Below are 72089 nucleotides of genomic sequence, written 5' to 3'. Positions count from 1 at the left end.
CAACCGCTAACTCGGGTTCTAGCTCCGGTGCTTGGTCAGGATCGAGTGCCGGTTCTGGTGCAGGATCAAATACTTATACTGGCTCTTTGTCGGGATCAAGTTCTTGGTCGGGTTCTAGTTCGAGTTCTGGGTCAAGTTACAATGCAGGTGGCAGCACAGGTTTCGGTAGTGGATCCGGGTTTGGTTTTGGTTCGGGAGAAGGCCATGCAGGAGTCGGACCAGGTCAAGGCTACTGGATTGGGTCCAAGGGAGGCCATAATTAGTACTTGCAATTATGCTTTATTTTCTCAATAATGGACCTACCATCCAACAAATGTGTGTAGCAATTATTTGATGCCTTTTACCAATTCAAGGGAATTGGAATGAAGTTGATCAAATGTTCTATTATCAGTCTTGTATTTCAGAGGCCACAAAATTATATTATCTACATCATTGCTATTATTAGAGTTATAATTTGATGTGACAGTTTTTAATTCAGTTTTAAAAATATGAAAAAAAAATTATTTAAAAACTATGCAGTAAATTTTTTTATTAAGAAAACTTTTTATAAACTCTATGCTGATCAAATAATTAGCTCAAATTGTTTTTACTTTTTAGTTTGTTACTGACATCACTTGCTAGAAACTCTAAAATGGTTAATAGTTATTTAGAAACTCATTTGAGTTGCTATGATGTAGATGCTCTAATGCACTTCTATTTTATCAAAATAAATTTGCTACAAATTCTAATTAATTAACCACTTATAATTAATTATACTTCTGTCCAATAAAAATCAAGATAACATATTATTCGATTAAAGATAACATTAACTCCTTTTGTGAATTATACTTTTTGAATTTATTGATTTGATTTACTTCGCATAATTCAAATTGTTCATTTTGATCTACTCACAATCCAAATATCGAGATTTCAAACTTTGAATTTTGAAGTTTCTTTTAAATCAGATTTACAGGTTAAAAACATATTATTTTCACGTATTCAATTTTGAATAACTTCTGGCCTTTGATCTCATTTAAAACAGATTTGAAAAATAAAAAATTGAAATTAAATAGTTATTGAGGAGGGTTCAAATGCCTTCATCATGTCTCTATTTTTAAAAAAAATTATAGTTCAAAACCTAAAACTTAAAAGTCAAAATAAAACCGTTGGATATGATATATGTTATTTTCTCTATGTGCTCATAAAAAATATCATATTTTAATGAGGAGGGTTCAAATGCCTCCATTTTTTGTGCCTCCATTTTTTAAAACTTAAATAACTCAGAGTTTAAAATTTAAACATCAAAATTAAGCCGTTAGATGTGATCTATGTTATTTTCTCTATATGCCCATAAAAAATTGTCACATTTTGATTTTGCTTTTATATGAATCAATAAGTTGGAAAATTAACGTCTATAAATTATCCACATTAGTATACATTTTTACAAGCTCAAGATGACAACCAAAACAAAGTTGAAATGCCATAATTTTTTACACGTGCATAGATAAAATGATGTACTTCATATCCAACGGTTTTGTTTTGAATTTTAAGATTTAAATTTTAAGTTATTAAAGTTTTCAAAAATGGAGGCATGATGGAGGCATTTGAACCCTCCTCTATTTTAATTTTATTTTTATGTGAATCAATAAGTTGAAAAATCAACGTCACTAAATTATCCACATTAGTACATTTTTTACAAGCTCTTGATGACAATCAAAATAAAGTTGGAATGTCATAAATTTTTACACGTGCATAGATAAAATGATGTAGTATCTAACAGTTTTAATTTGACTCTTAAGTTTTAGATTTTGAGTTATTAAAGCTTTTAAAAATGGAGGCATGATGGAGGCACAAAAAATAAAGGCATTTTAACCCTCCTCAGTTAATTCGGGAAGTTGATTTAGATTGATTGTTTGACATGATCGTTTGTAAAAATAATTTTTTCTATTTGAATTGAAAGCTAATGCTGTAACTTTTTTATTGCAATTATAGTTTTACCAATGTAATTTTGTATTTACGAAAATATATTCAACAAAATTTAATTAAATTTGTCTACAAAAATTTAATAAAAGTAAAACTTCCGTACACAATTAATAAAATAATAATTTAAAATTGTTTGAAAAATAAAAGTAATAAAATATTTTGAATTACTTTTGTTGAGATAAAACTTGAGAAAGCAAAACTAATTTAAAAGATGAAAGTAAAGAAAATAATAGTATCTACTAATATGTAAACAAAAATGAATGACATAACTAATTAATTTCATTATTTATTTCCTTTATTTCCACCAATCAGCATCTTTACAATCACAATTATTCAGCACTATTTGTTTCCTTTCCCGGACAGCACAGTCCAAAAAAATCAAAGTTTTTATTGATATCCAAATCTGTCTAATCTAGGCCATGTTCGACCTCCAATTGAGAATGGACATGGGCACATGAATTGAACTAAAAAGTACTGTTCTCGTAGGAAAAAAAAATTCATTTCATTTTTTTTTCTCACGAGAACAGTAGCGCAGCCGAACAGGGCCTAAATTCGGACATCTAAATTCGGATTAATTCCAAATCTATCTAATCTGAAGAATAATTCTCTAGATTCAAGTCTTCTTTTCGAATAATTATTTTCCGGATCCAAAAACATCTCAGTTAATGCGGATCCGAAGAATCATTCTCCGTAAAGAAGTTTTCGGCTATAAATGCCCATTCCGCAGCCCCTCCTCTCACAACTCACAATTATAAAATTCTAATTTTTTTCTCTCTTCTTTGTCTAATTGTCTGATAGAGCGGCTCTTCACTCAGGTATTTCTTTTGTAATTTAATATTTTATTAAATAAATTAGTTTAGAATTATAAAATAGTTTAAAAATTGGTTTAGAATAATTAAATAGTGTAGAAATTATTTAGAATATTGTCCAAATTATTTAAAATAGTGTCTAAAATGGTTTATAAAATTTCAAAATAGTGACCAAATAATTTAGAATATTGTCCAAAATAGTTTATAAAATTACAAATTTGTTTAGAATAGTAACCAAATAATTTAGAATATTGTCCAAAATGGTTTATAAAATTATAAATTTGTTTAGAATAATGGACAAATAATTTAAAAAATTCCAAAATAGTTTAGAATAGTGATCGAATAATTTAGAAAATTCCAAATTGATTTAGAATAGTGATTGATTAATTAGAATATTGTCCAAAATAATTTAGAAAGTTACAAATTCGTTTAAAATAGTGACTAAATAATTTTGGGTTTAGGAAATTGTTTAGAAAATTCCAAATAGACCGAATAAACTAATACTTACATTAGTACAATTTTTGTTGTATTATTCATATAAATTATGATTAATGGTTGCATGTGTACATTTTTGTTCTGTTGTACATTTTTATAATCTATCAAAGTGAGGGACTTTTTTGCTCGTATCATTTAGGTCTCAACCCAGTAAGAATTCTTTATTTATATAAAAATAATAAACTGATAGAGAGAATGTGAATTTTTTTTATTTAAAATTTATGTCACGTGAACTGTTGTATCCTGACTAGCAAAGATTTAAAACAGTGTTTATGATGTTTATCGTATCATAGCAGAACGGTTAAAAAATCATATTGTGTCGTTATAGTACGCTATAGCGTTAATAGCGCCATAATTCTTATGATCTGAAAACACTATAACATGCTATTTAGAATCCTATTCACTAGTAATGTCATGATTTGAATTATACGTCATGTCGTGTTGTATGATGATTAAGTTAAGTTTTTGGGTGTAATGTAGTATCGAGATTAGTCACATCATAATTTAAGTAACGTATTGTGTCGCGATCAAAATTGCAAAAAAAATAATTATGATACATTTTTCACATTGTGATCACGAGTGATCATGAGGTAATCCAATATGATTGGTTACATTTAGTCGCGATTGATCATTTTCAATGAATGGACACAATATGTGACACGTAAATTAAGGCACATTATTGATATACGCTCGGTGCTATATCTTTGATGGAGCTATGCTGTGTCGTGATATGTTAAAATCATGTCGTGATATGTTAAAATCATGACGTGATTTTTTTACATTCTTAAATTCATACATTTTATTATTCTACATATCAAAATCTTATAGTATACCAAATTTTATTATCTTTAAATTTTGTTTATAATTAATTTTCTCGTATTTTTAAAATGAATGTAAAATTATAAAATATCAAATTAAAATGTTTTCACGTCAAATCGGAATTGTTTTTCAGAAATCCAAAAAGACAGTAAAAGAATAAAAAAGAAAGAAAGTAAAACTTGGATACATCATACATACAATTTTTGTGTGTGTATTACACATTAAATAGTTTGAATTGATCATTCATACAAAAAAAAAAATTGAGAACATTATATATATATATAGAGAGAGAGAGAGTAAAGCTAGGGTGTGATGTGCTCACCAAGAGAGTTTGGTGAGCACAACTCCAAAAGTTCATCGGATTGACTTCAAACGCAAAATCCAAACCGTTGAAATCCATGTGCTTCATGAGTGATACATGTGCATGCAAAATTTTGAAAGTTTTGAGTTTATGTGCTACACGGTCAAGCGGTCAAAGAAATAATAAAAATTGACTATATAAAATAACTTATAAATTAACTTAATAAAATGTTCATTTCTTTGACCGCTTGACCGTGTAGCAAATAAACTCGAAACATTCAAAATTTTGTATGCACATGCATCACTCATGAAGCACATGGATTTCAACAGTTTGGATTCGGCATTTGAAGTCGATCCGATGAACTTTTGGAGTTGTGCTCACCAAACTCTCTTGGTGAGCACATCACACCCTAGCTTTACTCATATATATATATGTTTTAACAATTGCTTTGACTTCTATTCCTTTGTTTCATGCCTGAACCCACATGAAAGTGTATCTAATTTTTCATGATAATTGCCCTCTTTGATTTATTTTAGGCTAAAATAAATAAGCATTTAAGCCCATGTTTGGTTGTGGCCTAAAGTTAAGGAGGCTTAAATTGGTTATTCCAACTTAAGTCGGTCTAAATTATTCATGTTTGGTTGAGGTCTAAAGTTAAATTAGAGCTCAAACTATTCCTTGTTTAGTTAGAGTTGGTGGAGGAATAAAGTTTTGAAAGTTTAAATTGGTTAATTATTTATAATAAGATATTAATTATATAATATTAATATATTAATAATAACTGTAATATATTATATAGTATTATAAAATTTATTAATATATTAATAATATAAAAAATTAATTATATATTAATAATAATTATTAATAATAAAATACTAATTATATAATTATAAATTAATAATAATTATTAATAAAAAGATACTAATTATATTATCTTATTAAAATAATTATTTAATATATTAACAATATAAAATATTAATTATATATTAATAATAAGATACTAATTATATAATATTAATATATTAATAACAACTGATATTGCTATATCCGACCTATTGTTTTGACCAATTTCAGTACCAAAACACGAACTTTGAGCCATTAAATAACATCTATTATAATGATTATGCGTAGAATTGGTACTGCTGTGCTTTCATTCTTAACTTGTAGGAAAATTGGTGAAATCAAGCGAATTGCTGAAGTTAAGAGACCTTGATGCGACCCTCATCAGACTTGACGCGAGGCGCATCAACCACTCAGAGCCGCACCAGCAGGTCGCAGCACCACTGCATGCGAGGCGCATCCATCACACTCCGATGCGGGTCGCAACAGTGGTGATGCGGGTCGCATCGCGAGCTTCCAGAGCAGACAGCAAAGGCCCAATAAGGGCCCAGAATTGAAGCAACTGTTTTGAAAGGTCTATAAATAGACCACCTCTGTCACCAGAGAGGGAGTTCCGAATTTGAAGATTCAAATCCTCAAGAATTGGAGTGTTGATCAAGAAAGAAGGGAAGATCCTTGCTAGATTGCTACATTGGGTTCTATCATGATCTCTTCTCTTCTCTCTTCTTTTATGATGTTGTTTGAGTAGATCTTTCTTGTTTCTAGGGTTGATGTAGTCTAAAGCTTTGATTGTATGAATTGCATTTGAATTTGAGTTGTTCATGTGATCAATTGATTGAGTATTATTCTTTCATTGCTTGACTTTGATTGTTTGAATCTTGATTGTCTATTGTTGAATGTCTCTTGCATCTCTTCTAATTTCTTGACTTGATCCTTCTTGCAATTTAATCAAGCACATAAGGTAGGTTAGAAATCTGAAAAGATAGATCAATTGAACCGAAAGGTGAGATTTCCATTTATTGAGAGATAGTGGATACCTTTAGCAAACCGATCAATTGACTTAGATTGAACACGAATAAACGAGAGTTGAAAGTTGTAGATCTAAGAAGGTGAAATTGCAATTCCTTACTAGGTTTCTAGTGCTAATAAACGAGAGTTGAGGCTCAGGAATCGTGGGTAGGGTCAGTAGAACCTTGCACAATCGAATAACTCAGAAACAGGTGCAATGCTGCATTCACTCGAGGGCCATGCGAGTCGCATGGGAGACCATGCGGGTCGCATCACTAGGGTCGCATCAGAGATGATGCGAGTCGAGTGAGGGTCCAGAGAGGCAAAGCTGAGGATGAAATCTGAAACCCTGGAAACATCCTTTTAAACTTGACTGAAACAAACATTTATTTTCTTTTGCAATCTTTTGTTATTGAATTGAGAAATTGAAACGAATTCAAACCAAACTTTTCACTTCTAGTACCTAACTCAGATTTGTAGGAATTTAGAATCGAATTAAACCGTCCCTCAGGATTGATACCTTATTATACTATACGGATAGGGTTGTACACTTGCAACCTTAGATGAGAGTAGATTCAAGGTTTAAACTAGTACAGCTAGCTGTACCTGAGACTTTGTAGCATACCTTTGTAAGAGAACAACAACTATAATATATTATAATATAAAGAGTAGAACTAGGGTGTTCTTAAGCTCACCAAAGTGTTTGGTGAGCTTAACTCCAAAACCCATCAAATCGGTTTCAAATGACAAATTCAAACCGTTGAAATCTGCCTACCTTACGAGTGATGCATCTACATGTGAAAATTTTAAACATTCGAATTAATTTAGTATAAAGTCAAGCGGTCAAAAAACGTTCAAAAAATGAATGCACTAAAATTAATTTATTAACCTTCTAATTTTGACCGATTGACTTTATACTAAATTAATTCAAATGTTTAAAATTTTCACATGTAGACGCATCACTCATAAGGTAGGCGGGTTCCAACGGTTCATATTCGTCATTTGAAACCGATTTGATGGATTTTGAAGTTAAGCTCACCAAACACTTTGGTGAGCTTAAGAACACCCTAGTTCTACTCTTATTATAATAATGATTTACTATATTAACAATATTAATTATTAATTACATAATTATAAATTAATAATAATTATTAATAATAAGATACTAAGTATATAATATTAATATATTAATAACAACTATTGTAATATTATTATAATTATTATTTAATATATTAACAATATAACATATTAATTATATAATTACATATTAATAATAATTATGAATAAGAAAATATTATTTTATAATATTAATATATTATAATATTATTATAATAATTATTTAATATATTAACAATGTAGGATATTAATTACATAATTATATATTAATAATAAGATACTAATTATATAATATTAATATATTTATAATAACTATAAAATATAATAATATTATTATAATAATTATTTAATATATTAACAATATGACATATTTATTATATAGTTATATATCGTTAATAAGATACTAATTACACAATATTAATATATTAATAATAACTATAATATATTACAATATTATATAATAATTATTTAATATATTAACAATAAAACATAATAATTATATAATTATTTATTAATAATAATTATTAATAAAAGAATATTAATTATATAATATTTTATAATAATTATTTAATATATTAACAATATAAGATATTAATTATATAATTATATACTAACAATAATTATTAATAATAATATACTAATTATATTAAATCACAGTGTGAGATGGTATAATTTAGACTGATCTAAAAATTAACTTATGTCATTTTAGTTCAGCTCAATTAAAATACATTTGATGAAATAAAGACTCATAAACTCATCATTCCACCACGTAGTCCATGTTAATTCTTGCGTAAATCGAGCCGTTAGCTAGAACACGTGGCAACAAAAATTTTAATTTAATAAATATCTCCTATTGCCCTTAATGAGGGACAATTTACTTATTTCTACCTGCTCTAGGCTATCTGATGTGCCCCCATACTATTGATCAGCTTCCTTTGGTACGTCCTTTAGTAATTTGAAAGCGTGCAAAAATAAAATCACTGTCCGTGCCTCGATGAAGTATTCTGCACTTTTCAAATTCGAACTCAATCAAACCAACCATTTAAATTCTTATACAAGTAGACTCTGAAAAGTCTCACGGTCTTACCCAGAATGACAAAAATGTCTCCAAGAAAGCTGATGTTTTAAAATTATAGTAGTACTGTAGCGGGTCGGAGAGTTAAGCTAAATAAGACCCGCTTCATATAGAAATGAACGGAAGAAGCAATTGCCAAGATAAAAAAGAACGGAAAGTTGATTGACTTTTCCTTTTCTGAAATATCCATATCAAATACGCATCCTCTGCAATAGCTGAATCGCATTACCTGCAATTAGTAAATAATAAACATGGCTTCTGTTATGATTTTACAGCATATTGAAAAAAAAAATGTAATGTAAAATCCCATGCAGTGTCTATCCATCGAATGCTTTTCCTGCTGATAATTTTTCCGACTTATAATTGCTATATACAAAATAATTCAATTTGTAAAACCAACATAATATCAACAAAATAATTCTACTTGTAAAATAATTTTCCTACTTGTAATTACAAAACTGTTATATATTATCTGAACATATCAACATAATATTTTTTGAAAAATTTAGATATATGTCCATCAAAAAATTTGAATTAGTTATTTCTTCCGAAGACGGGTAAAATTTTCCTTATAATTTTTTATTGATATTAATTTTTATTTTTATGCGATTAAATTAAGAAATGGATATATTGCTAAATTAAAATATAAATAGATAGGAAAATAACCCATTTTGAATTATTTAGAAATATCTAAATCAAGTTGTGATATCTAAATTTATCTTCTTCTTTTTCTAAACATTGTGTGATTTTTTATTTCTGGACTTTTTCTCAAATTTTGGGCGTCAACAAAAAATTTCACCTTCCTGCAATGAATGAGACAAGACAAATTTTTGAGTGTATATATGAAATTCTCCCTACTTACAATATCTTCATCTTCTCCGATATACCCCTCTCTCTCTCTCTCTCTGTCTCTCTCCAGCTCCACCAGTTCGACAATGGTGAAATTCAGCAACAGCCTGGTGGGTTTTCTAAACCTCCTAATCCTGCTCCTCTCGATTCCCGTTCTAGGCGGAGGGATCTGGCTGAGTCACCGCGCCTCTACCGACTGCGAGAAGTTCCTCCAAAAGCCAGTAATCGCTCTGGGGGTATTCCTGCTGGTGGTGTCTCTTGCGGGACTCGTTGGCGCGTGGTGCCGCCAGTCGTGCCTCCTCTGGGTCTACCTACTCGTCATGTTCGTTCTCATCCTTCTCCTCTTTTGTTTCACCATCTTCGCCTTCGTCGTCACCAACAAGGGCGTCGGCCAGGTCGTCTCTGGTCGCGGGTCAGTCTTTCCTGCTTCTAATCTCTTTCAATTTTGCATTTGCATTGGGTTTTTGGAGATTACAATTTGATTCATAACTATGTTTGGTAAAATGTGAAATTATTTTCTTGCTTTCTAGTTTCTTTTGCACTGAAAATTGGCTTTGTGGATATAATCCTCCTTGTTTGTAACTGCATTGTGTCTATTGATATTTGCAGAGTTCTGTATTGTATTAGACACTTAACCATTTTTTATTTGTCTTTTGTGTGACAGATATAAGGAGTATAAACTTGGAGATTATTCAAATTGGTTGCAAAATAGGGTAAATAACAACAAAAACTGGAGAAAGATAAAGAGTTGCTTGCAAGATGGGAAGGTCTGTAAGAGCTTGCAAGAAAAAAATCAGACATTTGGTCAATTCATCACAACCAATCTTTCACCAATTCAGGTACTTTTAACTTTTGCTTCCTCAATTGGTAAAGTGCTGCTATTCTTTTTTTACTTTAAGCGGCTTTTAGGTTTTGATGTCATGGCCTTGATTAAACAGAAACATACGTCTCATTGCTTCAATTTGGAAATTAAACAACGTTAGAGCAAAAAGGAAAAATTCTTGGTTGAATTTTGTTCCATATGTGTGTTGCTGTTTAATTATAGAATTATCAGAACACATTCCTTTTTACCAAATACATTGCTTCTTTTTACGCAATGTTTCTGCCGTCCGGTGATTTTACTTTTTTTATGGAATAAGACTTTCTCATTGTGAATCTCAATCTCAAATTCTTGAATTATTTATTATTAAACATTGATTAATTAGTTTGCTTCTATTGGTTACTTGTTTAATTAAGTATAGTCTGATTTATGAGTGATTTTGTTAACCTAACAGCAAGGCTTTTCAAAACTTAGTTGACCTGCCTCCACTATAATTTTAAGTTGGTTTCTCTTTTAGGATTTCTATGGTCATCTTACTCAACCACATTATTGTTATTCTATTCAAGAGTTGTGGCATGCCTGTTCATATTTGATCTTTTCTTAAACTGGCCCTTGGTCTTTAAGTTTTTTTTTTTATTAGATGACATGTTCACCTTAACTTTCAGCTATCAGTGTTCTTCAAGGAAAAGTTTTATGTCTGACCCCAAAAATAAAAAGCAAAAAATCATGGTTGGTACCCCTTTCAAGAGCAAGAATCTATGAAGGATGCTCAATTAATATTGTACACGTTATCCTGCCATGTCAATTTTTTTCCATCAAATCTCCCTACTCTTGTTCATGAATTTTTTTTAGAAACCATAAATAAAAAAACAGATTTTACCAAACCAACTTGATTGCTTTGGTTTTTACAAAGACCATAAAAACCAAGATGCGAAGTTTTTTTTTTTTTGGGAACAAAATTGCCATTTCAGTCTGAGCCATTTTCACAGATTTCGAAAAAAATGATGTTGTAAAACTTGTGAAAATACCTCGGACTGAATTGTCATTTCAGTCTCGAAATGACATTTCAGTTCTTATGGTTTTTTGTAAAAAAAAAAGTAATCATGTCGGTTTCATATTTTTTTTTTTAATTATGGTTTATAAAAAAAATTCCTTGTTCATCCCTCAGTTAGGTGAAAGAAATTGGTATGGTAGCAGTAGTAGATTGAGCATGGTAATCTTTTCCACAAAAATGGTGAAGTGGGGAGGAAGTGAACTTTTTTTTTTTTCCTTTTTGGTAAATATAGTCATATTGACATAAACCAAGCTATGTTTTGAGCAGTTACTAGCAATACTATTTTCATTTTGAAAAAGTTGCCTTATGTGGTAACTGGTGATATTATATGATCTATCAATTACTGTACCTACTCGCTACATACCCACCTTGTCTTTACAAAACGAGAAAATATAAAACCAAAACATAAAGAGCAATTACTGCTGGACTGCTAGTCCCGTGGTACCAGTATCATGGACATAATCCTTGGTTTATCAAGTCAGAAAATAGTTTTCAGATTATACATTATTCCTCATTGGATTAATTATTTTTCCAAAAAGAAATAAATCACAGTGAATTAATTCATATAATAATATTTTTTTTTTCTCAAATAACAGTCAGGCTGTTGCAAGCCACCAAGCGATTGTAACTTCTCGTACCAGAGTGAAACAGTGTGGGTCAAGCCAGCTGTCGACAACTCAACCAATCCTGACTGCAACACCTGGTCGAACGACCAAAATGCCCTCTGCTATGATTGCATGTCATGCAAAGCCGGTGTGCTTGCCAACATAAAATCTGATTGGAAGAAGGTTGCCGTGGTAAATATTGTTTTCCTGATTTTCTTAATTGTGGTTTATACAATCGGTTGTTGTGCATTTAGGAATAACAGGCGTGATAATTCATATCCTGGCTGGAAATGAGAGAGAAAAGTAACATCTCACACCCATGGTACTTGTGGAAATGCTTCATGTTTCTTGGTTTTTTATGTGAATTGACTAGCAGAAGTGTTTAAGGTTGGTTAGATTTTTTTTTTCTTGCAACTTATGGTTTTTTTGGTTCAATTTAACCATGTATATCCTGGTTTGACATCTCTAGCTTGGCGTGGTGTTACCTTCGGATAAATGTTAAAGGTTTGGAAGTACAAGTAAAATGCTGTGCTATTTAAATTCATGCGTTGTGTGGTTATGCTAATTTAATTTCACACAGGAAAAACACAAATTAGTGAATCCTTCTGGTTTTTAAGCCAACAGGAGAGAAAAGTTGCATTTTGCACCTTTGTTTTGAAAAACTGTATTAGATAAAAGATATTGGATGGTCATGTGATAAATTAGTTTTATATGATTTCTTCGTTTAGGGTTTCAAATTTTACTCTTTCATTATTCTTATTCAGTTGACCTCGAAATGTATCATCTCTTGACATTGTCAAAATCATTATCTCAATATAATTTTTATTATTTGCAGTCTTAATTGAGTTCTATTGGAGTCTATTAATTATTTCCACTTGACAACTCACTTAAAATTTTGCTATTCATTTAATTTGAAGGATCCAAGATCCAACTGTCTCTGCTTTCGGAAGATTTAATAATAAAATCCTCAATATACAAACAGAATGAAATCTTTAAATTTCATACACATCAATTGTCTGATTGTGCATCTCGAGAAGCATCAAGTGTCTCCTTCAAAAAAAAGAGAAGCATCAAGTGGTTTGATAAATTCAAATGATGACTTCTTTTTGTTGTCCTTTGTATTATTGATGTCTCTTTCTTTATTTAAAAAGTGAAAACTTTTAAACCTTCTTGGGTCCTTGGGCCTCATCTTTTCTTTAATTTAGTCTTTCAAGACTTCAAGTGTCCGCTCAAATGACAAGAATTAATTAGGACTAAATAATTTAACTTGAATCAATTTCACTCAGTCCAATTTTTTGTATTATAACAGAAGATCTTTTATTATTTTCTTTCTTTCATTTTTCTGGGGTTATTGATTCTTTTTTAACTTTCCCACTGAAAACCGATTTCTGGGTTTGTATAAATTATTAGAATAGAATAGCAAGGTTAGCAGCTAACTCGAAGTTCGGAATATGCGCTAACTCAACAAATTAATGAAATAGTGGAATAGCGAGCTAACCTCTGCTAACTTAAGAGTTCGAAACAACTACTTTTTCATCCAAATGCGGAATAGCAATCTAATTTTTTCACTAACCCATACTTCTTACTATTCCTTCGCCATTGTAAATTACAACTATAAGGTTTCTCTTACAAAGACAGTGCACAAAAGCATAAAACAGGATTCAATCTCAGGGTCAGCATTAATGCTGGTATCTGCTGCTTAAAATTGACACTAGTTCTTAGTGCCTAGTTGATTAAGCTGGAGGCAGAAAATAGTAAATATAAATAACATCATGCATGTTACTGGTATGATGCTAAAGTTCACCTCATAGCACCCACACACTAGTAATTATTTTATACATTATTAACATAATCTTCAATAAACCCTCTTACTTTTAAGTTTAACACACCAGCCCTTGCTCACTTTGAATGTAGCCAGTCTAATCCTTCTACTACACCCAAAAAATGATTGCAATGAACTTGATTTGCAGTTATCTCTTCCTTAATTAAAAGCTGATTAAGCTGGTGTTAGCCCATGCTTTAGTGCAGCATTCCAAGCAACATCAATTTGATCTACATCAATTGCACCGACCTCATGATGTGTCCATCCTTCTAAGAGATGTACAATACCTCCGGCATGACATGCATGAACTACACCTCGGTCCGATGTGTACTGAAATGTATGACAGACAGAATTATTTAATCGACCAAGCAGTATTAAACAAAATTTAAGGAAAATACAGGCTTTTCTTGAAGTCCTGCCTTTTGATTATTTAAATAATGTTATATTTCTAGTAAGTTGTTGTGTAAAATAATGGCAGCATATATGCAACGCACTTGCGAATTGGAGAGGCTGAACCAACAATCCTAAGTCAATTTTAGCTCTTGCTCAGATCAATATGAGCATTTTTTAAGTGCATTTATGCATACTAGAAACGATGAAAAAAAAGGTGTTCATACAAGATGAAGATATTTTTTTTTTCCTTTGCAACAGTATTAGCTGTTATACAAGAAGATAGCAGAGTCAATCTTTTTCATTTTTCTAAGACATTTCTATAATATCTCACTTAATTTGAACAACAACATTGTTTGTTTTATGCTTTTTCATAAAATTATCAACAATTTTGAGGTCTTCCGCTTGAAATCCTACGGGTGTACCTATAATATTCTGATTTCATAGATGCATGAAGATTGATAAAAGTTAGAAGATGTATTTACCTCACAGGAACCTAGCCCTTGTACATCTTTGGGTAGTCTCATTGCGGCTAAGTTACCATACGTGCAGTCTCGTCTAAATCTGATAACTTGAGGTACAACAAACTGATGAAAATGTGTTCCAGGTGGGGCCCATCGCTGCTCTCTCTGTGTCAGCCATTTCCCTACTATCCATGTCTTTAACAAACAATCATATTAACATATATTAGTCACTTTACAATACTTAATATTTCTTTCTCAAGAGTTGTTGATTGATATGTACTGACAGAATTTCTAAACATGTTATATCTGATTTTTTAATATCACATTAACAGAGAACCAGTCTTTGGTTTAGTGATAAAGGCAATGCTCTCCGTGTGGAAAGGAGCAATCCTTTGTGAATATTAAATAGTTGCTCAAAAAATATCATATTAACAATGCAGCTTACTTTCATATGAAAAAAAAAAAAAAAAAATGCAGCGTACAGTATTAGTTGTGGTATTTCCTCAATGAAATATCTTACCGGACAATTTTGCGCAGCTTGGTACTTGGTCACCTGTATAAGATAGTTTTGGAATTCCTGAGGTGCCTCCTTTTTTATGTCTCTAAACCTTTGTGTGGATTGTGTTAGCATCTGCACGCAAAACAAAACACAAAAGTATGGTTAGAACAATACCATGAGACTAACCATTACTGTGTTTTTGTTAAATTTTCTTTTCCTGGCTTACCATGACTCTGATCTTCTTCCTACAAAGGTAAAGTGAAATAGCACGTCCAAGCTTAGATGTGGCGCCGGTAAGAAACACTTCCTTCACATTGGTTTGAATTTCTCTCAGAATAACTGCAGCAGTAAGTGTGTTTCCATGCACTACTCTCACTCTCAAATCAGGGTGCTTGTCTACAAAGAGTGTCCCACCACCATTTAACGCCTCGTTCTACATCACAAGGTAGAAATATTCACACAAGTTTGTTGGCATTTCTTGCTAATGTGTTGTCTTTTTTCAATCTAAATATACAAGCTTAAATTTACATTCTGGTGTACATATACATTACTGTTAAACATTGTGGATTTATGCACACACACAACTACATATACAGGAGGCGTGTTAATCAGTGTTAAGAAAATCATAAATAGACTTAACTTATCGGTACACTAAATAAGAATGAGTTTTTATGCTGTAATTTTTGTATGAAGATACAGAAACAAAACTAATGCATACATAAGAGACTTGTTGAACTGAAGAACACCCTAGTTCTACTCCATATACAATGAACACAAAGCATAAAATGGCCCCCGCAAAACAGAGAGAATTAAAAGGTAGGCCACCTCAACAATAATTTTGGTACCTAGGATGGTAATTTGTACACTTGTAGGGTCAAAAGAAGACAGAACTGAGGTATGGTACTCTGTTTCCCTACTGACTCTAAAAAAAAATTCAAATGATTTCCATTAATTTTCCAGCCTATGCATTTTCCAGTAGCATTATGGGTGCAAAACCAGTGAATTTGACATTGACCATATCAACCCCTTCCTCTGCCATGCTGCAACCAATTAATTAATACCTCCACATGGGTAAATGATTTGTTTCTCCCAATATAATACACAAATAAAAATAACCTTCCTTGGATAATTGGTAACGGCTATTTTGAAATAATGCTTTCAGCATTTGTTGTGCTTCTGCATGACAGCACCTCTTTATGGTAAAAACCTATAGTTAATTCTCATTTAATCCTGGCACATGAGTGCCATATTGTATTTATTCATAAAAGTTCTAACCTTGTTTAGTGCAGCTAGGCTAATAACCTTTACTCCGATCTTATCGGCCCGAAGTATTGCAAGCTCAATCTGATGGTTGATTCCATCTTTTGCAAATGGCAAGAAGTACTGCAAACAAGGCTATTATGATTACAATATATACTGGTAACAATTTATTCACATAGCTTCATTTTTTTTTTTTTTTTGAAAGCATTGTTCTGAGAAACAAGATATAAAAAATTTGAACTATAATATGAAAATAGATACGAACATGAAAACCATATCTCGGGACAGTCCAAGTTTGGTGAAGTCGGCCGCGCAGGCAGTAAAAGCTAACTGTGTAAGTCTTTGATAAACACCACTGGAGAACCATGAAGTAAAAAGCAAGGGGCAAAAGAGGAAGCAGGATAAAATGAATGGTGTATGGTTTTGCGGTGACTGAACGAAATGCGAATGCCACATGCATCGATTGCATCAGGTCTACTACATGTGCCAGAAATACAAAATCTGGTACTTGATCATTCTTCCCTGTATAGTGTATACACAAAAGCAAACAGATTAGTGTTTGAATTCAGGAAGCAACATGACAATAGCGTTTTACATGCTTGGATTTTGTACTTCTATTGAAAGATGAAGATCAACATGTACAATACATGTGCAAGAATATTCTTCCAAAATTTGAAATTATATTTTGTACAGATAATACTCTATCAAATTTTCCATAACAAAATATTTATTTTTTGAAGTCTAATAAATAGTTGACCCTTAAAAAAAAAAAAAGTCTTCAAGTAGTTCAGCTTTTATCCAATCGTAGGTACTTATAAATGAAAAAGAAAAACATAAATGCCATGTATCCATGAATTCAATACTTGCAGCATGCATGCCAGCATTGAACTTGAAACTAGACTGATCAGGAGAGAGGAGATGCATTTAAAATTTCCAGCTAATGACACATGCTTTGAATAGGAGATTTGATGTGTGGTTGTCATTTTTGTACGAAAACTTTTTGTACAAACTTGATAGCTAGCGAGATCTGCGTATACCTAAGTACTGATAGAGATAGAAGAACAATGGCATGTACGTACGTCTATTGAATTCTGTTTGGATCTGGACCAATCAGAATCAGCACGACTATTAAAGTAGCCCCTAATCAGGCAGCCGTGCGAAACAGAAATATTGGATTCCATGTCTTGACGTCGTGCCAAAGTTACAATTTCATTGGACAAATTTTATAAGTGATAATGGAATGGTAAATCTAACTAATTAATAGATCCGTTTTGTTTTTGTAATGGCTCATTTTTTGTTGCATTCGCATTGAATGTCAATGATTTTTTTTTTTTTTTTTTACAATTTTCCTCTCTAAAAGAACCTAATAGTTTATGGAATTGGAGCCGTTCGATATGCATCAAAATTCATACAAATAACTTTAAAATTTGTATGAATTAAGTTTGCATGAATCATAAATTCATAATGCAAATCGAACAAACTCCAATCAAACATTATACCAAACCCTACTTCATAGTTCATACAATTATTGTACTATATAAATCTAATAAATTGCCATAAATATATCCTTAGGTACACTTCAATAGATTATATTTGCTAGATCAATATAATATATGATAAAATTTAAGTCTGTGCCTAGGCTTGCCTATACCTAGGTGACAGTTGACCGCATGTGATTGATGTTAAAAAAATATATTTTTTGTTTTCTTCATTGTACTTACTATTTTATCTAGTGTAAATTATTATTTTGTTAAATGAAAAATAATAATTATGAAACGAATAGAATGCAAATATTATTTACAGACTTTCATGCAAATTAAGCTTAATTAAATAATAATATCTAAATTATTTTGTTCATGAATAATTAATGATAAGTGGAAGATTAATTGCAAAGTGTACCTGAGCTAATTTCCCTTTGCAGTTCCCATGAATTGGGATTGATTGTTCCTCCAATTGCATCAAAAAGTGGCATGAAAAGGCAGAAATTTGAATCTTTCTTTATATGGTGTAAGCTATAATATCTGCATGTACAAGTTAGGTGATGGGTCATTTATTGCATGCAACATCTGTACTTCTGCCATTATATTACATTAGAGAAATCAGAACTCAGAAGAGTTATGATCCTACAATTTTTTTAAAATAAACTATGAAGATATAAGAAGGAAGCATGTGCTGCCTGATGTGCACTTACGATGGTGTATAAATAAGGTATCTAAGCAGGGGGTACGTGTCAAAGAGTTGATGATCAAACACTTCTACATTGCTGTACCCCATGCACCGCAAATAGTCGAAAAGGAGGATGTGGCTGTACACCAGGCCTATGGACCCATATCCCATTATAAATGCACCAAACAGAGGTGTTACCATGGCCACAGCTTGGACCAGGTGCTCCAATGGTGTGGCAAATCCAGCTGAAAATTACCAACAGAAAAACATATACTGTTTTCAAAAAAAGAAACATATATTATTATTATTATAAATAGTTGGATTTTTTTTTTTTGTGAGTAAATATATATATAGTTGGAGATCTACACACACAAAAGGTATGTAACAAGTTAGGTATATAAATGGGAGTAAAACTAGGGTGTTCTAAGTTTATCAAGTCTTTTGGTGAATTTAAGTCTAAAATCTATCGAATCGGCATCAAACGACAAATTTAAACCGTTGAAACCCGCATACCTTACGAGTGATGTGTCTACATGTAAAAGAAATTAATTTTGCATAGAGTCAAATAGTCAAAAAAGTTTCAAAAAATGAATGTATTAAAATTAATTTATTAACCTTCTAATTTTGACTGCTTGACTTGATACTAAATTAATTCGAATGTTTAAAATTTTCATATGTAGACGCATCACTCGTAAGGTGGGCGGATTTTAACCGTTCGAATTCTTTCATTTGAAACTGATTCACTAAGAGACTTGATTTTAGAATAGTATACGACAACATAGTATGAATCGGTACTTAATTAATGCTTATCATTGTATACGGCATATATGCATTATTGAGGACATCCACAGGGTACAAGATGGGATGTTGTAACAATTAATGTCTAGACAAAAACAAGGCATTAAATGGATACATCATTAATGTAAGGTTGTATGAATTGAAAAAAAATCTCCTTAATTTACTCTTCTCATTAATCTACATATCTGTGAAAAGTTGTACCAAATCTGTGGTAATTTTTACCGGTTTTGATTAATGGCAATAAAACAATCAGCTCAGCCAAAATTTAACCGGTATTAATTTTAAAGAGTGATAAAAACACCCATATTTAATTAATTCTAATTAAAATTGAGAGATTGTGACAAGAAGGTCAGCCAAGTTTTAGTCGTGACAAATTGATTTGGAAAAGAAAACTTTGACCGTTTCGTTTTGACTTTGATGAATTATGGATGGTTAAATTTTTTTATCAAATGGAGAATAAGGAATATGAAATTAATAAAATAAGAATAATTCCAAGCTGATACCGGTGCAGTGCAGTGCTTTTATTGCCCAACATCCAAACCGGTGCTTTTATATATATCACCGGTCCGGCAAAATTAATACCGATTACATTTTCACTGAAACCGTTTGTTTTGTTGTCGAAAAAGTTAATCAAAATCGGTGAAAATATCACAGATTTTATTTGTTTTTGAAATTAATTTATTTTTTTGGATATTAATAAAAAATTTGGAAAATTGTAGGTAGCGAATTAAGTAAGGTTATGTCTAGGCCGGTCCTAAAGATTTTGGAATCTGAGCGGGAGAAAATTTTGAGTCATTTATATATACAATTTTTTTATGAGACTGGCTAATACACTTCTATAAGTACTTCAACACCATATGCATATTAGGTTATTTTTGCATTTTCAAAGTCCAAACAGTCAATCGAAACCGTTCAATATGATATCAATCAAGGTTCTAAATAGCGATTATAGCGGCATAGCGGGGAGACCAAAAAAAAAAGCTATTGCGAATAGCGTAGCTATAGCGGAAGCTATCACACATAGCGATTTTCCCTTTTCAAACTTTATATTCTATATTTCTACTAATTATCAACATAATCAATATTAGAGAATTGATGTAACAACTAAATGACAACTAATCTAAGTCTATACTTTTTATCAATTACGCAAATAAGAAGAAAAAAAATTCAAAAAGTAACATTATTTAATAGTTTATACTTCATGGTATTACATATTATAATAGACAAAGAGCAATTAATTTTATAAGGTAAATGAAGTCAATATACATATTTAAACATTTTATAATTATAATAATGATCAAAATCAGCTTTCAATTAAAATGAACGATAATAATTTTACAAATGAATACTATAAAAAGAGTAATCAAAATGAAGAATTAGTATTTGAATATTTCTCGATATAGAATGATAGAATAAATCACAAATAAAAATAGAAGCATATAGTTTGGTTTAGTATACTTATCGTAGAAGACCATGTAGCATTAGAAATAAGAATAAAAGTACAGAAGTCCATATAAATTGCAAAAAAAAAAACATGTAGCATAGCGGTAGCTATAGCGGGTCTCATATAGCGGTAATAGCGGCCAGCTATTATAGCTATAGCGGTCGTAGCTGAGTTAGCGCAATTTTATCTCATAGCTTAGCGTTTATGGTCTGGAAAAGCTATAGCGTAGCTATAGCGCTGCTATAGCGTAGCTATAGCGCTGCTATAGCTAGCTATTTAGAACCCTGATATCAATATTAAAACGTGCTTGGAGACCAAATTTTACGTTTTTTGGAATTTTTTTACTATTTTTTAAGATAGGTAGAAAATCCATTGATTCAGAAGATTCTGAACCATAAAAAACAATGATATTCTACCTACCTTAAAAAATAGTAAAAAAATATAAAATTTGGTCTTCAAGCACGTTTTAATATGGATATCATGTTGAACGGTTTGGATTGACTATTTGGACTTTTAAAAAGCAAAAAGGACTTATAAGCATATGTTGTTGAAATACATATGAAAGCGATTAGCCGGTCTGATTTTTTATTGATATGCCAATATATCATATCTATTTATAGAAAAATTTGAACCCTTTATATATACAAAATTTGACCTCTAATATTTTATTTATTTTTAATATATACAAAAAAAATTATATATATATATAGACAAATTTTTTTTTGGGCCTCTTGGATCTCGGGGGTCTGGGGCGGTTGCCCTGGCTACCCAGCACCTAGGGCCGGGCATGGTTATGTCCAAATTGTTCTAACATAAATGTAATAATATTATAAATTAAAAGAAACTGCTTATTTAATTAATTAAAAAGAGAATAAAAGAATTAAAAAGAAAATACAATTACATGCTTTCATATCTAGAACTAATTGTTGGCATATATGTACATGTGGAGCATTTTTTTTATTGGGCTAGCATTTGATAGGGTTGTGAAGAAAAAAAAAACCCATTCAGGTATTCAGTAAAAAATAATGAATGCATACCGGTGTAAGGTTGCGGTACCGGAGAGGAATGATGCAGGGAATGGTACCGAGAGAATAGACTGGGTTTATGAAGCCATCTGTGGGCACAATAAAAGAATGACTCTGAAAAGCCCACGTGGATCGTCAGTGCAATTATGAATCCTCTCCAGTCCATATACACCACTGGTGCCTCCATTAGTGATTGTAAAGTGCTTATGGCTGCTGTTGCTAACATAGCTTGCATTATCAAAAAATTGTCCCTGGACAAATATATATGGTGAAAAAAATTAACAGACCTAATTAATTACTTATTCGTGATATCTATAATTCATCATTCATTCGTTATTGCAGTATATTATCACAAGATAAAATAATTTTTTTTATAAACCATAATTAGAAAAAAGATTTTTATGAAACCAACACGATTATTTTATTTATTTTTTTATAAAAACCATAAGAACCGAAATGCCTTTTATTTCAGTCCCATCCGTTTTCACAGATTTCGAGAAAAAAATACGTTAAAAATTTGTAAAAATACTTGGAACTGAATTGCCATTTCGGTCCCAAAAAAAAAAATTTGAGACCGAAATGGCATTTCGGTTCTTATGTTTTTTTAAAAAAAAATAAAATAAAAGTAATCATGTTAGTTTCATAATATTTTTTTTAATTATGGTTTATAAAAAAATCTCCAAGATAAAAGAGTAATTGAAACTGGGGACTTTCTTTTTCAGCACATGCATGTTACTTTCCAACTTAATAGGAAGGGCTGCTATTACTGACATCTGATCAAGATACATGTTAACTGGTACTTTATAACATTTTATTGGTACTTCTAAAAGTACTATATATACTTCTATTTTATATTTCTGAATTTACTATATTTTTATTATATATTATTACGTCAAAATTACATTATTATATGAATCTGTCCTGACTCCAATTAAAAAAATTAACCTTGTTCACAATAATTTTCTTTAATTTCTCACTCTTACTTTACCATTAAATGTTGGGTCATATTCTTCACCTTGCCACCTTCCCCTTATTCATCTTTGCATTTATTTTTTTTAATCAAGACATGTACATGTTGGGTCCTTAAATCACTCAAGTTCCTGTGCAATATTGTACTGGATTTCAAACATGGTCTATTTTTTTTTTGGAGGAGACATGGTCTATTAATAGTAAAGCAACTAAGTACAGAAAAAGTTTATGAAGATATGGGAAAATTCTTCCACCATATTGTGCAAAAAAGAAGGATATTACAGGAAAGAGACAACATAAGATTTTTTTTTTTTCTTTCCGAAAAAGTGGGGGGAAAAAACCACTGGATCATTGAAACCAAAGAATAATATTCTGGTACGTACACCACCACTGGTACAAATACAAAGGACTATAGATAAAAGTTCAAAACCAAAAAAATATGTATATATATATGTGTGTACTTTACTTAATGAGGTGCTAGATGCAATTAAATGTTTGGTTATGTTCTGTACTTGTGTTATTTTTTTGCAACAAAAAAATATTTCAGTAAAATTTTGACTTACCAGTCCCACTCGTTGTCAATTTGTTTAAAAGTAACGCCATCTTTTACGACACGGCGCCGGCGATTAAAGAACAACATGTTACTATAAGAGAACCATAGTTGGTGAACCAAACCTCTAAGAACAAACAGAACAAAAAGATGGATCCACCATGAATCTATTATTCTCCCTGCTCTCATTGCTTCCATTGCCTTCGCCACCATTGGCCCATACAGTGCATACTGCATTTTTGTAAAAGACCCAGAAAATTATAATAATTGCATTTCTGCTATTTTATTTTATCATAAATAAATACAAGTAATGAGAGAAAGAGAGAGACTTTGAGTGAACCCAAGTTCGCCCATGGCCAAGAGGACAGGAAGTTTCCAGCCATTTTTCCCATCATTGCCAGAGAGAGAGAGAGAGAGAGAGAGAGAGAATATTGGTTTAGGTCCAGGTTCTCTTGTACAAACTAAATGAAACACTCTTGTCTCTTAAATATAAGCAAGAAATCATACTTTTTGGGTGGGGAAGGGGGAGGGCGTACGGTTGCAAACGGATTGGATAATATCTATCCGGATCCCGATTCAAAAATTAGATATAGTACGTCTTATAGATATCCGAATATCATACATATATTTTAATTATATGTATCTGGTCCACTATACGATCTGTATCCGATCCGTTTGCACTTCGTGGAACAACCCCGTATTTACTATGGGACAGCGTCATAACTGACTCATGCTTGTTTTTGTTTTTTTTTTGTTTTTATCTACAACAGACTCGGTAACGGTAACGGTAACGGTCACAGATGATGCATTGTTTTCACTTTTCGGTGGTGAATCGACCTGTCTTAAAGTCTAAAAAAGAGAAGAAGGCCTCAATTGGTAAATAAAATCTTAGCATTCCAATTTATTTTATGATCTTGAACAAGGCCAAGGAATTGCAGTAAATTAAGTTCACTAGCCCCAGCATTGGGTTTGGATTACAAAGTGAGAATAGATCTGGGCAATTCAGGCTACTAATGGATAGTTTAGCTTTAAGTAGATTTTAGATTTACTTTTTTAATACCATTAGTTTGATACTTTATAAATTATAATGAATAATTTCTGGTTTCTTTAATGTAGTCGGTGGAATATATATCTCATTTTTATCTAATATGTATATATATTATATATGGTCCACAAACCATAGACATGTTATTCATAAATTAATGGCTTACTTGTAATGTGGTTAAACTTTATGTTTTAAGATTTAGTGCATTAAAAGCTATTTAAGATTTAGCGCTCCCATTAATTATTGATGATGTATCTATATTTATTCGTTGGATCATTTGCCAAAAATCTAAATGGTGATGTTAGATCACGCTCCGTATCTTTTTAGAATTTTCAAAATTAAAATTCTTGTATCTATTGCAACATGGTACGTAGCTCCCAATCATGCATTCATGACATATGTATATATATATAGAGTTAGGCTGGGGTGCTATGGATAGCATAGTGGCCTCTATGCTACGGCTCAATATTCGAGTTTTCAAAATCCAAACGGTCGATCCGAACCGTTCATCTTATTCTCCATATTAATATCTGCTTGGAAACCAAATTTTACATTTTTCTGAATTTTTTTACTATTTATTAAGTATTTTACAAAATTGTTGATCCAACGGTGGCTGCACAAAACAGTAAAACCGTTGGATTAGCGATTTTCAAAGTGGCTTAATAAATAGTAAAAAAATTCAGAAAATTATAAAATTTGGTCTCCAAGCAGATATTAATATGGAGAATAAGATGAACGGTTCGGATCGACCGTTTGGATTTTGAAAACTCGAATATTGAGCCGTAGCTTAGAGGCCACTATGCATTCTTGTATCTATTGCAACACAGTACGTAGCTCCCAATCATGCATTCATGAGTCATGACATGTGTGTGTGTGTCAGTGTGTGTATTTTCAATCATGCATTCTTGTATCTAGTTTACTAAAGATGTCTTGTCCCGGTCATGAGTGTGAAATTCACCAAATCATTCCGTTATGAGTGATGTTGATGTAGATATTAGATTTGCAAAAAGTTTTCCTTCTACAAAATTAAACAGGGCAAGATTCATATATATATAGGAAGCTAGAGTAAAAATATTTTAAGATCATACATAATTTTATATTTATAAATATATTTTTCTAATGCATTTTTTTCCTTTTTTGTTTTGAGGTAAAAAAAGTTGATTGGGTGTAATAATTTGATTTTTAATACACCACTTAATAATATAGGTTTGATAAATTTTAAAGTTAATTTTTTTTTGCATTAAGTAAACTTAAATTCACACTAATTTTAGAAAATGTGAACCTAATTAATGATCATGGGAATGGTAATGAATTTTTGTCCTTGCGATCCGACATTGAGCGGCATTGATATTTAAGAACCTCGTACATTATATTATATAGCTCAATTCGGAAATTAACTCAAATGGTGCGTCAATGCAGAGGATATGGATTATTTACAGATTCGGTAAATTTAATTTGTTGCTTTTTTTTGTAGCACGGTGTTTTTGACCGTATGATTTTAATTAATCTCCTAATCTTGATCAAAATTGATGAGGAGCCCATACTGAAAATCTCATATTGATCAAAATTTAATCTACCTTTAAGTACGACGGATTGAATTAGAAAAACATGTCATGTTTAACTCATAAAAGCAGCAGCAGCAGATACGGATTCTATTATATTAGTTATACTTCGGTGCATGCATACATGATACGCGCGTGGAACCATTATCACTGATAAATTACCTTTTTCTGTTTGGCATATGCGCCAAGTGCAGGCATCGTTGGTGACTCGGTGGTCTGGAATCTGGATTAGAATTAGCTTTTACTGCTCTGTCCCCATTTTTTGAAAATAATTCATCACATTAAATTACTTGAGACTTGTTCTTCACATTAATTTCGTCCAAGCTGCTAACCTCTAACTAATCTTTGTACGATTGTAATTAATTCACTCAATCAACTCGAATAGTCTTTTTTTTGAAAACCTGATAGTGGTTATCAGTATGAATCAACTCGAATAGATCCAACGCGGTACCCAATGAGATCTGCGTCGTATGTTTTATTCTGGCACAAATCTCAAAGCAGACTCTTTATATTTAAAAAAGGTTCCAAAGTAATTTTGGCTCAGAAATCCCTCTAGCGAAGTAAAAATAGAGAAATTTAGATATATTGATATGCCCATCATAACTTCGTCAATTAGATATTTGCTCATCAAAAATATAAAATTAGTTATTTATCCATCCAATTTCACTTATATTATTAATATACCCATTTGTTGATTTAATCAATTTAAAATACTAATTAATATTAACAAAATAATAAAATGACTCTTTTGCCCTTCCCTTCTCTTGATGAATTACTGGTCCCTTCATTTTTCTCTTTCCCTGAAACTTCCTTCTGTGCTTCGTACTCTCTCTCAACTTATTGAACAGTAGTCTACATCAGATGCTCCTCCAAGGTCTTGCTACAAGGAACCGAATCTCCTGCCCCCAGAGTCACTGCGGGGTGGAACCAGTTACTGTTAAAGGGTTTAATTACTGTTACTATTTTTAAATTTGAGCCCACCCGCAGTGACTCTGGGGGCAGACGATTCGGTCCCCTTGCTACAAACCAAATGATGTCTTGTAGACCGTGAAAAATTCATCCAATAAGTGTTTAGAAAGTCAAATTTCATCTCATGTCCATGGTAAAAAGGAACAAAAGCACCAACTCATAAGAAGTTGAAGTCTATGAGAAAAAAAAAATGGACATTAGTCGATGGTTTAGGATATTTTCATCTTGACAATTCAAATTCTCATATTTTCATACTAATTGGGATGACATATATGAATATATGATGAATACAACATTAAAATTTATTTGTGCCATAAAATTGATTTGTATGATAGCAAAATTTTGAATTTCATTATAACCTTTTGTTCATTTAAAAGAATGAGGACTAATACTCCTAATTTTCATGCCATTGTTAACTCTGATATTTCAAAACAATACTCTATTGATACTCCTAATTTTCATGCCAGTGTTAAAAAGAATCGATCCTAATAAGTATTAATCTGGATCGGTTATTTAAACAACCGATCCTAATGGATATTATAAAAAAACGAAAAATAACTATTTGGATCGGTTGTTTAAAAAGAACCGATCCTAATAAGTATTATTTTGGATCGGTTAATTAAACAACCGATCCTAATGGATATATAAAAAAATGAAAAATAACTATTTGGATCGGTGCTTCTAAAAAACCTATTCTAATAGTGTTTATCTGGATCGGTTTTATAAAAGAACCAATCCAAATAGTTTTCTTTAGGACCGGTTCTTTTATACAGCCGATCCAGATAAACCCATATTAGGATCGGTTTTTTAAAAGAACCGATCCTGATAGTTCTAATCTGGATCGGTTATAGAGAAGAACCGATCATAATGCAAACTATTTCGATCGGTTATTTAACCGATCCAGATTATTGTAATATCAGTATCGCCTTGATCAAGATCAGTTGTATTCCGATACTAATATGCGTATATAACCGATCCTGATTCCATATTTTTCACTGGTGACTTGAACGTCACATGTGGGATGATCTCCCTGTTAATAGAAATTTTTTCAAGGAGATAACTTGTTAAAATTCTTGAGATGAAATATGATCTCAAGATAGATCCATACGAAACAGTAACAAAACTAAACAAATAACACAATATAAGATATATCTAATTCAGTTGAAAAATAAAAACAAAAACAAAATAAAAAAAAAAAACAAAAAGAAAAACAAATCAAATCGTTTAGAGGAGAGGAGAGGATACGATAGAGAGGAAAAAGAGGCGCACGCGAGGATTTGAAATTTCGGATTAGGCGGAAGGAAGCAATTCGTCAGAAATTTCTTAGATCGGTGTTATTTTAGATGAACGGATAGGATGCTCCCATAGTGGGAGGATCCGTGGAAACTTGTGAGAACCGATCAGAAAATAGGGGACGGATCGACTTTTCATTTTTGTGCAGCCGTTAAAAACCTAGTTTTAATTCATGTTGTGGGAAGGGTAATGAAAAGAAGAGTTATTAGGATCGGTTAATTTAAAAAAAAAATATTCCTAAAAAAAATCAGGGTCGGTTATATAGAAAGCCGATCCTAATGTAGGCACCATTATGATCGGTTATACGTAAAAGTCGATCCTAAAACAAGTCAGTGTCGGTTAAGAAAACAACGATCCCAATGCATGGTACCATTAGTGTCAGTCAAATAAATAATCGATCCTAAAAACAATCAAGATCGCATGTTCTAAAAGACTGATACTAATAATGAACAATCTGGATCGGTTTATTGTAAAGAACCGATCCTAATTTGTCCAGAGTTTTTAGTATTGGTTGTTTATGGATAACCGATCCTGATATATAGTTCCTTTCAAGATCATTTGTTTATGAAGCCCGATCCAGATATATATCAGTATCACATTATTGAAAAGTTTGTTCCTAATAGGCGGATCCTAATGTGTATTTTTCCAATAGTGTTTGTTGTTTAATTTAAATTTGACACTGATTTGTGATATGTAAAAGAATATTTGTTATAAATATTTGATTGGGTTACAATTTTTTATGTTCATTTCTATTATTTTGATTTCTTATTTATTTAATTAATATTGTAATTTTTATTATATTTTATTTTTTATTTTTTGTAACATGTATGTTTTCATATTTAGTTGTATTATAAATATTTTTGTCTACCTCTGACAAAAATCCTGACTTCGCCACTGACGGCACGGCATGAGAACAAAGTCACATCGTGTTAATCACGACATAGTATGTTTTTTCCACTCTACGTGAGGGAGTATCTCAGCCTCTCAACCCTCTCTTCTCTAAAATTAAATGGTACATATCAAGGAAATGCAAATCAGATAAACGGTACATCTATCATCTATGCCTCTGCGAAGAATCTTTTAAGATTTGTGCGGGCTTAAATATATATAATCAAACTGTAGTTGTTCCTTTAAGATTTGTGCGGCTTGAATAGCAAAGGGAAAATACTATAAATTATTCTACCTTCTAAATTTTCAAACAAAATGTATTTGTAGGGCGTTCATTTCAATATCCTTCTTCATACCTCTTGGTTGCTCTTATAATGTGATTCATGGCTGAAATTATTTTTGTTTCCGCGAGATATTTAAAAGAAAAAAATTGTAGATGAATCTTCATTTTATGAATTATATATGGCAAACTTCACATGTCAGATTTCAGAGATACTACAGTATCAATGAAATTATATCCATATTTTTCTGAGTCAAATCTCTCTCAATCAATTTACTAGTGTCATACGTAAGTATAAATATGACTAATTTAAGAAAGGAAAAATCTTATATGTTTTATAAATTTGTATTGAGTCTTGTAATTTAAGGGCTAATAATATTTGGTTTCAAATTATGTATTTTTTTCTTTTCTTTTTCCTTCAGATTGAACCGCCGCAGGAGTAGGGGGGAAAAAAAAGGATGGCCGCATCTCCTAGGTGTGGCCGTTTCAAAATTCGAATTTTTCAAAAAATATGATTATTTGGTTGTTGGTTGTTTGGGTTATAGTATATTTAAAAATTTCGGCGGTAGCACTGAACCCAATCCAAAAATTTTGAATTAGAAACATTGACTCCGATCTATCTGTTGATGCAAGAAAAATTGTACTCTTTTTATTTTTCTCTCTCATTTTTTATTAATTTCTATGAATAAAAAATTCTCCGAATGAAATGCAAAAATATATAGTGTGGCCAGTGAAATTTAAATTTATGTTCTTTTACAATTACCAAGTAAAGTTTTGATATTTTATAAGAAAACTGAATTATATAAAAACGTAAAAGAAAAAATAATTCAATTAAATGTTAAGACATCTAAGTAAACAAATTTAGAATTATAGAGTGCTTTAGTACTCTTTGAAACATAGTAACAATATACGCAAATAATTCGCGTTTTATTCGTATTTTTGATGTTTCCGAACTGAATTCCGAATAAAATGTAAAAAAACGTATAATACGTTTATTTGTGAATAAAACGTGAGTCACAAATTATTCACGAAAAAAAAATTGGTTTTTTTTTTGTGCTTATTTATAGTACTGAATGATTTCTGAATTAATACTCGAAATATAACCGAATTATATCCAAATCACGAATTTTTGATCCCACCGAACTAAATCCGTACTATTTGTTTATCACTATACTTTGAGGTACATCAAGATCTACCCCACCAAACAGAGGTGTTTGACTGGAATCCAGATTTATACAAACAGCTTTAAATTTTATATTTATATATCTACCCCCACCAAACGGAGCTGTTTGACTCGAATCAAAATTTGTACAAACAGCTTTAAATTGTATATGTATCAAGGACACATGAATATTGATCTAGATCGAGTTTGATTTAATATATACCCGTCGGACGGCCGCTATTCCACCCACACCATCGATCGGAGAAATATATTGTTAAGAGATTTTGGAGTATTATCAAAGCATATATTATTTATATGCTTCCGTAAACTCCAATAAATAAATATATTTAGCGTCTAAAACATACTGACATACTGTACTTTTGTATTACTTATAGCTAGTAAGCTAAATTTTCATCTTTTTATCTTAAAAATAATATTAATTAATTACGGTTCGGTGTATACACGCATAGAAACACTTACTGACAACTTTTGAGAATTACAAGTAGGACTAGAATATATGTATTTTGTAATTAACAGAACATTATATTAATTATAGCTAGTAGGCTAGATTTTCATTTTTTTTTATAAAAGAATTATTAATTATAGTTCGGTGTATACATGCATAGAACCACTTACTGACAACTTTGAGAATTACAAGTAGAACTAGAATGTTTTTAGGCTCACAGAGCTCTTTTGTGAGCTTAACTCCAAAAATATTGAAATTACTTTGAATAATAAATTTAAACTGTTAAAACTAATCTATTGTACGAGTGATGTGTTTACACGTCAAATTTATAAATTTTAGAATTAATTAAGTATAATGTCAAGATGTCAAAAAACGATGAAAAATATTAAAATTCTTATAAGCCTTTTGTTTTAACCGCTTGACTTTATACTAAATTAATTTTATAATTTATAATCTCACATGTAAACACATCACTCGTAAAAGTAGATCGGCTTCAATGGTTTGAATTCGTCATTTAAAATCATTTTAATAAGTTTTAAAGTTAATTTCACCAAAAAAAAATGATGAGCTTAAGAATACTAGTTCTACTTAGAAATTCATAGGGGCAGACCCACGTGGTCCTAGGAGGGCAGTTGTCCCTCTGGATTTTGAGTTTTAGTGGAGATCGGGATGTTCCGATCGACTTTGTCCTCCCTGAAATTTTTTTTGCCTCCCTCTGAATGTTTGATTTGTAACTCGGATTAAATTTAGAGTTATAATTAAAATTAATTTTTTAAATTATAATTGGTAATTAGGATTATAGGTTAGAAAATCAGAAATTACAAGTCAGAGTATTGAAAATTATAAGTTAAAGTATTGTTTTTTATGGAGTACATAATTAATTAATGAGTTTAAACTCAATTAGTTATTTAGAGTAGAACTAGGATGTTCTTAAGCTCACCAAAGTGTTTGGTGAGATTAACTCCAAAACCTATCAAATCTGTTTCAAATGATGAATCTAAACCGTTGAAACCCGCCAACCTTACGAGTGATAAGTCTACATATGAAAATTGTAAACATTCGAATTAATTTAGTATAAAATCAATCGGTCAAAAAACGTTCAAAAAATGAATGCACTAAATTTAATTTATTAACCTTCTAATTTTGACCGATTGACTTTATACTAAACTAATTCAAATGTTTAAAAATTTCACATGTAGACGCATCACACATAAGATAGACGGGTTTCAACGGTTCGGATTCGTCATTTGAAACCGATTTGATGGGTTTTGGAGTTAGCTCACCAAACACTTTGGTGAGCTTAAGAACACTCTAGTTCTACTCAGTTATTTAAATCCGATTTGATATTTTTTTTGTCTGTATAAGTTAAAGCATTATTTTTTTTATCGAGCACATAATTAATTAATGAATTTAAACTCAATTAGTTATTTAAATCCAATTCAATATTTTTTTTGTCTCTTCGGTTCTCTAAAACAAAAATTCAGAATCCGTTCCTGTGATGCATAATGCATTGATGCGGAGAGCATCCAAGAAGTCTATTAAAGTGCGCCAAGTGCATGCATCGTTGGTCGACATTTTTATTTTTACCCCATTAAAAAATTATTTTAATAATAATAACCAAAGTTTAGCAACAATTTTAAAAATACCCCACCCGTGGAAATTTTCCACGGGCTGGAATTTTAATTCCCATTTTTTTTTATAAAACAGAAATTTTTTTTTTGTATTGAAATATTAGAAATGTTGGATATATTTCTTTGAAAATAGATGGAATACAATATAATTTGATTTATTAGAAAGACTGTAACAAATAACCCGGATCAATATTTTTCAGGTCGGATTTTTCGCGGCTGTAAGAAAAATTAATATATTTCTATATGTGTTATTGGAAAATAATAAAAATGCTTAGATTCTGAGTTATTGATCCCGGTTCAAAAGTCACTTCTATGTAATCTAGAAAATATTGTGATCCTTCTAGGACATTTAATTTATAAAAAGTTGTATCTATTTTTATAAATTTAATGTCCTAGAAGGATCACAATATTTTCTATATTACATAGAAGTGACTTTTGAACCGGGATCAATAACTCAGAATCTAAGCATTTTTATTCTTTTCCAATAACACATATAGAAATATATTAATTTTTCTTATAGCCGCGAAAAATCCGACCTGAAAAATATTGATCCGGGTTATTTGTTACAGTCTTTCTAATAAATCAAATTATATTGTATTCCATCTATTTTCAAAGAAATATATCCAACATTTATAATATTTCAATACAAAAAAAAAATTTATGTTTTATAAAAAAAAAATGAGAATTAAAATTCCAGCCCGTGGAAAATTTCCACGGGTGGGGTATTTTTAAAATTGTTGCTAAACTTTGGTTATTATTATTAAAATAATTTTTTAATGGGGTAAAAATAAAAATGTCGGCATCGTTGGGCCGATTTTTTTTAAAATACCCAAAATAAAAAATAAATAATTAAAAATAACCAGGTTTTGGACAAAATTTTAAAAATGCCCAAACCGCCTCAAAATTCGGCGGTCCGGAATTTTAATTCCTAACCGCCCCAAAATTCGGCGGTCCGGGCCTATATATACCCCCAAATGGCTGTTTCTCTCTCCTCACAATTCATTTTCTCAAAATCTCACTCTCTCTCCTCCCCACCCGAATTTCTCCTCTCTTTTCTACTCTCTTCTTCCAATTTGCAAGTAAGTCCCTATATTTTTTTGAAATTTCATTTGTAGTGTAAAAAAGTTGTAGATTAGTCCAATTATGTTAGTAAGGTACCAAAATTAGTATTTTTTTTTAGTTAGTTGAGTTAGTGCTAATTAGTTATAATTATGATTAAATAATTACGGTACCAATTTAGTGGTAATTAGTATCAATGTAGGTACCAAAATATTTATAATTAGTGATAATTATGGTACCAAAGTTAGTTTTAACTTTAACTTGAATTATTTAGTCCAAAATTTGATCGTAATTAGTGCTAATTAGTTATAATTAGGGTTAATTAATTATGGTACCAATTTAGTGGTTATTAGTGTCAATGTAGGTACTAAAATATTTGTAATTAGTGATAATTATGGTACCAAAGTTAGTTTTAATTTTATTTTGGATTATTTAGTCCAAGCTATGATCGTAATTAGTGTTAATTAGTGGTAATTAGTGTTAATTAATTAAAGTACCGAATTTAGTGATAATTAGTGTTAATGTAGGTACAAAATTAGTTTTAATTAGTGATAATTGAGGAGGCCAAAGTTAGTTGTAATTTTATTTTGGATTATTTAGTCCAAAATTTGATAGTAATTAGTGTTAATTAGTTATAATTAGGATTAATTAATTACGGTACCAATTTAGTGGTAATTAGTGTTAATGTAGGTACAAAATTAGTTATAATTAGTGATAGTTGAGTATATTTGAGTATATTTGAGTATATTTTAGCATATTTTAGTATATTTTTATCGTAATTAATGTATTTTATCATATTTTACCGTGATAAGCATATTTTAGCATATTTTAATATATTTTTCCCGAATAACATGTTTTTTTAGTATATTTTGCCCAAAGAACAATTTTTTTTTCATATTAACGTAATTTAACCAATTGTAGCATGTCTAATTTTTTTCCAAACGTAGGATGGCTAGGGGACGGCCTAAGAGACCACCACCACCCGACCATACTGATGATCCCATTTCCGTGGACAGCACGGAGCATTTTAGTCCATTATTATGGATACCTCATAGTGAGCATCGAGTCTCACTGGCTTCTGGGACTACCATCGTTGGGTATTGGGCATGTCCGGTTGGCACGGCTTCTGGGATGAGCATGGACGTGCAGTTCTTCCCTAGGTATGGCATTTTATATTTTATGTCAAATTAGTTACACTTTTCTCCTTCGGTAAAGTAAGTTAGGTAAAATTTATTAAATTATTGGTATCTTTGCAGGGTCCTGCCTACATGCCGACACCGGCTGAGCACCAGGCTGGGTCTCCGGAGATCCAGCCTATGCGAGAGTCTCCGGAGATCCACCCTACGCAGGATGAGAGCTTGACTTTCAGCCTTGCAGATTTTGTTCCAGAGTATCAGTTGGACACAGCCGCCTCCCCGACACCGCGTCAGCCGTATCCGGAGAGGTCTCATGATTGGGAGGCCTCTGGTAGCGGGACTCAGCCTGACTATGGTTCCCAGCTTGCGGCATCCTTGTTCCATACCCCCCCCCCCCGCCACCGCCAGCTACCCACACCGCCGATGATCCATGGGGTACAACACTCATGATAAGCAGAGAGGCTGAGCCTATGGAGGAGATCACACCAGCTCGCGTGGCGCAGGAAGGAGAAGTACAGTGGAATGATTGGCATCAGGCTCGGGTTTTCACCAGAGAGAACAGGGGCCAACCAGCTGACCGATATACACCTTCGCAGTATCGTTGAGCACTTAGTTTTTTTTTGTTTTATTTTTAGTTAGTTTTATTATGTTTTAGAGCTCGTGGGTTTTTTTTATAGTTTTATTATGTACTGTTTTATATTTTATTATGTTTTATGTTTGTGTTTTTAGTTAGCTTATTATGTTTTATATTTTAGTTAGCTTATTATGGTTAGCTTATTATGTTTTATATTTTATTATGTTTTAGTTTTGGGTTGAACTATGTTTTATGATAGTATTCGTACAATAAAAAAATATTAAACAATTTTGAAAAAAAAACACTAAAAAAATAAGAACACAAAAATACTTCAAAAATAACACTAAAATAAAATAGAACAACAACAAAAATAAGAACAAAAAAACACTAATAAAAATAACCACAAAGTTAAACCCCGGAAGAAAAATTTATCGGTTGGGGCTATTTTTGCGAGCTTATATCTCACGTTTTGTTCAGAGATTCTAAATAAAACTTGTTAGTGCTGTTCTAGGATGTTGATACTGTATGTCGGTAAATTTTCATGATTTTAGGAGATGTTTTGCTAAGGAAACCAGAGGTGCAAAGTTGAACCCCGGAAGAAACATTCATCGGTTGGGGCTATTTTTGCGAGCTTATATCTCACGTTTTGTTCAGAAATTCTGCATGAAACTTGGCAGTGCTGTTCTAGGATGTCGAGACTATATGTCGGTAAATTTTCATGATTTGTGGAGATGTTTTGCTAAGAAAACCAGAGGTGCAAAGTTGGACCCTGGAAGAAACATTCATCGGTTGGGGCTATTTTTGCGAGTTTATATCTCACGTTTTGTTCAGAAATTCTGCATGAAACTTGGCAGTGCTGTTCTAGGATGTCGAGATTATATGTCGGTAAATTTTCATGATTTTTGAAGATTTTTTACCAAGGAAACCAGAAGTGCAAAGTTGGACCCCGGATGAAACATTAATCAGTTGGGGCTATTTTTACGAGCTTATATCTCACGTTCTGTTCAGAGATTCTACATGAAACTTGGCAGTGCTGTTCTAGGATGTCGAGACTACATGTCGGTATATTTTCATGATTTTTCAAGTTGTTTTGTTAAGAATATCAGAGGTACATTTTATTGCAAAAAATCTGAATATATAAAACAATTTGATTTGCTAAAAAAAAAAAAAAAAATATTCGGACCGCCGAATTTTGGGGCGGTTAGGAATTAAAATTCCGGACCGCCGAATTTTGAGGCGGTTTGGGCATTTTTAAAATTTTGTCCAAAACCTGATTATTTTTAATTATTTATTTTTTGTTTTAGGTATTTTTAAAAAAATCGGTCGTTGGGTGGTCTCGATCTGCATAATTAGCTTTTATTGTTCTGTGACTGTGAGTGTCCTCTGTCCCCATTTTTCTGCAAATAACTCAGCGCTATAAATTACTCGAGAGTCGAGACAAGTTCGTCACATTAATTTCATTCAAGCTGCTAACCTCTAACTAAGCTTTGTCCGATTGGAAATTAATTCACTGAAATCCAATAGTCGCGCGTAGGGCTGGCAAAAAAAAAGCTCGTGGCCCGCTTGATATCCGTTGAATCGATCGGCAACAACTCGTTTGTTAGTTTACTGAGTTAAAATTAACTTGATTGTCATAAACTCGAGCCAGAATTAATGAGTTTTGAGTTTGACCTGGCTCGACACGAGCCAACTCAGTCATTAATGAGTTATATAATATACGTAGTTTAATAATTTAATCGGACCCGTTCACTTCAGACTGGTGATATTATGTTATATAGATGTTATAGCCAGTGGTATGGTAATTGCACTTTGGGTTGTGCTTAAGTTGATTAGTAATTTTGTATGGAATATGTGTGAATTAATTATAAGCAACTAAGTTAATTTGTATGAATTATGTATGAATTTATTATGTAAATATGTTTGTATGAATTTAGAATTTTGATATTTTTTGTCATTTAGCTATAAACTTAATTTATAGTAGTTTATTTGCTTAATTGCAGTTGAATTAAGAGTACTTCTCAATAATTAGTCATATAAATATTATTTTGTTTTAGTTATAATTGATAAGGTGTGTTATGAAAATTTAAGATATAGCACGAAAGAAAATATACAAATTTATGAATTTTGGTAACGACCCAGTTCAACTCGCTCAGACAAGCCACGAGTCAGTTTTAAAAAGCAATTTCAACTCGGAACCTAAAATTCAAACTCGCTCGCTCATGTTGATCTATAAACAAACTGATTACGAGTGAGACCTAACTCGCTCTTTAGCAGCTGGCTGCTACCCTACGCAATGCAACAGAGATGTTCTAAAATAATTTATGATCCAAGGCGGTACTGGACCATGTAGAATGAGATTTTGAGTCGTTTGATTTTTCTGACTCAAATCTCAAATCGAGCTCCCTATATTTGAAAAAGATTCCGAAGTGATTATCTTATTTAAAGGACTAACACACACACACACACATATATATAGATGGGCTATGGTGCATTGGATCATAAATCATCGATTCAAAGTTCAAATGACCGATCCAAACCGTTCATCTTGTTCTCCATAGTAATATGTGCTTGGAGACCAAATTTTACATTTTTTGGAATTTTTTTACTATTTATTAAGCCACTTTGAAAATCGCTGATCTGATGGTCCAGAAATTTTTACTGTTCACCCAGATTTTCAATAAATCTAAAAAAAATAGTAAAAAAATTTCAAAAAATGTAAAATTTGGTCTCCAAGCACATATTAATATGGAGAATAAGATAAACGGTTTGGATCGGTCATTTGAACTTTGAATCGATGATTTATGATCCAATGCACAAGGGTGCATATGCATTGCAATGCACCATAGACCATCTCTCAGTATATATAATTTAAGAGCTGTGCGTTTTGAACCATATCGAGGAATAGGCAGAGGTAACTTTTGAAATTTTTAAGAGCTGTGCGTTTTGAACCATATCGAGGAATAAGCAGAGGTAACTTTTGAAATTTTTAAGAGCTGTGCGTTTGTCCCATGCATAGACTGAGAGCTGTGCGTTTTGAACCATCTATCCGGGTTTTTAAGAGCTGTGCGTTTAATCACAAAATATCGAGGAATAGGCAGAGGTGCAAGGCCCGCATAGTCGGCCTATGTGTAAGCCTTCTATAATTAATACATGACGTTTGAAATAGGTATCGTTTTCAAAACCATTTCTTTCGATCGGCCCAAAATTATGGGCCGTAAACTTCTGGTTTGGGAAAAATAAGTTGATGATCCCTTGCAAAATGCAAGCCCGCTATGGAGCCGGGAGCTGTTCAATTCGCATTAAGATTCGTACAAATATTTTTAAAATTTGCATGTGTCAAGTGCACACACATTTCAACACAGATTAAACGATTCTTATTAGACATTTGACCGAATTTGATCAAATGTCTATCAGACTGCCCCTTATTCCGTTCGAATAGCTGAATGACAAACAACTGAATTGGATGGCGCTCATCCCATGCTGGATATTGTCCCAAATTTCAATCATACAAAATATCTAATTTGAGAAATCCTCGTTATTATTTTCTCTAATAATAAATTACACCAATGTCAACTTTGTACTTTTTTATTCTTTTTTTTGCCTAGAAGTATGCCAAAGTTACTGAAGACTGCATCTTTACAAAATCACTATCTAATTTATTGCTCAGCAACTGCAAATGTAAAGAGATAAAAAGATATATGTTCATTAGAAATTCCATGTTGCACAAAGGATCATTAGAAAAGGAAATAAAAAGAAAGGAACTGTTACTTCCCCTGCACATTTTTTATCATTTTTCTTTTAAGATTTTGATTGTTGTTAATTATTTTGTATACCTGAGTGCACGTTGACAAGAAGCTGCAAAGACGACTTATAATTGCAATTATTTCCATGACAACGCTGAAATGTCTGTCATATATTATTTTACAAAAAAAAAAATGCAAAATCAACATTGACAAAGTTACATTGCAAGAAGGAATACAGTGGTTAGCAGGCTTCTACCAGTTGCTGAACTTCAGCATGAAGTGACACAACACACTTTTTGACAAGAATTGGTACTTATAAATCAAACTTAAGAGCAGGAAAATATAAAATATTATGGCTAATGAAATTAAGCCAAAAAATAGAAATAAAAAAAAAAGAAAAAGGAAAAAGAAATGAGCCTTTATCAAATAGCTTCACACAACAATTGAAATAATAACCTTTAAGACACACCAGGTATAAGAAGAGAAGCAAACAATGAGCAGAGTGGACCCACCTAGGCGGTGTTAGATCCAACTGCAGTAAATATATGTGTGTGCATATTATTGTTACAACATCAAATGATATTTACTATATAAATGGTACAACCACCTTTTTTTTATTATATTCCTAAAGGAGAGTCAATTACAACAATTTTAATTTCAATTAACCCCAGTGTGTCCCCATTACCTTGTTAATTGAATTCAATCAAAATGGTAAAATCATCTTTGCTTATTATGATCCAAAAGGAGACTCCATTACAACCAATTTAACTTCAATTAACCCTAGTGTACGTGCCCCCCATTACCTTATTAATTGAAATATTAACTAAAATTATGGCAGCAACTTTGCTAATTTTAAAAATAGTTACAAATAACTATTAGTTCATTACTTTATGGGTGATTGCCTTGATGCTGGTAGGAAGATGAGTACAAAAGGAGAAGGAAAGGAGAAGACAATGCATATTTTACCACCTCTCGATATAATAACTGTCATGGTAAATAATATTAGTGATCTTATAATTTTGAAATTAATAGGTTTTATTTAGAGATGAATTTAATTAACTATCCTTCTGCATTGGCAAGGCCATTCCTTGAGTAGCTTTTGTATTGCAAGTTTGTAGTCCATTCTCTCATTCAGAAACAATCATTTTCTGAACTGAAAAATAATTGGACTTCAAGTGTAATAATAATAAGCAAATTGAAAGATTGAGTTACTTTGCGAATATTTGGTTATCTCAATCGATGCTTTTCACTCATCAAAAAATCTCAATCAATGCATTTCACTCATCAGAAAAGATCAATTCAATCAATTCAACATCTCAATAGATGCATTTCACTTATCACAATAGATTATCTCAATCAATTCAACATTTCAAGAAACATGGACGAATTTGACGGATTCATCAGAACAAAACATTTCAAAAGACATCAATGCATCACACAGAAACATATCAGTCAGTTAAAATAATAAGATTTGAGGATACTTACCACGATTGGCATTGGCATGGGAGCACTGATTGTTGATTTCTGTCTTTTCTCTATTCACGGTGCTTTGTTGATTCCGACGGCCCCTGCCATAAAACACAAATCAACGAACAAACCTAGAAATCTATTAATTTCAAAGTACATACCTGATACTCCGAGGAAGGCAGAGGAAGGGCACAACTGGAGGATAGGAGAGAAAGGAAAGCGGAGGAAGGGCACCGTTAGAGGACAGGAGAGAAGCGGAGAAAAGAATGGCGATAGGAAACGCAGAGAAGAGGAGATGCGTGTGAAAAGGGAAACCAAAGAAAGGTAAATAGAGAGACGGAGAATTTAGGGAGAGAGGCGGAGGAGTGAAGATGCTGAGAATTTAGGAGTTCAGAAGAGAGGAGGAAGATATGGATAACACGTGTCGACCGGGAAGATTTAGATTGATTGACATCCGTTGGATGTAAATCAGATGGTTGGGAAGGGAACAGACAGCAAAGAACAGTGCAAATCCTAACGGTCGATCTGAACCGTTCATCTTGTTCTTCATATTAATATGTATTTGGAGACCAAATTTTACATTTTTTGGAATTTTTTTACTGTTTATTTAGATTTATTGAAAATCGCTGTTTTTTTATGGTCCAGATTTCCTGAAAACAGCGATTTTCAATAAATCTAAAGAAATAGTAAAAAATTTCAAAAAATGTAAAATTTGGTCCCCAAACACATATTAATATGGAGAACAAGATAAATGGTTCGGATCGACCGTTAGGATTTTGAAAAGTCTAAATTCAAGCCATTGCACGGAGGAGCTCTATGCTATGCATAGCATGCTAGCATATTCCTATATAAAATAGATATCCTCCCATATACCTAATTGAGAAAAATTAGCAACGGGCGACCACATTAATCCCAGTCGGATCAAACTCATTTCAAAATTCATGTTATGATGTTAAAAGAATGGTCTACATTTTAGAAACTCTAAACTTAAAAAGTGGTTACAGTTATTTGGAAATTTATTAGAAACTATACATAAAAGTTTTTTACTAAGAAATTGTTTATAAACTCCGCAGTGATAAAATAATTAACTCAAATAATTTCTCTTTTTAAATTTATTTAATTTATTGCTGATATAATTTTCGAATACCTATTAATTCTTTTCTCAAACATATTTAAAGCATGACATTATAGTACATAATTTAAGAAAATTGACCGGTGATGACGAGATGTGCCGAAAGTTTAATTTGTTAGGTGATTATCACCATCAGATTAGGGAAGTGCAAAATTGTGCAGAGATAATTTTAATTTTAATTTTAATTTACCTGGTGCAACATATATTACAGTCCTTAATTATCCTTTTGTTATTATTAAGTAATCAAATAAACATTGTAATAAGATGCATGATATATATACTGATTAATTCCACATTCCTTCCTTACACAGTTTTAACTAAGCATTAAGATTATCAAATGTGAATAACAAATTATGTCAATAAATTGAATATCAAAGCATTCATCATGAATAGTAAAACAAAAAAATAAAAGTAAATAATGAACATCACTCAGCATGAATAAGCTTCTTTTTTTTTTTTGAAAAACTTGACGGTGATTGTCAAGTGTACAAGAAAATAAAATGAAATTCATCTTATTCACATTAAATGTCCCGGTGAAAAACCATCCGAAATTCAGCAAAAATTAAAAAATTGATTATAAAATATTAACTGGTCAAAGGAAATACATTAACCACTCAGAATATTGACTAATAATCTAATATTCAAATATCTCTATCTTATGTTTATTCTATTATAATAATACGCATTTCAATAAAACCGATCATCTATAAAGTAGAACTAAAATGTTCTTAGCTCACCAAATTCTGTGCGAGTTTAACCTTTAAATTCTATGGAATTGATCTTAAATATCAAATCTAAACAGTTAAACCGTTGAAATCGATATACTTCAAAATAATATATTTATATGTGAAATTTGTAACTTTCGAACTAATTTAGTTTAAAATGAAGTGATAAAAAGTTAATGAAGAATGAACACATTAAAATTAACTTGTATATATATATATATATATATATTTTTACTTTATGATCTTATACTAAACTAAGTCAAAAATTTATAAATTTGACATGTAAATGCAAAATTTGTAAAATAGATCGATTTTAACAATTTAAATTTATTATTTAAAATTCTTCCAATAAATTTTAGAGTTAAGCTCTTAAAAAAAACTTGATAAATTATATCATAACACTCTTATCTACAAAATAATATTTATTCAAAAGAAGAGCTTTGTGAGCTGAATAATACGCCAAATTATAGTATTTATGAGAAGTACGAGGACCTTCGCGTAAGATTGTGTAGGAATATCCGAATACGGGGAACAAAACACCCAAGACTTCGTAATCAATGACACATGGTTAACGACCGCCGTTTGTTTGTTTGGTGCAATGAAAAAGAACCAATAGACTATATCCACATCATCCGTAAATAAATTGTAGAAATTAATAAGTGAATGTGGCTTTTTCTGGTAAACCAGGGGCTGACAAAGATAAGAAAAAAAAAATACATGGGCGGTCATAAATCATAGATTCATAGTACATGAATTTTTCGCATAGGTCCTTCATTACAACTATCTTTTAATTTTAATTTTATATGTAAATATTTGTTTCACAAATTTAATAGTAGATAATTCTTGATTAAGGTTGTATCTTTATTTCAGCAACAATTAGTAGAGAAATGATAGTGGCAAATAAAATAACTATGTAGTAATTCCCTAAAAATCAAACAAATTAATGTATTTAACACGCGTTAAATGCATATTTTATTGTTACATGTTTGCTAAAGAATACTATTGCCAAAAAATATATTATTTTTCACAAAATAAATTCAGTATATATAATTCTGAATTAATTTAGTCTAAACTTTTCATGTTTAGTATCGGTTGAAAATATACTTGAGAGTTGAAAATTGCATTTTTATGTAAGATAAATGAATTATACTTCATGATACCTCTGAGTTTAAAATTTATCGGATTAGCTCGAATAATGCAAACTGTTCAAACCAATTTTTTTTTTAATTTATAATCATTTAAATGAATTTGGTCTAAACTTTTCATTCTTATCCAATCCCAGCCCTCCGATTATAATCATACGCATGTAAGGTAGTCCGTCGCGCTAGCATTGCCATATTTGGTGAGCATATCTCGGAAGCAAAGCCTTGTAATATCCTAAAAACAGAAGGTCTGTTATGGAAAATTATCCCTAGCACATCTTCTTCTTCTTCTTCTTCCCTACCTGCCATGTCTACTAACCCCATCTCTCTCAAAATATCTCACCGCCAAATTACGGTGATGGCCTCCCCGTTACAACCTCCACCCGATCTCCTCCCCTCTCCGCCGCCATGTCAGCCCAAAGTCAAGCCCAAAACCTCCGACTCAGTCTCTAGCGGAGAGCGCATCCTCTCTTTTGTAATTCGAGCAATCGTCATGGCGACGGCGATCCCTCTCTTATTCCTTTTCGCCAGTATCGCTGCCATCCTCCTCCTCCATCTCTGGCTCGCCGGAGCCGCTCTCCGACGCCATCGAAACCCCAGCACCAACTTCAATCCTAATCCTATCAGTATACCGAACCCCTTAGATCTGACACCGACTCTCTCTCCGGCGCAGCTCAGACGGATCCCGTTTTTCATTTGGAGGTGGCCGTGGCCGAAGGAGCAGTGCTGTGCTGTTTGCCTCGAGAAGGTGCAAAGAGGGGAAAAGTATAGGAGCCTTCCAGCTTGTGCTCATGTCTTTCACAAGGCGTGCGTTGATAAGTGGCTTCTGAGGTGTCCCAAGTGCCCCCTTTGTCGAGAAGTTGTTTGGCCAGTGGGATAGCTGTGAATTGATATGATCTTCTTTAGCTGTGACTAGTGAGTTTACTGTCTTATTCCTCTCTCTCTCTGGGTTTAGTTAATCTAGTGGGATAGCGTGCGTTGATAAATTCTATTGTGGTGATTGTTTATTTCTCTCGAGTCAATCTCAAAGTGAAGCCAGTACCAATTGAGCACACATTTTCATATTTAAATATAACCAATTATGTGTAAGTTCCGAATAATGCGGAGTGTAATTAGTTTAGAAGAGGTTAGCAAATATTTATATTCATAGTTGAACTGGATGACAGCCATGGTTTCTACTTATGTAACTTGCTTTGAAAGGAATATATAGATGTATATTACATAGGAATAACTTCTGGTAGCATACCAGGTAAACACCAGTTTAAGGGGAACAATTTTAAGTAGTAGTCTTCCAATTATAGTTTGATTTAGATGAGCGAAAATAGCTAGGTCACTGAGTTGCTCAAATCAAAACAAATGAAAGCATTTCTTGGCCCTCCTCTCCACAGCGGGCTATGATATGTCCGTAATATGGGAATTTGATTAATCGTGTGTTTTAAATACATTACGTGCTATCCTTTTTCCCAAATTGTGGTTTTGGTAAGTATTTTCCTTGTTTCATCCGTCTGTATATCTTTGCGGGGTACTTTGAAGACTTGGAGGCTTCAGTTGCAGAATTTTGACCTGTTACAGCAATACCAGTGTCGAGCACCATGTAGAAAATCTGTGTCATGAAAGTAATTTGACCTTGTATTGTTAATTTTTACCTTTAATTTAATTGCAGAGAAAATCAATGTTAGAAATAAAAAATGTAAGTTGGCCCTTGTTAGGTATTGTTCTTTTAACTTCATGTACCACCTGTCACTTACTTTGTTCTCTCTTTTTTTATTTATATTTTGTAGGATAACTACCTAGTTATTTTCCAAGAAGAAGCTATGGATTAGCTGGAGTCCTACATTCACTTTCCAAGAGCTATTTGATTGAAATGTGGGACAGTGATGGCTTCTCCCAGCTCAAGATCTTCACCATTGTACATTCATCTTTACTAGTTTGTTGTTTTAGAAAAAAAAGAATGAACATATTCTCCATTAGTGTAAATTATTGTTACAAAAGTATTTTTACTAAGATTGTGCTTGTGAGCATCTATCCTCAACTGACAAGCATAGGCCTGAATCCAACTATTGGTATATGGGGAACAGAGCTGAACCTGTTAACTGATCGATAACATGCTGGACTGTTGAATTGTTTCCATGTGTGCACAGGCATTGAATATGGTATGCTGGTCATGCTTGTTATGCAGTGATTGAAGTGGTATATTGATTAGGTTTCTTGATGAGATTGGGTTAGTGTGTTATGATTTGGGCTTCAGTTGGCTTCCAAAGCCTATTTCCTTTCATGGAAAATTGGAAATACATAGGGTCATAGGGTTGTTTGTTCACTGTTGTTATGTTTGGGTTTGAAATAATTACATTGCATCGACTGATGTCTTCAATTTCTGCACTTCAAATCAGCTTCCAGCACTTCGATGGTTATTATCCTAGGAATATGTGCAAAATCTGTGGGGGCATATTTGCAATATTGTATCAGAAATGAATTCATTAACCAATAATTTTCTTATGTGTAAAGTATTTCCTCCAATTGGTCTATAGTTAGGCCTTTTAACTTCCTTGAAAGACAAACAAAAGATAATATCCCACCAGTTGATTTTGTGTCAAGCTTTTGGGTCAATTATGTTATCTTCAATTCTTCATGATGTATTTACTAACTAGCAAGACAGAAATACTCCTCTCAACAGCAGTATAAGATATACTTGTCAGATTCTCTCACTAGAACAAAAAAAGAAAACAAAGATATGTAGCTGTTAGATAAAATAATCAAATTATCCATTGGATAAGTATCTATACTTCAAACAAAATAGAAAGTCCCGGCAGCTTGGTATATTAAAAGCGGAAAAAAAAATCAGATGTTATTCCAATAGCAGCCGTTCAGATTTTGTCGTGTGCGAATCTCAACAAAGTTGAACGGCTACCACTGGAATAACAGGAACAAAAATCAAATATTATCTTCAATTCAAATCAATATAGTGATGAACAAAGAGTGCATATTATTAGTGAGAATAATGAGGTAATCAACTTTTGGTTGAATTAGAGTAGAATAGCATGCTAACTCAGAAAAGATAAACAAAGAATAGTCCATTTTTGCTAATCGAAACACATCCAAACGTAGAATAGTAGTTCGGAATAGTTGATGACCTGGTTAGCACTATTCTTTGCCTCATAGGGGGCCCTTGTACTTGGAAAGATAACTCGGCTGGTTTCCTTGATTTGTTTGGCAAACATTGTTATCCCTACTGATGTGGATTGATTTGGGGGTGAGAATCTGCTGTGATCCTGTAGGATCGTGCGATTCCAATTTTAATCCTTTATTTATTACAGTGTGGGAATCTTAAAAAGAGAGAGTTTTTGTGCACGAATCTCAAAAAATATAAACGGCTGAGATTAGAATCGCAGCAGATTTATTTCCTTGATTTGGTCTCTCATGTTGACAGATACCTTTCTCTAAATCTTGCCTAGCATTCTAGAACTTATTTGCCCGTTTCTTCCTATTCATACCGCGTCTCCTTTAATTTCCTTCCTGCAGACTCACCTTTAACTAATTAAGCATCTGTTCTAGCTCCTAATTCCTTGAAATCAATATGATCCACAACCTCTCTAATTGACTGGGTCACTGGAGGAGACCGTGGATTTGTAATGAAGTCAGGTCTAACGGTCAATACATTTTTCTGATGATGGTGAAAAGTCATAGATGCATTTATTTTATTTGTTGGGTCCATCCTTGAAAATTGTTGAGAGATCATGTTAGAGAAGTTATTTCATGACTAAACTGGTTCAAAAGGGTGGCGTTTAGTTATGAACTTGATTTTTTTTTTACAGTTTTAGCAAGATAAAGTGTAACTTCACAATCAGAGAAGTTTTTTTTTGCTTGCATTGTATTACTAAGTGCTTACATTATTAAATGTGTTTTATATGCTTTTATATATGTAATATAATATGAGTTAATGAGAAGTCATTATCAGAAGAATGGCTTGAAGGGGACTGATTGGTTTTTCCTTCTGAATAAATAAAGGAACCATACCCATAAAGGGAACGAATTTATTTTATTTTATTTTTATTTTTTTAAACATCACATTTCTTTAATTTAACATTAATTGGCGCATCAAATTTGACTTGACAACGTCAAAGTTGAAGTATCCCTTTGCCACACGCTTAATTGCTTTGAATTCAATATTACGTTTTTTTTTCCGGAATATTATTAATGTATCCAAAGAGGAAACGCTCTGTTTATCCAAGAGGAAACGCTCCTATCAATGGTTCCTTATCTTAGTTAGGCTTTAAATAAAATTGTGGTCATAGATTTAGGATTCAATTGTGTAGATATCTATAGATTCACAACACCAACCCCTTGGCTAGTTTGGATGTTCAAAATGCCTATACTCCCTCAAATTCCTGAATGTTCCATGAATATGAGCGATCACACCTTTAATTCTAATTCAAATTCTAATTCAAATTCAGTGGCAATAAGCACCGTTCTCGCATCTTTTACCGAGGCGCTCAACCTATCATGTCACAACGGCAAGCGGATGGCCTTACCGATGTTTATTATCTTAGTGCCATTGGAGATATTTTCTTTCTTGATCAAGGGCTCTTCACTTTTTGTCATAGATTTAACTGCTCTAATCAACCGCAACTCACCTGAATTTCCCTTTGTTGTCTCCAAGACCAAGGCTGAGATTAGACTAGGCGACCTCTTAATCTCGATACTGTCTACTATTCTAATTGCACAGTTCTCATGCATGGCTCGATCGAATTATAAGGCATCACTAGATTACTACATCAAAGGGCTACAAAAAATATGGTGCGGATCAGTGGCCGCCTTGTCTTGTGCCAAGCTCTTCTACATGTTGCCAGTATTGATAATAACCTTTCTTGAGAGAAATACAAGAGCTGTACAGTTTCTTCAAAGAGATAAAATGCTGGTCTTTGTGCTATTACTGAAGGTTGCATGGATGATATTGCTAACCCTAGTTGAGCAATGGAGCCTTGTTATTGTATTAGTTGAAGGAGGCAATGGCTTTTCAGCTATTGCAAAGGCATTAGCGTTTGTGGGGAAGAGAAAGAGGAAGGTCTTTTTCTTAATGGGGGGTATTACGGTCATAAAATTTATGGCATGGATGTTGCTTGATTTTGTTATTAGTGATAATTTGAAGGTGGGGAAAGTAGGTCTGTTCAGACTTGACAGCATTGCTGACAATACATTTTGCTATTTTGTTAGGTTCTACACCTACCTTTTGTACATGGTATTCTACGAGGAGGAGAAATGAGGTATAGAGATTGCAAATACATTGTTTCATTTTTTTTTTTTTAATGAAATAACTTCTTTTTATGTTATTATTATTTTGCTCTTTTGAGAGAACCATCTTATGTGTTAAAGCTTGTTTGCTCAGCAAATTCCTACTGTATACTTTGAAAAAAAAAAAAAAAATACACTACGGGCTTGTTCGGCCGTCTAAAGGGAACGAGAGTGAAAATTTTTGAATGAACAAAATACTGTGCGTATGAACTGATTTTCACGAAGTTTGAGTAAATTTGTTTTTCCCACGCGCACAGTAAACGACCGAGCAGGCCCTACTGGTTTGGATTTACTCTCACACCTTTTTCCTAATATCTATTGATTAATAAAAAAAATACTTTTTCATTTGAATTTCCTTTTAACTATGTTGAATTGGAGACCTTTTCAATCCATTTATGAATCAAAATGATATATCAAGTTTTGTAATAATTGACCGTTTATTTGAGATGATGGAGACCAATTCTTCCGATTTTTTTATTTATATCCAAAAAATAAATTAAATTTAAAAAAATAACCGAACCAGCTGTGGAATTTGAAATCTACCCAAACCGGTTAACCGTTAACCGGACCAAATTTCCGGTTAACGGTTAACCGGACCCTTTAAAAGAGTCCGGTTAACCGTTAACCGGAAATTTGGTTTGGGTCCGGTTAATGGTTAACCGGATTCGTTGGTGCGGTTAACCGTTAACCGAACCCGGTTTTTTTTTTTTTTTTTTTTTTTTACTTTTTTTTAAAACAGAAAATTTAATTTTTTTTTATTTTTCTATTGAAAATATACATGAAAATTCGTATTTAGATTTATCAAATTTACACCAAAAAATTTTGTAAATCAAATATGAAATTTAAAATTATAGAAAAATACACATACACATATACATATACATAAATAATATACGGTTCCCGATTTTTTTTTTTTTTTACTTTTTTTTAAAACAGAAAATTTTAAATTTCTTTGATTTTTCTATTGAAAATATACATGAAAATTCGTATTTAGATTTATCAAATTTACACCAAAAAAATTTGTAAATCAAATATGAAATTTAAAATTATAGAAAAATACACATACACATACACATACACATACACATATACATATACATATACATAAATAATATACGTTTACAAAATTTTTTTTTTTTTTTACTTTTTTTTAAAACAGAAAATTTTAAATTTTTTTATTTTTCTATTGAAAATATACATGAAAATTCGTATTTAGATTTATCAAATTTACACCAAAAAAATTTGTAAATCAAATATGAAATTTAAAATTATAGAAAAATACACATACACATACACATACACATACACAAAGACATATACATATACATATACATATACATATACATATACATATACATATACATATACATATTATTTTAAATTTCATATATAATTTAAATTTTTCTATAATTTTAAATTTCATATTTGATTTACAAATTTTTTTGGTGTAAATTTGATAAATCTAAATACGAATTTTCATGTATATTTTCAATAGAAAAACAAAAAAATTTAAAATTTTCTGTTTTAAAAAAAAGTAAAAAAAAAAAAAAAAAACCGGGTTCGGTTAACGGTTAACCGAACCAATGAATCCGGTTAACCATTAACCGGACCCAAACCAAATTTCTGGTTAACCGTTAACCGGAAATTTGGTCCGGTTAACCGTTAACCGGAAATTTGGTCCGGTTAACCGTTAACCGGTTTGGGTAGATTTCAAATTCCACAGCCGGTTCGGTTATTTTTTAAAATTTAATTTATCTTTTGGATATAAATAAAAAAATCGGCCAATTCTTTCTCATTCAAATAAGAAATAAATTTCTTCCAGCAAATTCTTTGATCGGAATGGTTAAAAGAAAGATAAATTGTTTTATATAAATATGATTTGGTGAGAAATTTTAACCCACTTGAAATTACACGAGTTAGGATGGCATTTGGAAAGAACTAAATGTTTTCAAATAAATTTGCTATTTTATTCCTACTTTTTCTTTCGTGTTCCCAAAAAAAAAAAAAAATGGACGAATAAGAATGGATAGAGTTGTCTTTGATAACAAATAAAATTTTCTTTATCAACTTATCTATTTAATTAAAAAAGTCACTTCAATATAAATTATTCTAAACTCGTCAATTGAAATCAATTGAAATATTATAAAAGTTGGTTTGAATCATGAAGTTTATTATTTAGTAGTGTTTTAAAATATGACTGTATGTAGAGGCAGATTTACATTAGAGATATGGAGGTCAATTGATTCTCATTTAAAAAAAAATGTGTTTATGTATAATTTTCTATATAATTTAAAGTAAAATATTATAATTATGTATAATTGATCTTCATTCTCCGAAGAAAATTTTTATATAATTAATCCTCATATCTTATATGTATTTTACCCAAGGTTCTAAATAGCGATTATAGCGGCATAGCGGGGAGACAAAAAAAAAAAGCTATTGCGAATAGCGTAGCTATAGCGGAAGCTATCACACATAGCGATTTTCCATTTTCAAACTTTATATTCTATATTTCTACTAATTATCAACATAATCAATATTAGAGAATTGATGTAACAACTAAATGACAACTAATCTAAGTCTATACTTTTTATCAATTACGCAAATAAGAATGAAAAAAAATCTAAAAAGTAACATTATTTAATAGTTTATACTTCATGGTATTACATATTATAATAGACAAAAAGCAATTAATTTTATAAGGTAAATGAAGTCAATATACATATTTAAACATTTTATAATTATAATAATAATCAAAATCAGCTTTCAATTGAAACAAACGATAATAATTTTACAAACGAATACTATAAAAAGAATAATCAAAATGAATAATTAGTATTTGAATATTTCTCGATATAGAATGAAAGAATAAATCACAAATAAAAATAGAAGCATATAGTTTGGTTTAGTATACTTATCGTAGAAGACCATGTAGCATTAGAAATAAGAATAGAAGTACAGAAGTCCATATAAATTGCAAAAAAAAAACCAAGTAGCATAGCGGTAGCTATAGCGGGTCTCATATAGCGGTAATAGCGGTCAGCTATTATAGCTATAACGGTCGTAGCTGAGTTAGCGCAATTTTATCTCATAGCTTAGCGTTTATGGTCCGGAAAAGCTATAGCGTAGCTATAGCACCGCTATAGCTAGCTATTTAGAAGCCTGATTTTACCTCTACAGTTTAAAAATTTGACTCCGCTCCTAATAGTATGGGTCACATGTGCAACCGGATATACTTATGAAATACGAACCGCATAAGATGTAAAGTATATTAAAAAAATACTTCTATTTTTGAGGTATTGACTATTTGACGGTTGCAATTTCCCTAGCTTTTCCACTTTTATATCTTTACTTGACGAAATAGAAGCGATTCTACTGCGATATTTAAAAAATTAAAAAAAAATCTACTGCGATAGATTTGGGTAATGGAATTGGCAGCATAATTCTTATAATTAGCATTTTTAAAACAAGATATAAAGAAAGTTCATGATTTTTCTTTTCTCACTTCGAGAGTGTAATTTTGTAAGAAATTAGAGATCTTAAATTATTGAGATAGTCACTTTTTATCTTCTTTTTTTATTAAAAATATTTGCAGAAGTTACAAAGTCGTGAGGATAATTGAACTCTTGACTTTTGAGTAACCGATAGTTCTAACACTTTTTTTTCTAACCGTGTTGCCTCTTCTTTCTCACCACATCTTATCTGTTACACTGTTTATATTTAAAGAACTTAAATAAGAGTTTATTTAGAGGCAATTTAACAATCACGATCACATAAAAACCTAGATTAATTCAGATATAATTAGCTTATTCTCCCCTAATCAGTCTTTATATAAAAAAAAGAGCTTATATTTCAGAATTTCCACACCTAATTTTTTGGGGAATTTCATGTATACCCCTAAAAAAGATCAAAATTACAGATTTTCTCCTCTAAATTTTAAAATTACGTCCCCTAAACTTCAAAAACTCAGAATTTCCACACACCTAATTTTTGGGAGAATTTCATGTATACCCTTCAAAAACATCAAAATTACGAATTTTTCCCTCTAAACTTTAAAATCACATCCTCTAAACTTAAAAAACTCACAAAATTTACCTATTTTATTGTCTTTTATAATAAAACACATTCTAAATTTTATTGTCTTTGAGCGAGATAGCGAGTAGGAGTGAGGAGGGAGAAGAGGAAGGGAGCGATTGAAATTCGAAAAAAATATGAAGCCACTTGACAGAAACAGAGACACGGAGGAAATCGGTGAGTCTTTAACCCATTTTATTGTCCTTTACATGAAATTCCCCCAATTTTTCATTTCTGGTTTTTCGAGAGCTTGATTATTTTTCAGAAAAATATTGAGTTTTAATATGTTGCTAACTGTTGGTTATCTAATGGAGCGTTTACGAAACAAGATCTAAAAAAGGAATCTGAAAATCAAAATATTGGACATGATGACGCCCGCAACACTCCCCACGTGCCTACGGGCTTCCAATAAAAAATAAATAAAAAAAACGCTCTCCCCACCGTTCGTTCCTCAGATCCAGACCGTCGAATTTCCATTCTCGTTCCTAACATTACGTAGTGAGCCTGGTCTATTCATCTCGGGATGTTTATAATGAGTCACTGACTGATGGGTTCGGTCTCACCAAAAGAGCGAGTGGGACCAAATTTAGGTGACTTGGTCCATGATACACCGATTCCCTCCGTGTCTGTCTCTGTCAAGTGGCTTGATTCCGCATCGTCTGCATTAACAGAAAAAAAACATTTTTTTGTACATATTGACCGTCCGATTGTAAATGGAGCCTATCCGTTCCCTGTCTAAAATATAGGAGTCTTTAATATTAGTGTAGATCTAATTCTCACGAATTTTAAAGCTGATGGGACGGTACATATGCATTAACTTAAAAGATTCCTTTTTGAGTTAATGCAGAGGATACGAATTCCAAGTGACTTCATCTTTTCAAATTTTTTTTTTTTTTTTGAAAGTATTCATCTTTTTCAAATTTCAATCGCTCCTTTCCTCTCCTCCCTCCTCACTCCTACTCGCTCTCTCGCTCAAACGGCCAAAACCCTATCCGTAGTATACGCTTCTCTAGATCTCGCCTCGCCATGGGAGGATCTCACAGCCGCGATGGCCCCGATCTCTCCGATTCTGATCAGTACACAGACGAGGAGGAAGAGGATGAACAGTCTCAGTCAGAGGAAGAAAATGCAACTCCAAATCGAAATCCTAAACCCAGCCCTGGTGTCTCAACGCCTCAAGCCCTGGATTCTCTCGACCGTAAGCTTAAGTCGCTCCACCTTAAGTACTCCAATCCTATCTCTTCCCCCAATCCTAATTCGCCAAACCCTAACCCTAGTTCTCTAAACGCTGTGAAACTCTACCTTCACGTTGGTGGGAGCGCTCCCTCTGCCCGGTGGGTCCCCTCTGAGAAGTTTACCACATTCTCCTTCAGCCGTCGTGGCTCGTCAGAAGAGGATGACTCCGACTCGTCGCCAAATCCTAATGCACCATGGTGCTTGGTTGTTGGGACAAAAATCCGAACTCCACTTGGACCTGCTATGCAGTTGAAGTCCTTCCCTGATCAGAAACGGGTTGATTTTGTAGCAGATGGGGTTTGGGCCATCAGATTTCTACACCCTGAAGGTTATACATTTTTCTTTAAACAGTACCAAGATTGCTTGTTTGAGAACACATATGGGGTGGAAGCGACTCATGAAAACAGGGTCAAGGTTTATGGAAAGGAGTTCATAGGCTGGGCCCAGCCTGACGCAGCTGATGACTCTATTTGGGAGGATGCAAAGGAGAGTTTTGGGCCCAATAATGTCAAGAGGACCCCACACTCTGCGTTAAAGATAGATAGTCGTGAGCTACTGGAAGAATTTGAAGAAGAGGCTGCAGCTGAATTGGGTATACAGTCGCTTGCACTAGGTGCGCTGGATAACAGCTTTTTGGTTGGTAAGTCTGGTATCCAAGTGGTTAAAAATTTCTCACATGGAGTGCATGGTAAGGGTGTGGCTGTTAAGTTCTCAGGTCCTAGTTCATCGACCCAAAACTTCTTTTCAACTCCCAAAAAGGCACTTCTCATGCGTGCCGAGACTAATATGTTGCTCATGAGCCCAGCCAATGAGGGGAAACCACATACAACTGGTGTCAACCAAATTGACATAGAGTCTGGCAAGGTGGTAACCAATTGGAAGTTTGAAAAAGATGGGGCTGACATTACTATGAGAGACATAACCAATGACAGTAAAGGTGCACAGCTTGACCCATCAGAATCAACCTTTTTGGGTCTGGATGATAATAGGTTGTGCAGGTGGGACATGAGGGACCGACATGGAATTGTGCAAAATTTGGCAAATTCTGTCGATGGCGCGCCAGTTTTGAACTGGACACAAGGTCACCAATTTTCAAGAGGTACAAACTTCCAATGCTTCGCCTCAACTGGGGACGGCTCAATTGTAGTTGGATCCATAGATGGTAAAATCAGGTAAGAACTTAACCCAATAGGAAAGGTACAGCATTTTATAAATAAAGAAACTAGCTAAAAGACCGCAAACAAAGACATCAATGGAAAGCTTTGCACAGAAGTTCCTCATTACATATTGATATATTGGAGAGGCATGTTAGACATTCCTCCTTTTGTAAGGGTGATACTTTGAAATTTGATTGGGGGTACATACAAAATTATTCTTTTTTAACTGAATTATTTCATCATGAACCTAAAAACTAACATATGGTAATTTGGTGGCTTAAAACTTGATTTAGTAGTAGTTCTTTTTTTCAGGAGAATAATGTAGTAGTTCTTTTTTTCAGGCAATCTCCTAACTGGAAAAAAATTAATTATAAATGTTCATTTTAATTTTGTATACTGGTCACACAGGTTGTATTCCAAAAGCTCTATGAGAATGGCCAAAACAGCATTTCCTGGTCTCGGCTCACCTATTACACATGTTGATGTGACTTATGATGGGAAATGGATCCTCGGTACCACAGATACGTACCTTGTCTTGATCTGCACAACTTTTATAGACAAGGATGGAAACGAGAAAACAGGGTTTGGCGGAAGAATGGGGAATAGAATAGCAGCACCAAGGCTCTTGAAGCTTACTCCTCTTGATTCACACCTGGCTGGAGTGAACAATAAATTCCGTGGTGGTCAATTTTCATGGGTAGGTGTTCTTTTATTTTAATCAATTTTGGCTCATTTATTTTTTCTTTCTACTTTTTCCTTATGATATATATATACATAGAGTGTGGCTAATTTGCTACCGGAAGCACTTCGACCGAGGTGCTTCCGGGGCTATATTAGCATATGTGATGTTCAAACAACAAATTCAAACCATTAGATGTTTAATCTATATTAAAATCTACTTGGAGACCAAATTTTATATTTTTTGGAATTTTTTTACTATTTATTAAGATGGTTTGAAAGTCGCTGTTTTTTACGGTGCAGAATTTTAATAATAACAGCGATTTTCAAACCATCTTAATAAATAATAAAAAAATTCCAAAAAATTTAAAATTTGGTCTCCAAGTAGATTTTAATATAGATTAAACATCTAACGGTTTGGATTTGTTGTTTGAACATCACATATGCTAATATAGCTCCGGAAGCACCTCGGTCGAAGTGCTTCCGGTAGCAAATTAGCCACACTCTATATATATATATATATATATATATTTTGAAAACTTAATGTTTCATTTTATTACCTGTCCTTGAACTCCAATTTCTGTGAATTTTCCATTAATCCATTCCCCATCTCCGGTACCACAGAATATTCTTTTGTTTATGGTACCATCTATCTATCCTATTTTGATGCCTGGTCAGCATGATACGTGCATGTACCTGGTTTGGTTAATCTTGACGATCTTATTTATGGTTTTTCTATGGCAAATTTTTTTCCCACACTGGTACCGAGTGATATTGGCATGATGCTGGAAACTACTACATAAAAAGTTTCCTCATTGGGTCTGTAAATTAATTGCACATGTGCACTTAGTGGTTGTCAGCTATGCAACAAAATAGCCAAACATGCTGAGAATAATAAGAAAAGGAAACAGTGTATTGCTTTCCAATTTTTTGTACCAATTAATTAGTTTGTCAATTTACTCGTGTTGGGTTTATTTATTTGTAAAAGTTCTATGCAAACTTTTCACCCATTCAGTCGCTTTTATATTTACTTCATTTCATATATCAAACAGGTGACAGAAAATGGGAAGGAGGAGAGGCACTTGGTAGCGACAGTTGGCAAATTCAGCGTAATTTGGAACTTCGAGCAAGTGAAGAAGAGCAACCATGAGTGCTATCTAAACCAAGAAGGTTTAAAGAGCTGCTATTGCTATAAGATCATACCGAAAGAGGAGTCAATTGTAGACAGTCGATTTATGCATGATAAATTTGCCATCTCAGAATCTCCTGAGGCACCTTTAGTTGTTGCCACTCCTGCGAAAGTTAGCTCCTTTAGCATCTCCAACCGCCGCCTTTAGCACTGTGGCTGTTAGGTTTGTTGGATGGTATGTTATTTCTTTATTTTTACTGTTTGTTGAGCTATTGATGCCGTCTTATTTGGCAATCTGTGGTGTTGGTGTATGTTGTGGGTTGGAGTTGATTTTCATGGTTTGTTTTATTTCATGTAGTTGTCGCTGTTCTGAACTGAAGAACAAAGTGTTCTTTTGTGTTAAAATACAGACGTAGAACTATAACGTGGCGATGTTATTTCGGATTTATTTTATGATTACTTATTCAAAATAGCCCTGAAATGCTAGTTGACTTTAAAATTAGCATGACGTGTTTTATTTTTTGTTTTGGGGAAAACCAGTAACAAATACAATCATTCTGTTATTCTCATTACATGGTAACTTGAGCTTCTTATGAGTTCATCTGTGTCTATCTCACTGTTCACTTCTGAACATTTTTTTATATTTTATTATATATAATAGTTTGGCGGTAATAATATTTTACTAAATATTGAGAACACGTATAATTGTTAATTTGATGATTGTGTTTGTTAATCATACTGCATTCAAAATTTGCAACCAAATAAGTGATTGTGGTATAATTAATGGTACGAGTTCCATATGTTTGGTCATTAATGTTTTAAGTTGTGGTATAATTAATGGTTAACAACATAAATTTTATTCATAATTTTAAGTTGTGGTATAATTAATGTTTTTTGTTGATCTATTATCTAATGAGTAAGGCTTAGGTGCTATGGATAGAATAAATATTTTTATGTTACGGCCTAAAAATCTATTGTATAAATTTCAAATTTTGATCTAAATAACTTAGAAAATTGGTTATATAATGAACTTGTAGAATATTAATTTTTACTATTTTTTATGATTTATGAAGGATGGCAAAAAAATAGCTTAAAAATAGAAGAAAATTGCTAATATTTTAGGTCATTTTTTGCTATCTCTTGTAAATTATAAAAAATACTAATTTTTCTTTAAAATAGTATAAATTTGAAGTTTATATAACCAATTAACTGGGCTACTTAAATCTAATTAAATTAGAAGTTCACACATATTTTTGAGACCTAACACAAAAGGCCTTGTATCCATAGCGCCTATGCCTTACTCTTAACTAATTAACTAAGTAGGAAGCCCCTGCTGATTTGATTGACCTTTTTCTGATAAGCCTCTGACCCTAGCTCTGAGTACACATTCGAAAGCACAAAGTCTAAAATTAAGCGCGATTCCTAGTTTCCATTTCTCAAGGTACGAGGAAAAGCCGAATCCAGTGAATCTCATTTGTTCCTTTCAAATTCGCTAATCCAGGGTCGACCAAAATCTGTAATAAGCTCTACAGTAATGCAAAAATCGAGCGTCTAAATGCCACTGAAGCGACAAATGGATCTGAAATTCCTGAGCCTATTTAACCTTGTAAATTTGTACCACCATTGCAGCTATTTTTTATCCTACTTTCATTTTTGCTTCTTTTTTGTGTACCAATTATCTGATTTGAACTATACCAATTTCAACGTTTAAATTACATGCCCCGTATCAATGTCAACAAGTTGCTCCTCAAAGCATCAAGAAGAGACTTCTCTTCCCCTACTTGGAAAACATTTCTCAGGTATGTTTCTCGATGAAGTACAAAACCAGCGAGTTAGAACAAGAAAAGAAAGTGCAATTCACCCTTTACAACCATCCATCTATTGGATTTCAGCTCATGATCAAGAAATCCCAGATTCCAATTTAAGCAAATTATTATTCCTCAACTTCAGTGTGACAGCAACTAGACCTCAGTTCTAGAAAAAAGGAAAAAAAAAGAAAAGGAAAATGAAATAATGCTATATGTCAAGAAAAATAATTTTACAGTGAATTGCTAGTTCCCTACCAGCAGAGACAAGTTATGTGCCAGTCAAATTTGTTACCACAATGTGCCTGTGCAAGTAAATATGCTACTGGCTTTCTATAGAGACCAGTAATATAAGAAAAGTTTAAATAAAATATTAAAGCTTTGGCTGGACATGCAAAACACAATTATCATATATAACTCACCTCAGATTTTGTACTGGCATCAATCATTACAGGATTTTCCAAGTTTTGTTTCATTCTCCTTTATTTTGCTGTTCTAAACACATAATCAAAACTGAAGGTAATTTGGGCTAGCTTGAGGGCAACTGAAGCTTACCGAGCGTGATTATTGTTTTTAATTAAAAGTAGATATATAAACAATAGTATACTAAAATTCACAAACCTAGGTTTCAGTTTGATTGATTTAGATAAAAACAAAGGCCACACACATTGTACGGACATGTACATACAATTAAAAAACAAAAAAGTTGTTTGTTCCTCAACAGAGTCATCTTTTTTCCTGATCATATGATGATTTGTTCCGAGTAAATGAAGAGAGCAAAACCCAAGAAAAGTAGACACTTCATCACGTGTCTCTCTCCGGTCTCTACCAAATAGAAACAACATGACTTTATAGTCCATCTGTTCCCCATAACAAAATGAACCAAAATATTAAACCAAAATAGGTAACTAAAACCTGCTATTTGGCTGTTGTTGAGACAGGGCGGTAATATTCAAATTTGGCCACTTATCTTATAGGGCTAAATAAACTTTTTCATCCCTCCCATTTGAGTCTTCTATTTGGCTTTCTCATTCATCTAATTTCTTCTAACAGAAACTTAGGTCTGTAAATTCACATATTTCAATTTCCTATTAATTTCTCGGGTAAATGAGTCTTAATGATATAATAATATCTTAAAATGAGGTCTAGTAGTGTCAACATGAACACTAATAAGTAATAATTAATAAATAGTAAACCAGGGTTGCAGTCCGATGCTTAACATGGTTCAATTGATGCACAGGTGCAGTATTGTATTATACTGAAAACCAGTGTTGTAAATAACGGTATGTACTTGTCGGACGGACAGGTACCACCAAGCGATTATTCGGGAATAATCGGGCATAATTGGAAATAATCGGCCGATTATTCGAGAAAATCCGTGACGGTTTGATCACCGCCAACGACTAATCGGACGATTAATCGGCCTAAACGGACGTTTTTTACAACACTGCAGAAAACTACATCATGCCAAATTGAAGGTCATGTTTAATAGTACAACGAGATTAAACGAAGATAACCGGGAACAAATTAAAGCCTACACTCCAAATAAAGAACAGAATTACTTGCACTATAAAACAGTTACCTAAGCAGTTGCTTTGTAAATTAGTATTGTTGAGTTCACTTGTCAGTATTATTTGACTTGAAGAGCAATGCAGCACTACTTACACTATACTATAGGAGCGTGATTAGTATGAAGAGGAGAAGAGCAGCGATGAAGGAATATTTGAGCGCAGCCAAAACAATGGCCAGGGAAATAAAAATGAGCTGAAACAGCGCCTGTACGGAGGCCCAGGCGAGTAGACCTGTCAATCCAACGGCTGCGATGTTCTCGGGATCTGCGCTCAGGAGATCCATCCACCGCCGCAGATCGATTAAAGGCGATTTCCGTCGATCGTCCAGTCCGCCATCACCGTTAGTACTGTCACCGTTACCGTTGCCGCCGTTGGACTGAGCTGATAGAGAGAGATTGCGTCGGGAGGTGCGAACGCAGATGGCTTGCGAGGGATAATTGAGTCTTTTCGCAATGGGAGGAGTGTAGAAGGGGGCAATGGCGGAGACTGCCACCATTGTCAGAGAGAGAGAGACAGAGACAGAGAGAGGGGGAGGGAGGGGGGGGGGGGGGGGGGGGGGGGGGGGGATTGGAGAATAAACAGAAAACACAAAAAGTGCGTTGAAGGAAAATCCGAAGGCATAAATTTCTTTTTAACCCTTCTAAAACTCCTGAATATCGAATTGATGTATAGCTCTGAAAAGGTAAATGGATGGTTCCGATTTCCGAGCAGACTTACATCAGACGGTCCATATGGAATTGAAAATTTGGAACATACAAGATTCTATTTCCTTGGTGATTGAGACATTCGTTCTTTTGTTTTTTTGTTGAGAAGATTAAAAAATATTTACCTAACCTTATCTTTACAATCTTTTTCTCTGGAAAAAAAAGTAATGAAAAAGTGAGATTAAAATGAATTAAATGATTAAATATTAAAAATTCTTATGTTTACGATGAATCTTATTTTGAAACAAACATTAAGATTGGGTCCTTCCATCAACGGCTATTAAAATAAAGAAGTAAATCAACATGTATACCAAAACACAACATCGGTTCGGTTTTTATTCTGTTTAGTTCTGTTCTATTTGTTTAAAACCGAATGAAATATTGATTTAGCTATTTTTTAGTTTTTTTTAGTTTTAACCAAACCAATCAGATGAACACCCCAAACTCTACTTCAAATATTTTATAAATTTAAAGAACAAGTTTGTACATTTTCAATATTTGAACTCAAAATCATTCTCTATCTTCGTAACTTTATAACTTGCAACATCGAGCACTATGATAGTTAAGAGTGTTCATCAGATGGATCAGTTTGATACATTTTTTAGAATATATTTAATAGTTTAGTTTGATTCGGTTTAGATATTTTAAAACTAGTTAGACCGAACTGATCTAATTTTTTTAAACCCATCGCCCATCCGAACCAAATTTTTAAACAAATTAGAAAATTACGACATAACACATATTACTTGGTTCGGTTTTAAACCGGTTAAACCAAACCAAACAAAAAATTTAAATCCGTCTTTAAAATATATTATTTTTGTAATTAATATCTTATTTTGCTTCAACCAAGAAAACCAAAGACAGTTCTTATTCTATTTCAATTCGGTTAAATTTGATTTTTTAAAACAGAATAAAAATTTGATTTACCTATTTTAATTCGATTTGATTCAACCGAACTGATGAACACTCCTAATGATTGTGAGCTTCTTTTCTAAATTGCTCACCTAAGATAAAAAAAAATTGATACATGTCAATATTTACAAATTAATTATTTGTATTTTAAAGAAAAAAATTACAAACAAATCAAACCTCACGACACAACCAATTACGGATGTGATCAGGTTGGATTTCTATTTGATTTTTTTTTTTGGAAATAAAAAACTAAAATCTCCAAAATCGCTCTGAAATTGTTTTTATTTTTATTTTTCCAAGTCTTCTACTCTACCAAACAACTTTTGGTCTCGGATAATATAGAACCACCTCCCCAGTTTAAAAAACTTCTAATCAGAAAAAACTTTACATCATAGAAAAAGCATTCGCTTTCCAATATCCTTGGATCGACGTCAGGTCTACTTTTTTTTTTTAAATCCTAAGGCCCTGTTCGGCGGTAAGAGATGAAAGGAAAAGGGAAAGGGTATGGGTAACTTTTGAACTAAATTTTATTGTTTACGTGAGAAAAAAAAATTTAATCTGAATAATTTTTTTTTTCCAGCATGAACAGTAACTTCGCTGCAGCAGCCGAACAGGGTCTAACAGAAGCTATTAGGTGGACGTCAAGTCTACTTATCAAGGAAATAAAATTGGAAATAACAATTCAATTAAAAATTAATAAGGGTATATTTGGTTGTAAAATAAAAATAGCTAGAATAGCTACATTAATAGTAATTATTGTTTGTCTTATTAGAATGGTCAAATTACAAAATTCTTATGAATAATATATTCTAATAAGACTAAAAAGTTTGAATTTAGAACCGGTCATGGAGCAAGACTAAGCGAATGGAATCATTATAGAGTAGAACTATGGTGTTTTTAAGTTCACCAAACTTTTTGGTGAACTCAAATTTAAAATCCATCGAATCGGCTTCAAATGACAAATCCGAATTGTTGAAGCCCGTTTACCTTACGAGTGATGCATCTACATGTAAAATCTTTAAATTTTGAAATTAATTTTGCATAAAGTTAAGTGGTCAAAAAATATTCAAAAAAATAAAAGCATTAAAATTAATTTATTGACCTTCTAATTTTGACCGCTTGACTTTATACTAAATTAATAAAAATGTTTAAAATTTTCACATATAGATGCATCACTTGTAAGGTGAACAAGTTTCAGCGGTTCGGATTCGTTATTTGAAGTAGATTTGATGAATTTTTGACTTGAGTTCATCAAGAAACTTGGTGAACTTAAGAACACCCTAGTTCTACTCATCATTATAATCAATATTCAGGAGTAATTTGCAACCCAAATTAAAATCATTCCTTTAGGCTTTCATAAGTGAACGAACTGGGAGACAAGATAGAAAGATCATTTTTAGTGTTATTGTTCATTTTTTTTCTTTGAGATAAATGCATCGTCCAAATATAGGTCATCTTGTAACGGAATGATTTTAAGTTAATTACAGATTCTGTGAATGCTTCAAATAATTACTTTGCACCTGACAAATCTGTAATCTGTAACATAGCAATGCCCTATATAGAATTTCTCAGGAGAAAGGTTGAACCGTTCTTATTTAGACCAATTCAAAAATCAGAAAATTCAAAAGACACAGTTTTTTATTTTAAATTGGAGTTTCTAACTCGAAACTGAATTAGCAACTCAACTCGGCTCATTAATTCGCGAGTTGAATTCAAGTTGTCATCAACTCAAACTCAACTCGGCTCATGAGCAACCCTAATTTCTACAGTTCTAGAGATAAAATAACCTTTTAAAATTTTGAAAAAATCTCTGATTGCTTAACACTTCAGAGTTGTGTCTGCAAAACAAGAGTAGGCTTATATTTTTGAGACTATAACACATCCTTGACAATTAAATAGAACAACTAAAAATTTGACGAAAAGAAAAGGGGAATGAAACAGGACAACTAAAAAAATCTTAGATCCACTGCCAGGGTTTATTCAATTAATCGTATAAAAAAAAAGGGGAAAACTAAACAGTTACATGAGTAAACTCTAGCCTATATACCAAAATGGTATATGCTGAGATGGCATAAGGAACGCATCTGAGACCCTGCAAATTTCTTAACTGTAGAAACCCAGAGGCACACCTCCACTCCTCCCTACTGTGAAGTGGTACCACACAAAAATCTATTTTCTAAAAATCAATTTTTAATTTTTAATGTTATACTCCAATATAACACCAATCTATCCTATAACTCAGAAACCCCATTTTGTTCAGCCGCTTTGAACACTGGTTGTGAGTGTACAACCCTCTGCCGCAACCCATTTTGAGTCTGTATATCCTCCTCATGAGACGACACCATTTCAAGCTTCTCATGATTAATCCCATCTTCATTCTTTTTATCAAATTCTAATGTTAAATACCCATTAGAATTGGACACTTCTCCATTCAAGTCTGAATTTGACACATCCATTCTATCAATCCCATTATCCAGTGAAGATACCTCTCCTTCCTTCAAACTCCCATTGCTCATGCTGAAACTACTGCAATCCATATCACTACCAGTAAAGCCACCCATACTGCTACTGCTATCCTCCTTAATAGAGGAGGATTCTCCATTTGAGAATGGCACACCAAGCTCAGTTTGGCCATTTCTGTTAGTCCAAACATCACCATTAGGCAAGTGCCCATTGCAGAGTCTGTTAAGGTTAGGGTTTTGGTCAATACCAGGCAAACGGGCACGTCTATTCTTCTCCAGTGGCTTCAATCGGCACGGTTTATCTAGGAAACCGCGAGAAAACATTTCCTGTGAAGGTTTTACTACAAAACCATTCACTAAGCATTGGGTTGTACTCCTGCTTGAGGTGCCATTTTCTGTTTCCTTAGGCTCGGTGCAGGAGCCAAGTTTAGGAGAAGCCGATTGTGTCGGGCTGAGGAAGAGTGTTTCTTCTCTCAGTGGGGAAGCAGGGGCAAGATCATAACTCTTGTTCTTACCAATGGTAGATACATCCAATTGTGTCTCAACAGGTCTTTTAACTCCAGTGAGAATGTCATGTTGGTGGGTCCCACCGTTCGATGAAGAGCATGTCTCATTCTCAGCATGGTCCACGAGATTCATAGGTGATGGGGGAATGGCCATTTGTAATCTTTGTTCACTAGGAGGGTCTTTTGGGGTGGTGAGAGGGCCAGCACGAGGGTTCACTCTACATTTTGAAAAAAAAAAAAAAAAAAAATTAATATTCAGAAATAAATTACAAAAAAAATTAATCAAGGTACATCTTTTGCTGCCCCTGTAAAACCTTAAAATACCATCTGCAACCTCAAAATGGCTTTAACCTCCCTGTCTGATTTTATGTAGATGGGCCACAGAAACAGTGAGGAAAGAGGAATAATTTGGGGCCTTATTTTCATGTCCTTATTTATTACTTAATGGGTATACAGCCATACAGGATATTTAGGTTCTTTGGGGTACAAATGAAAATTCAATATAAAATATGTTCCACAAAAAGGATAATACCGTGTGTACAAGAGCATATAAGCACCTTGAGCAAGCACCTCTTCTGGATCCACCACCACAACCTACAACATTACAAAAGAAACTATTCCGCAATTAATTATTTACCAAATCAAAGGGAAAAGAAACCAAAACAAAGCTAAAATAAAAGGCAAAGAAAATGAGAAACCCAAAAAAAAAAATATATATATATATATATTTTTTCAGCAAACCCTGCAAAACTTTATTACCTCAAACACCAAAAACATGCCCTTGTGCCTCTAAATAAATTACAAGGCAAAGCATTACCTACCCTATTCTAGAAACCAGACCTAGAAAGGGTTTAGGTGATATACTCCCACATGCAACCGAGGTAGATACTGAGCTTTTGCAGGAGCTTGCATTAAATATTCCCCAAAAAGTAAAACAAAAAAATAACCTTGCAATCATCAACCCGATACCACCGGCCTTGATGGTCCTTAATAAAACAAATATAGTGACCAAAGAAGGAGGCATTGAGCATGTCCAAGTGCACCACTACAGCATACAGATCATACAAGTCTCTTCCGGCCCCTATTACATCACTTGTGTATGTTGTCAGATCCAACCTCATTGGAAATGTTATTTTCTTGTTCAGCTTCCCAAACCTACCACCCTACCAATTAAAAAGAAAATAACATCCATGTTAACTAACAGAATTACAAAATGCATTTATAATACACCCTGTGATCTTGAAAAGAGCAAGCAGGCCAAATAATCCCGTATGAACCATATATCCAAACACTATAAATGTTTTTCCTCAAAAGGTCACTTTGGACATTTTAAAAAACAGGAGTTGGGATATTCTCTTTGAAAATAGAAACTGAAATTTTTCATGAAACAACACCTCAAACTGGGTAACAAGACAGACCTGGAATCTCTTCAGAGCAATGGTGAGTATATTTGGTGGCTGATGTACTGTAAGCCTTTTCTTTGCTTTCACGTAATCCTTGCATCTGATTAAATATATACCAACTAATTAATAAAGTGGAAGATAGAATACTCAGATTATAAGAACAAAAAAAAGAAGAAAATTATTACCCATCACACTTGTACTTGTTGTCGCCATCAAGCCACTCGACAGCTGTAAACTGATCCAAGCACTGCTCCAGAGATTCGGCATCTCCTTGAATCTCAACCGTCAGATCCATCATGTTATCATACCGGTTCGAAACCATCTCACACTTCTCACAAATAACCTACAATATTTACTTAACCATCACTCTCTTAGAACATCATATCATAGTACAAACACATTTATTACATTTATTAGCACAATTATTATTATCAATAATATTATCCTTGTCTTTTTACACAATTTCAAAATTGATACTGTAATATAAATGCAAAATATCCAATCTTACAGGCTCAAGTTTACCAAATAATTTATATATTTCAGTAAAAGCATTAAAGGACCTGTGATCGAAGATGCCCCCCGAAAATGTGCTGTATGATTGTAGTCTCCTGAGAGCTTAAATCTAGATTTTTCTCTCCCCCAAACACATCGAGGCAGGCCGATTGCATTTTATCAATGGCAAATCTGTAAATATTCATATTCCATCACACAATAATCCCAGATTATACCAAAAGGAATCAGGTACCACGGGATTAAACCTGAATTCTTATACTGCTACTGTGATGAACACCCAAGAAAATTATATATTTTTTAAATTTCAAAAGTGTCAATGCTACTTTTGAGTTATATATATTATTAAATTGAGGTTCTATGCATCAGAAAAATAATCTAGGTTGACATCCCAGGAAAATAAACATATAACAGAAACCAAAAACACAGAGAGATATCAATTTATAACAAAGGAAAAGGAACAAACCTCATGAATTCATGAGCATCCTCTTGCTGGCCATAGCCAAAATTTCCACCAATGTTAGGCAAGCCAGAGAGAATCCTATTTGGAGAGATAGGGTCTAAGTTTGTCCTTGCCTTTTGGACATGCACCTGTAATTCACATAAGAAGCACCACTCCTCCTTTCTCACACCTTTGATGCAATATACAAAGTAAAATGTAAATGGAGGGAAATTTGGGCTAGATGATGTCTCATATGAGATAATAAAGGGTCGATTGAAGGCCTGTCAGTAGCACAGTTGACAAGCATTTTGAGCATAATTGCATTAATTGGTGCCAGTTACTATTGTACCTTCAATTTGGGTTTATGTGCCAGTAAGGAGTCCTATTTACCAGCTGAACGCAATGTAAGCAACGATAAGCAACACTTTCCCAGGGCATTTTCAGAAAACAAATTGATGTACTAAACATGGTGCTGATACTGCTGTCACCATTTCTGTTGTCCCTTTCTTGCCTTCTTTGGTGCTTAGTTGAAGGCGCTTAGTTACAACTAAGGTAAATAGAGGTTTTTGGAGATATTTTCAGGTTGAATGTGCAATTGAGAGTTCATGGAAGCAAAATTCATTTAGATTGGAGCTCATAAATACAAATAGCACAATTATCGAGGATTGATTTAGCTTAGCTGGGATATCATTGCTATTTTTGGCACTATTAACATCTGTATGCCATTTGATAGCAGTTTCAATATTTTCTAACTAGTTGTCGTAATAAAGCAAACTTGACATTTAGTAATCACCAATTGTATGTTGGTTTAAATTGAGATTCAATTGCTCACTGAAAGCTAATCAACCAAAGGCAACCAGTATGAATATCTGATAGTGAGATGGCCAAATTTCAACCAATAAAATTAAGTCGTGACAAAGAAAAATAGACTCACATCCTCTAATATGGTTTTTAGCCAATAAGTAAGCAACAAGTGGTCGGGTAAATGTGAGGCATTGCAAAACTACATTGGCAAAGCAGCTGCAGGCAAATTACAAAATTAATTACATAAGATGCATCAGATGCCATAGATTTGAAAAAGGAGGAAACACAAAAAAAATATTATTTAAAGAACCTGTTTCCAAGGTTTACGAGGCCACAAGGGCTAACTTCACCATATTCCCAGTTAAAAAGATTCAAGAATTCATCATATGGGAAAAGAACCTGCCATGAATAAGTCAATAAAATACAAAGTTACTCATACTCTGAAGAGTGTCATTGGTTCAGCATTTATCCTGTGAAATATAACATTGGTAGTTTGGTACGACAGGGCTACCTCCTCTTCATATTTAAGGCAAAGGTAAAATGCCAACAAAGGGCAGATTTTTTCTTCTTCAATTAGAAGTTTATTACAGATGAAATATAAAGATCGATTGCAATTCACAAGAGGTGTCTATCACTGTCCTTCATGGCATCAGGAACAGACTAAGAAAGAGAGGGGAGAGAACCCAAAAAGAGAAGGCTGGGGGATTGGCAATAGTGATACCTCATTTGTAATTTTGCGAGAATGTGAAATTTCACCATTTCGAAGCGATCTCATTTGCTTGCACTTGAACTTATGATCAGTACGCCAATGCTTGGTCTGACATTGTTGTGAACTGAATTTTCAATTAAATGGAAAACCATGGTTAAGAAAACATCTAGGTTCACATGCATAAATAGATCAGTATGCTAAATGGTCTAAGCAGCATGTGAAAAATAACAGTTTAAACGTAAAATAGACATGTATACTAGTAATTTCTAGGAAAAGGTAATTGAAACAATTGAGTCTAAAGGAGTCACCTCAACTCCCTCCCAAGTCCCAACTTACATTAAATTAGAAAAGAAAATAGAGAAATTTAGATATATACCCATCATAACTTCATCAATTAGATATTTACCCATCAAAACTTTAAATTTAGTTATTTCCCCATTCAAACCCATTCAATTTATTTATATCCCCATTTAGTGATTTATTCAATTAAAAACACTAACGAATACTAATAAAAAATAAATAACATTTTTGCCCTTGTCTCTTCATTCTCTTTGCTAATAACCAGCCCTCTTCTTCTTCCCCATTACTCGTTTATTTGGTTTTTTTGAGAAAAAATAGCTTCCAAGAACCATGTGCTTCAAGATTGACAAGTGAAATCCTCAAGTATCAGCTCTTCGAGCAAGAAGGGCAAGGGTAACAATGAACATAATTGTTAATGAAAGAAGCAAAAACTGATTCAAAAATTTGGATTTTCACTTTCTTTTTTTCTTTAATTTCCTTTAAAACTCTTGTTATTCGGGGTTGAGAATTATCAGGATACTCCATCAAAGATTCATGATTGGACCAATTAAGAATTTTGGTGTGGGACCATATCCCATATTAAACCCTTTTTTTTTCTGCAGCTCAAGTTTTTCAGAGAGAAACATCCGAGCAAAGCTAAAAATGATAGCAATTCTTGTAGAACGTTAGAATCGATTTTAATGTCAGCAGGAGCTCCTCCTCAGAAGGCACATGTTGCAAGTTGCAACTATGCTTTATACAAAATCCTACGAACATTTTCTTAGAAGTCCGTTTTTTGCACACAACAAAAAAAAACCCAAGGAAACGAGTAATGGGGAGGACGAGTTATACCAAAGAGAATGAAGAGACAAGGGCAAACAAGTAATTTTATTTTTTTATTAGTATTAATTAGTGCTTTTAATTGATTAAATCACTCAATGGGCATATAAATAAAATGAATGGATTTGAATGGGGAAATAGCTAAATTTAAAGTTTTGATGGGTAAATATCTAATTGATGAAGTTATGATGGGTATATATCTAAATTTCTCAAGAAAATAATACAAAGTGTCCTTTCCTGTCTCCCTCCCTCCCTCTTTTACTGTTCTTTCCCAATGTTAAGGACACAACAATAGTACTTAATTTACAGTTTCCGCATTTTGAAATAATACTCTGGTTTATTGGATATTACAGTCTTCAGTTTTGTATGTTTCTCTTTCAAATCACTTATCATTGCAAAGGCAGGCAAAATTAAGAGCAATTTTACAAAAAGAACCAAGCTTAGCCCCAATTGTTAAGAAAAACACCGCAAACAAGTCCAGAATTACATACCAGTACCGCACCCTCTTGCAGCCGGAGCACTTTTTTGAGCCAGAATGGCCGCATGTGACGCAAACTTCTTCTTCGATCTCTGAGACGTGGGCCCCACCTTCTCCGTCTGTTCCGATCGACATGGCCCTACTAAAGCCCGTGTCGACCAAGAAGTGTTGTGACGCGAGTTTCCTAACACCAAAGAAAAGCACTAAAGCGATTAGGATCAGAACGACGGCGATTTTAAAATACGGCGACGATGTGGGGTCCACCGCTTGCATCTAATTGACTGAGATGGCGATGGAGATCCGGTTTGCTCGTTTCATGGGTTGTATTCGAGAGGAAAACCCTAGAAAGAAAGAACGAGAGACGCGGAGATGAGAGAGAGAGAGAGAGGGTTCTGAGCAATTCCAATTCTGGTGCTTTTTTTAGTTCCTCTTTAATTTTTTTAGGCTACTTTACAGTTTCTTTCTGGAGAAGAATGGTGAAGAAGAGAAAAGTACAGAAAATAAGATACCTGGACGTAGTCTATTCCGTTCAGAAGGATACTCTCACCGACTATGGGTCCCACGACTAATCGGAATACTCCTCGGACGGTCGGACCAGAGAGAGATGAAGAGATTCTTGCTATAAACCAGGTCTTCAGGTCTTAAATAGCATAAAAACATGTAAAATAGACATAGGGTATTATTGGAATTTTTATTTTAGGAAAATAAAAAGATATATTTATACGATATTTTCAGAAATAATTCTAAAAAAAGATATTAAATTTAGTAAATTATTTAAACATCAAACTGTTTCTAATAGAAACTCTGCATTGTATGAATGACAAGTGTTGATTTGTTGTGTGTAGATAAATTTAGTTCAACTAATTTCCGCATTGTCCGTGTATATCAAAATAAATAAAACACAATACGGAGTCAGACTTATTTATAGTTACTATTAAGAAAAGCAAAAGAAATATTTAATTTGTTTGGACCAAATTTATGCAAACTACTGCACTAAAAATGAATATAATACATGCATATTTAACTCCTAGCACAGTATCTCAATTAAGCCATTACAAGAACGGTCTCTATCTCTAAATAAAAAATACAGACATCCAATCATCATAACACTAATTATAAGGATAGGGAATATATTGCAAACTAGGATTCAAATAAAATAATCTAATCTAATATAGGAGCAATATTTTAAGACTTAAAACAAGCACAACACAACCACTTTGTGCTTTTTAATGAGTACAGCTCTAAAAATCTATTGAATTGATTTTAAACGACGAATTCAAATTATTGAAATCGATTCATTTCATGAGTGATACACATACATACAAAAAAAATTTAAGATTTTCAAATTTATCTAATATAAAGTCAAACAATTAAAATTAAAATTTTAAAAGCTTTTCTAATATATGTATTTTTCATCCATTTTTTTTTTACCCATTTAATACTAGATCAAATAAAAAATATACAAATACTACTCGCACGAATTCACATTCTCTTCAATAGGCACGAATCTCAAAGTCCAATACCGGTTGAGATTCAATCTCAAAGTCCGAATCCAAAATCAGTTTAGATTTAATCTCACACCGTAAAGTGAGGGTAACCTGAGTAGGGCTGTCAAAAAAACTCACGGCTCGTGGCTCGCCTCTAGCTCGCTCGCTAACAGCTCGCTCGGTAGTGGACCGAGCTGTTA

General features: G+C 32.7%; 6 protein-coding genes, 2 long non-coding RNA genes and 1 other non-coding gene across 13 annotated transcripts in view; 5 read left to right on the top strand and 4 right to left on the bottom strand.

The window, feature by feature from the left end:
• Nucleotides 1–328, top strand: part of LOC144558632 (uncharacterized) — a 1828-nt gene extending 1500 nt beyond the window's left edge. The window contains exon 2 of the mRNA XM_078307479.1: nt 1–328. This exon is cut by the window's left edge and continues 402 nt beyond it. Within this exon, the coding sequence (XP_078163605.1) occupies nt 1–263 (263 nt within the window). The 3' untranslated portion in view covers nt 264–328.
• Nucleotides 329–9312: 8984 nt separating this feature from the next.
• On the top strand, nt 9313–12489 carry LOC144558681 (tetraspanin-8-like). Its single transcript, XM_078307524.1, has 3 exons — nt 9313–9686; nt 9939–10113; nt 11745–12489. Exons 1-3 carry the CDS (start codon nt 9361–9363, stop codon nt 12045–12047), a joined length of 804 nt encoding a protein of 267 aa, XP_078163650.1. The 5' UTR covers nt 9313–9360; the 3' UTR covers nt 12048–12489.
• A 911-nt stretch (nt 12490–13400) lies between these two features.
• Nucleotides 13401–23655, bottom strand: LOC144557929 (very-long-chain aldehyde decarbonylase GL1-2-like). 3 transcript variants are annotated; one of them, XM_078306594.1, is made up of 12 exons: nt 23470–23606; nt 23154–23371; nt 21634–21872; nt 18380–18599; nt 18088–18209; nt 16454–16710; nt 16204–16311; nt 15155–15361; nt 14950–15060; nt 14451–14624; nt 13745–13905; nt 13550–13600 (listed from the first exon to the last, which is right to left on the bottom strand). In XM_078306594.1, the coding sequence occupies exons 1-11, from the start codon at nt 23533–23535 to the stop codon at nt 13750–13752; spliced, it is 1878 nt and encodes a 625-aa protein (XP_078162720.1). In that variant the 5' UTR covers nt 23536–23606; the 3' UTR covers nt 13550–13600; nt 13745–13749. The 3 variants fall into 3 exon arrangements, with proteins under 3 accessions (XP_078162721.1, XP_078162720.1, XP_078162722.1); XM_078306595.1 differs by having other exon boundaries at nt 13401–13905; nt 23470–23655; XM_078306596.1 differs by lacking the exons at nt 13550–13600; nt 13745–13905; nt 14451–14624 and adding an exon at nt 14715–14735 and having other exon boundaries at nt 14875–15060.
• A 5688-nt stretch (nt 23656–29343) lies between these two features.
• On the top strand, nt 29344–29436 carry LOC144558880 (small nucleolar RNA R64/Z200 family). Its single transcript, XR_013513036.1, has one exon. It is a non-coding gene; the product is annotated as a small nucleolar RNA R64/Z200 family (small nucleolar RNA).
• Nucleotides 29437–38652: 9216 nt separating this feature from the next.
• LOC144558451 (uncharacterized) lies at nt 38653–40894 on the bottom strand. 2 transcript variants are annotated; one of them, XR_013512917.1, is made up of 5 exons: nt 40577–40894; nt 40434–40516; nt 39418–40101; nt 39039–39102; nt 38653–38875 (listed from the first exon to the last, which is right to left on the bottom strand). It is a non-coding gene; the product is annotated as an uncharacterized LOC144558451 (long non-coding RNA). The 2 variants fall into 2 exon arrangements; XR_013512916.1 differs by having other exon boundaries at nt 39039–40101.
• Nucleotides 40895–43685: 2791 nt separating this feature from the next.
• Nucleotides 43686–45435, top strand: LOC144558480 (uncharacterized). Its single transcript, XR_013512925.1, has 2 exons — nt 43686–44329; nt 45196–45435. It is a non-coding gene; the product is annotated as an uncharacterized LOC144558480 (long non-coding RNA).
• An 8200-nt stretch (nt 45436–53635) lies between these two features.
• Nucleotides 53636–57398, top strand: LOC144557832 (protein CYPRO4-like). Its single transcript, XM_078306445.1, has 3 exons — nt 53636–55185; nt 55579–55867; nt 56901–57398. The coding sequence occupies exons 1-3, from the start codon at nt 53804–53806 to the stop codon at nt 57183–57185; spliced, it is 1956 nt and encodes a 651-aa protein (XP_078162571.1). The 5' UTR covers nt 53636–53803; the 3' UTR covers nt 57186–57398.
• Nucleotides 57399–60453: 3055 nt separating this feature from the next.
• LOC144558559 (uncharacterized) lies at nt 60454–60849 on the bottom strand. The gene has a single exon (XM_078307403.1). The coding sequence runs from the start codon at nt 60847–60849 to the stop codon at nt 60454–60456; it is 396 nt and encodes a 131-aa protein (XP_078163529.1).
• Nucleotides 60850–63902: 3053 nt separating this feature from the next.
• On the bottom strand, nt 63903–70867 carry LOC144557895 (ubiquitin carboxyl-terminal hydrolase 18-like). 2 transcript variants are annotated; one of them, XM_078306536.1, is made up of 11 exons: nt 70416–70867; nt 68818–68929; nt 68407–68495; nt 68227–68312; nt 67317–67482; nt 66901–67024; nt 66526–66683; nt 66356–66440; nt 65885–66100; nt 65470–65531; nt 63903–65155 (listed from the first exon to the last, which is right to left on the bottom strand). In XM_078306536.1, exons 1-11 carry the CDS (start codon nt 70673–70675, stop codon nt 64201–64203), a joined length of 2313 nt encoding a protein of 770 aa, XP_078162662.1. In that variant the 5' UTR covers nt 70676–70867; the 3' UTR covers nt 63903–64200. The 2 variants fall into 2 exon arrangements, with proteins under 2 accessions (XP_078162662.1, XP_078162663.1); XM_078306537.1 differs by lacking the exon at nt 70416–70867 and having other exon boundaries at nt 68853–68927.
• Nucleotides 70868–72089: the final 1222 nt, after the last annotated feature.

Source organism: Carex rostrata, chromosome 8 (genome assembly GCF_964058835.1).
Source record: "Carex rostrata chromosome 8, lpCarRost1.2, whole genome shotgun sequence".
Lineage (NCBI taxonomy): Eukaryota > Viridiplantae > Streptophyta > Magnoliopsida > Poales > Cyperaceae > Carex > Carex rostrata.
Note: the sequence above shows the minus strand (reverse complement) of the source record. Positions and strands in the feature narration are given on the sequence as shown.

Excerpts from the sequence above, each read along its gene's own strand:
- LOC144558681 (XM_078307524.1), top strand. The coding sequence starts at position 9,361 with ATGGTGAAATTCAGCAACAGCCTGGTGGGTTTTCTAAACCTCCTAATC. Across the intron at positions 9,687-9,938 it reads CAGGTCGTCTCTGGTCGCGG|ATATAAGGAGTATAAACTTG; the intron begins GTCAGTCTTTCC and ends TTTGTGTGACAG. Across the intron at positions 10,114-11,744 it reads CCAATCTTTCACCAATTCAG|TCAGGCTGTTGCAAGCCACC; the intron begins GTACTTTTAACT and ends CTCAAATAACAG.
- LOC144557929 (XM_078306595.1), bottom strand. The coding sequence starts at position 23,535 with ATGATGGGAAAAATGGCTGGAAACTTCCTGTCCTCTTGGCCATGGGCG. Across the intron at positions 16,711-18,087 it reads GCAAAGGGAAATTAGCTCAG|GGAAGAATGATCAAGTACCA; the intron begins GTACACTTTGCA and ends TACACTATACAG. Across the intron at positions 15,061-15,154 it reads GGAAGAAGATCAGAGTCATG|ATGCTAACACAATCCACACA; the intron begins GTAAGCCAGGAA and ends TTTTGCGTGCAG.
- LOC144557832 (XM_078306445.1), top strand. The coding sequence starts at position 53,804 with ATGGGAGGATCTCACAGCCGCGATGGCCCCGATCTCTCCGATTCTGAT. Across the intron at positions 55,186-55,578 it reads TCCATAGATGGTAAAATCAG|GTTGTATTCCAAAAGCTCTA; the intron begins GTAAGAACTTAA and ends CTGGTCACACAG. Across the intron at positions 55,868-56,900 it reads GTGGTGGTCAATTTTCATGG|GTGACAGAAAATGGGAAGGA; the intron begins GTAGGTGTTCTT and ends TATATCAAACAG.
- LOC144558559 (XM_078307403.1), bottom strand. The coding sequence starts at position 60,849 with ATGGTGGCAGTCTCCGCCATTGCCCCCTTCTACACTCCTCCCATTGCG.
- LOC144557895 (XM_078306536.1), bottom strand. The coding sequence starts at position 70,675 with ATGCAAGCGGTGGACCCCACATCGTCGCCGTATTTTAAAATCGCCGTC. Across the intron at positions 68,496-68,817 it reads CTCGCAAAATTACAAATGAG|GTTCTTTTCCCATATGATGA; the intron begins GTATCACTATTG and ends TATTCATGGCAG. Across the intron at positions 66,101-66,355 it reads TTGCTCTGAAGAGATTCCAG|GGTGGTAGGTTTGGGAAGCT; the intron begins GTCTGTCTTGTT and ends TTTAATTGGTAG.